A 71,918-nucleotide genomic window follows, 5' to 3' on the forward strand; every position below is an offset into this window, starting at 1 on the left:
GCAGAGATTATTTCACTATCACAATCCCAGTGGGTCAGAGGTTTACATACACTAAGTTGATTGTGCCTTTAAACAGCTTGGAAAATTCCAGAAAATTATGTCATGGCCTTAGGCTAATTGACATCATTTGAGTCAATTGGAGGTGTACCTGTGGATGTATTTCAAGGCCTACCTTCAAACTCAGTGCCTCTTTGCTTGGCATCAAGGGAAGAAAAAAAAAAATCAAAAGAAATCAGCCAAGACCTCAGAAAGAAAATTATTGCTCCCATGTCTGGTTCATCCTTGGGAGCAATTTCCAAATGCCTGAAGGTACCACATTCATCTGTACAAACAATAGTATGAAAGTATAAACACCATGGGACCACGCAGCAGTCATACCGCTCAGGAAGGAGACGCGTTCTGTCTCCTAGAGATGAACATACTTGTGCGAAAAGTGCAAATCAATCCAAGAAGAGCAGCAAAGGACCTTGTGAAGATGCTGGGAAAAGAATGGTACAAAAGTATCTATATCCACAGTAAAACAAGTTCTATAAATCGACATAACCTGGAAGGCCGCTCAGCAAGGAAGAAACTGCCGAAGAATACCATCCCAACCGTGAAGCACGGGGGTGGCAGCATCATGTTGTGCGGGTGCATTGCTGCAGGAGGGACTGGTGCACTTCACAAAATAGATGGCATCATGAGGAACTAAAATTATGTGGATATATTGAAGCAACATCAAGACATGTCAGGAAGTTAAAGCTTGGTCGCAAATGGGTCTTCCAAATGGACAATGACCCCAAGGCTCCAAAGTTGTGGCAAAATGGCTTAAGGACAACAAAGTCAAGGTATTGGAGTGGCCATCACAAAGCCCTGACCTCAATCCCATAGAAAATGTGTGGGCAGAACTAAAAAGTGTGTGCGAGCAAGGAGGCCTACAAACCTGACTCAGTTACACCAGCCAAGTCAGGAGGAATGGGCCAAAATTCACCCTTGTGGAAGGCTACCAAAAACATTTGACCCAAGTTACACAATTTAAAGGCAATGCTACCAAAATACTGAGTGTATGTAAACTTCTGACCCACTGGGAATGTGATGAAAGAAATAATAAATCATTATACTATTATTCTGACATTTCACATTCTTAAAAGGCGTGATCCTAACTGACCTAAAACAGTGCATTTTTACTAGGATTAAGTGTCAGGAATTGTGAAAAACTGAGTTTAAATGTATTTGGCTAAGGTGTATGTACATTTGACTTCAACTGTATATACACAGTAGTACCCACCCTCTTTTCCCCCCAGTTCAAATCATATCATCTCCCATGATTGCTTATTGTATGCATTTGGTATTCAGCAAGCAAAATCATATATATATATATATACACACATATATTTTTTAAGAGTTGCATGGTTGCTAAATCTTGACTCAAAGCTCTTGGGAAAAACGTATCTGCCCATGGTAATGTAAATACAACGCAAATTCAAAACTAGACGGACAACATGCCAGTCACATTTATCCCGCTTTTATTGACCACATTATTAAAATCAAAGCTCACCGACTGACAATATTGTTATTTTGGCCATTGATTGCAGAAATAATTTGACATTTGATTGGACATTATTAAACACCACCTCCTGCCATTCCCAGACGAGAGAAACGCCACATTGGTAAAAAAAAAATGTATCTGCAATTCCCAACAAAAGTACAATATAAAAAAAATTAAAATTACATTTAAAAAAAAAAAAAAAGTTTAATTTCACACTCATCTGCAGACCACAGGGGAAGGCTTTCTCAGTGCTAAAAGGGGTTTATGAACGCTGATGGGTCAGCGGGCTTTACGTCCGTGATAGCCCTCGGTTATCCAGGTCTTTCACCTGAAGGTTAAAAAAAAAGGCCGTTAATAAATCGTAAAAAAAAAAATATTTTGACTCCTTGGTATCAAATAAGGAAATAGAATTTATACTCCCACATCGCAACTTTTTCATGTAGCGTCTACATGTAATGTTTTAAAAAAATAAGCCTCTGGAATTATTTTTTATTTAACTAGGCAAGCCAGTTAAGAACATTCTTATTTACAATGACGGCCTACACCGGCCAAACCCGGATGACGCTGGGCTAATTGTGCGCCGCCCTATCGGACTCCCAATCACGGCCGGTAGTGATTCAGTCTGGATTGGTCTGGTACTCTACAGGTGAATAAATACAGAGGAGTAGAATACCATAGCAAGGATTTATACCTTGTATATCCTGACCAGCCAGTGCTCTGTAGTGTAGGCCTCCTCCAGCACATCCAGCTCAAAGTCCTTGTTGCCGATCTCAGCATTTCTCACTCGATCATAGCCAGGGGGACGCTCTGGAACAAAGATTAGAACATCAGGACTAGGGCCAAGATGAATAGAAGCTTGACACCCAGTGTCATAATAAGGCAGGGTTACTCACTGGCCTCTGTGTAGACCTGGCCGAAGCGGTAGTAGCACATCTTGTACATAAGGCAGTTGAGCAGGACAGGGGAGCCCTCACGGTCCACACGGAACTCTCCAGTGGGGGTGTAGTAGTCGTGCTCCTTGATGTGCTTCCCTGTGTCTGTGCTGCCCCCAATGCGCACCATCCACAGAAACTTGTTAATGTCTGCACAGAGAGAGAGATGTGTTGGCAGACCCAAAGCATGAGTTATATTTTTAAGTTAAAGATTATCTAATGCAGTTGTATTCAAACTTTTACCACCAGAATTTCTGGGGACCCCATGTTTTCCGCAATTATTTATTGCGACCCCACCCCCAAAATCAAATGAACCTTAAAAATAAGATGCATTTAAATTGAAAACAACAAAAGCTTAAATTCAATGCATTTTCATCTTATCAAAAATGAAACCAATAAATGCATTTACCACTGATCTGATTCATGAATGTGGCAATGACAACTTAATCTGAAACAGATATGTTAAGAAGCTGTAATAATAAGAAGCTGAAGAATAATAAGAAGCTGTAATAATCCAAGAGTGATTGGCATTGATAGTTTCCACTGGCATTGTAGACTTACCGTCTGAGGAGTATCCCGTCAGTCCACCAAAAATGACCAGGACGTAGCTGACATCCAGCTCTCGCATGATCTCATAGGCCTTCTCCTCGGTGGACGCCATAGCCTACCGGTCAACAGACACACACAGTTCATATATAGTTCAGAAGTCACGGGTATCAACCACACATTAAGATGATAGGATTGCCACATGTCAGTCCCATGTAAAGGAATCAATACAGAGAAGAAAAAAATAAAACACTTCACCTGGCCAACTCTGGAGATGTGCGTGTTGTTCCATGTGTTGTTGTCCACTAGAATTGTTCGATTAGCCATGGCTGTTATCTGATAGCCGTAATCCCACCATGACATCACTTTAGCATCCTCTGGGGTGTTGTGGCGGAGCCAGTAGTAGGCCTCTCTGAAGTCATCAAAGATTATGCGGCTGCCGTCTCCGCCGCGGGCTGACAGGACGATGGAGGGGGAGGAGTAGGCCTCGCTGGTCACCCAGGTCGAGTGGAAGGTGTAGGTGATGAGGAAGAAGGTCATGACCAGAATCATCCCGCTGGCCACCTGGTGGACAAAATGGTACAGGATATGAGGGACCTAATACTACTTTCAGATCTACAGTGCTTAGGGGTTGTAACTGGACCAGGCCAAGATCACCCTTATCAAATGCATGCCCTGACTTCATCAGTTGGAATGATATCCAGTATCAAATGGCTACATGCCAAAGCTGCATTTAGGTGACAGTAACAACCATTTATTGAACAGTGCCATCTGGGGGCCAATATTGCAAATATATGCCTTGATGTATCCGTCCTCGCTTACCTCGTTCTTGATGGGGTAGGTGGAGTCCTGCTGCTTCTTGCTCTTCTTGTCTGGCCGACTGATATCCAGGTTCTTCATGTAGGTGGTGAGGACCTGGGACACACCAATGCCTGACAGGATGCACATGACTGGGGCCAGGACCAGCATCAGACGCACCTGAGGAGAGAAGCAGCCAAATCAGTTGAACATAACTTGCTACATAGTCTCTTTCTGGGAGCTCATCTGCTTGCACAACATACAATAGGGGAAAACTAATCAAGCGTTGCCAGACTTCATGAATATTATGGATGGATGGAGCCTAGGGGAGCACTGACAGGTACCATGTGCAATTCCTACTACAAAAGTAAATATTGGCATATTAGACACTACACATTTCAAATATTCCTCTCATCCAAGAGCTAATGTGCAGGCCGACTTACCATGACAGCTGAGAAGTACATGCTGGTGACTCCGTACATAATGATGAAGATCCTGGCATCAGACAAGTTGTTGAAGCAGTAATACAGACCCACTGTCAGTAGGAAGAAAAGCAGGTTAATTAAATCGTCGCAATGTTTTTCTTTACGTGTGATTTGTACCTTTGTCTCAACAGTATTCTGATCAATCCAGTTACCTAAACATCACTCTGCTGTGTAATTTCACCAGCAAAAACCATTTCAGACTGATTGAGTGGGTTTACCTGGGAACATGAAGACAAGCAGCTGCAGGTCAAAGTAGTAGGAGGACCAGGTGGTGGGCTGGTGCTCAGACACAGAGGCGATGATGGGGATGTTGTTCTTGGCATAGGACGGGTCCAGTAGCGAGTAGAAACGACCCGTCCAGGGGGAGATCTTCCCTGGGAAACACCACAATCACAACAGTCAAGTCGAGACAAATGAACAAGGCACTACCAAATCACTTGGTTCTGATATTTATTGGGTATAGGGTTATGCATTTCTGATATTTATTGGGTATAGGGTTATGCGTTTTATCTTTAACCACATCTGTATGTTCCTAAAATACTTTTTAATCTACAGGACCTCAAATTTAGAGAATGTTTTGATCTAGGAATAACCAAGTCTTGGTCCCATGTTTCATGAGCTGAAATAAATGATCCCAGACATTTGATCCCAGACATAAGCACCAAATGTATTTACATCCCTGTTAGTGAGCATTTCTCCTTTGCCAAGATAATCCATCCACCTGACAGGTGTGGCATATCAAGAAGCTGACTTAACAGCATGATCATTACACAGGTGCACCTTGTGTTGGGGACAATAAAAGGCCACTAAAAAGGTGCAGTTGTGCCACACAATTCAATGCCACAGACGTCTCAAGTTGCGGGAGCATGCAACTGGTATGCTGACTCCAGGAATGTCCACCAGAGCCGTTGCCAGATAATTAAATATTAATTTCTCTACCATAAGCCACCGCCGCATTTTAGAGAAATGGGCAGTAGGCCTCACAACCATGTGTAACCACACCAGGACCTCCACAGCCAGCTGCTTCAACTGCGGGATATTTTGCAACCAGCTACCCAGACAGCTGATAAAATTGTGGGTTTGCACAACCAAAGAATTTCTGCACAAATTATCAGAAACAGTCTCAGGGAAGCTCATCTGTTTGCTCGTCATCCTCACCAGGGTCTTGACCTGACTGCGGTTTGGCGTCGTAAATCAACTTCAGTGGGCAAATGCTCATTTGAATGCACAGAGATACTGTGACAAGATCCTGAGGCACACCGCCATCCCCTCATGTTTCAGCATGATGATGCACGGCCCCATGTCGCAAGGATCTGTAAACAATTCCTGGAAGCTGAAAATGTCCCCGCATACTCAGATATGCCACCCGTGAAGCATGTTTGGGATGCTCTGGGTCGACATTTCCAGCAACTTCGCACAGGCATTGAAGAGAAGTGGACAACATTTCACAGGCCACAACCAACAGCCTGATTTACTCTATGCAAAGGAGACGCGTCTCGCTGCATGAGGTAAATGGAGGTCACACCAGATACTAGTTCTGATCCACACCCCTACCTTTTTTGTTAAGGCGTCTGACCAACAGATGGATATTCTGTATTCCCAGTCATGTGAAATCCATGTTCAGGCCTAATTTATTTATTTCAGTTGACTGATTTTCTTATATGAACTGTAACTCAGTAAAATCTTTTCAATTGTTGCATTTATATTTTTGTTCAGTGTATATGTTAATCATCAAGAACAAACAGGCTTTGAACAACTATACAGGTCTGTAAATAGAAGCCTACATTACCGAGTAGAGACATTGCTCTGGCCCAGAGTTCAAATACTTAAGCTGTACTTGATTGAGTGTATTTTCCTGTGCGGATCCTTGGCGAGTTTCTTACCGGTCAGCATGAGCACGGTGCCCACAGAAAGCAGGACGAAGCCCACCAGGGAGATTACGCTCTTGAAGAGGACCTCAAACTGTTGAGTGTTCAGCTTGCTGCGCAGGTAGTCCACAAAGGCATGGATCTGACACAGGCCAAACACCCCGAATGCTGCCATGTGCTCAGACGACTGCACAGGCTTCAATGGAGACAAGGAGGTGAACGGAGTGAGTGTAATATCCCAAAATCCCTCCAATGGCAAACATTTGTGATAATAGGATATATAATCATTATTTTGAAAAATCATACTGGGCCATAATATTTATCGACCCATGTTGTAGTCACAAGATAACATGCAGTCTAACTGCATGTCCAGAGCAACATCTGGACAGCAGCTGTGTATGCGTTGGAAGGGAGAGAATACAGGTAAGTGTTTACCTGAAAGCCGACGAAAGAGATCTGCATGGAGAGGATGGTTCCCAGGCAGTAGACAGTGCAGTAGGCCACGTAAATACGGTGGGAGAAGCGGCCGGTGAGCATGAGGACAAGCACGTGGAGGGGGATGAGGTTGATCAGGAACACATAGCCACCCCAGGAGGACACCTGCAGACAAAGACATAAGGGTTGTGTTCATTTGGTTTAACGTTTTTGCTATATAGTGTAACAATGTTGTTTGCTATTTTTCCTTTATCTTAAATGCAGCCATGGCAAGTCTCCTTCAGATAAGCCTCACAAGTAGTGTCAACCTTTAGCAGGGACCAAGTTACTGTAATTTTCAGTTTCTAAGTTCCTTATATTTTCCTTTATTTTAGAGGCATTGGTCTCACCATATAAAAGTAAGCCAAGGCACACATGGAGGACCAGTAGATGGAGCCTGTATTGACTGCCTTGATCCACATGTAGTATGTCAGCAGCATGCAAAATATAGCAATACCTGGACAGAAAAACAAGAAAATATATTAAAGATCACAACAAGGGCCAAGTCTTTTAGAGGGGCATGTCTGTGGGGAAGAGGCATGTTCTGTACCTTCATTGTCATAGGAGCCGGCAACAGAACGGGAAATGTAGCCAGGTACCACTGCTATCATGGCGGCAGCCAAGAGCCCAGCACCTGCATCCTACAAGAAGAAGACAGTAGATTTGAAAACCATGGAAACAAGTACATCTCAGAGCACTTGAGCATTTTCAGTTTGTAGGTTACCTTTGTTTCTTTACGCTTTCTACCGGATGTGCTGCAACCTACCTTGAGCTCCTTGGTAAAGTGGTAGGTGACAATGGCAGTGAAGGAGGAGAAAAGGGGAGCCAGGAAAACACAGACGTTACGGATGTCGATGGTGATGTGGAAGAAGTTCAGGACGTGGTACAGGGCAGCAGATGTGATCATCAGGCCTGGGGGACAGGGCAGGACAAAGAGTTAACACAGGACAAGTCCACACCAGGAAGCTGCCTACCTCAATGAAGTACACAAAATGGCCTTGGGGAACCCGGACAGAATAGAAAGAGTTAACAAAGGGCAAGTAGCTTCTATCAGTGTTAGCTTGCCGTTGCCGAATAATGTGTGGACAAGGCCAACACAACCACAGAAAGGATGTTTATGACAGAGGGGGGAAAAAGGTGACAATAGAGTTGATGACCCAAAGCCACCTTAACACAGGACAGTCTCTTTTAGTGGAACATTCTAATGTTTAGATAGTCACCCAATAACTTCAAGTACAGTCTTGTGTTGAACAGGTGATCCCACCTACCTGGGTAAATGGTGCCACCGATGATCCTCCCCAGAGGGTACCATGCCCGGTCATCAAACCAGTTATGAAAGTTGTAGAATCCCTCCTCTACCAAGAAACGTGTTGTCCGGTAGTTGAAGTACCTGACGATGAAGAAACAAAGCATGCAAGGGATTTGAACACCATTTGAATTTCAATAGTAAACTGGCATCAATTTGAACAATTGGGGGGGGGGGGGGGGGGGGGGGGGGGGGATCGTAAAATAAGGTAGTGGACTTACGGATCAAACTCATGGATGACACTCTCAAACCTCAACACAGAGAAAAGCCTGGTGGAAAAGGCTGGGGATAAGGGGGAAATAAAGAGCAAGTCTAAATCATCTCTACTCATGTCAGAGTCAGGTGACAACAGCCTTCAATAATAATAATAATAATAAATGAATACTATAAGTGAAGAGTAACAGAAAATCATGTAAAGTGTGTGTTCTTACAGAGGATTGCAGCCATAGACAGGATGAGCAGCTTCAGCAGCGTATCCTGTTTTTCATAGGATAGCCGCAAGAAGCCCAACTTCGTCATCTTCAAGCAGGGAGGGATAACTTAGCTTATCCCTTAGTACCTGTTGGGAAGAAAATCTAAATTAACCGTGTAGGTGTGAGGCAGCAAGCACCATTCCACATTTGCCTTGCTTGTACATGAGTCAGAGCAGCAGTCATTCAGTTTTTTAGTAGCTTGATCAGTAACTCGGTCATGAGGCAAATCTGTTCAATAAAAATTATTCTTTGTTGCATTTCTGGTTTTTTTTAAACATGGTGCTTCAGTCTACAAACTCAGGTTGGGTAAGTTCTACTACTGTGTTTGTTGAAAAACTCACTTGACGAATGTTAAATACATCACACAATATATTAATCCATGTCTATATTTGAGTTTATTGAGTTGATTTTATTTTTTAACAGGGACAGTGCACATTAATCAAAAATGCCAGTTTTAGCCAGCCGGCTAATTTTCAACCACAGTCCCTGGGCAGGTTATTAAAAACAATTACAATATAGACAAGAGCAACATAGAACAAAAAGTAGCAAGACAAATTTCATAAAAGCAACAAAGTGTTTCCACACCTCACAAGATACAGACATGGAAAGCGGCAACATACAGCTAGGGACCATGTTCACAAATCTGATTGACCTTAAGCCATGTCTTCAAGAATTTTGTGAAAGTGTGATATGTGGTGCAGTTAGGTGTGTCTGATGGCAGTGTATTCCAGACATGGGAAGCTCTCACAGAGAAAGCGGATTTACTAAAGGTGATTTTCCTTAAGGGAACTACACAGTCACCTCTCATGGCAGACCTTGTGGATCTGCTCCCATATGTTTGGGTTTTCTGTTTAACAAAAATACTGAGTGGAGGGGGAGCCAGGCCATTTAGGATCTTGAATAGAAGACATGCGTCGGTGTATTGCACAAGATTTTCCCAACTCAGGAGCTCATGCTTTCTCAGGATGTAACAGTGATGATGGCTATTGGGCTTCCTATCAAGCACTTTGAGGGCCTGTTTGTAGACAGACTGAATAGGTCTTAATGTTGTACAGCAAGTTTGGGCCCAACTAGTCAAGCAGTATATTAAGTGGGGGAGTATCATAGATTTGAAGTACAGTTTTGCTACCAATGTAGTCAAACAATTTCGTATAAATCAGAAATTAGCTAGGTTGAATTTGGTTATTTTAATGACCTTTTTCACATGCTTTTTAAAAGAGAGGTTGGAATCAAGTATGCTGCCGAGGTACTTAAAATCTGATACCACCTGGAGCTTCTCCCCTGACACACAATACTAACACTATTTGCCAAATGAAATCACTGACTGGGTTTAAAGACGTGCCCAACCAACTCTGTTCCAACCAGATAAGGACACGCGCACCGCCAGGTTGGATGTGGCGAGAGGAATCAAACCAGGAAATGGATGCAACTCGGTCTAGGCTGCAAACTTTCCTTGTATTGACATTCATAGTTATTTTTCTGCCTTGACCAACCAAATTAATTAACCCAGGCTATTAATGTTGTAGACATGGCAACACCGGTAATAGAGAAATTCTGCTAAATAGCTGACATTAAGGAATTGTCAAGTTCAATGCAAGTAGCTAGCGAATGTCGTTAATGTAGCTAATTTTCTAGCAAATAATCTGCATGCATGCATTGTCCTAAACGCAATAAATGGTTAGCCATCTGGTGGGTTTTACGTTCCTGTAAAAAAAGACGGCTCGAGTTTAAGGGAATCTGGGCTGTGCCTTATTTTTACATGCTAGCTAACTTTAGCTGTATGAACGAACATAAGCTCTTCTTCCACTTACTCTCAAAATTACACAACTTCAGAATATGCATACAAACAGAACCACATAGCATTTCAATTATCTATCTCGTTGAATATGTTGATTTGCCAGCTATTTTGAGCGGCACTTACCCACTCCGTTCCTGTTACATACACTTTTCTCACACACAACCTTGTGTGCCTCTGAATCCCACCCAACTAAGCTATGCAACGTGTTTATTGGTCTTGCGTCGGACCTCAGGAAACTATCTCATTCCTGATTCGTTAATGAGCTATCATTCAAACAGACCGGATAAATCGCTGTTCCTTCCAGTGACGTGTCCTTAATGCTGAGAAAATATCTTGAGGGAGTTCGATTAAGCTGAACTGCGATGTACCGGGCTATGGCCAGTGACGTGAACGGGAAAAAGCGGTGAGGGAGGACTGCTTTCTCAAAATCGAACATTAATCTGCGAATCCCCTTCTTGATTAAATTGGTCTGGCAGTATAAAAAGCGACACCCATATATATTTGTTTTAACCTTGTTAAATATCTCTTAGTTTCCAACCAGTTATGCAGTAAAGTATCACCTACATTTGGACATTAATATAACACCAACATTTTGTGAATTATTTTACAAATGTTGAGATGTTTTAAATAAAATATCCACGTTGGAAACATTTAGCAGTTTGCAATATAATATTTTAGAATAATTGTGTCAATCAAGATGACTTCCAATTAGATGTAGTGTATACTGACCAATTTTATTGAAATTAGGCATAATACTTTTACAAAATCTCACTCACATATATCAATCTGGATACATAAATACTATGCACTTACAATTATTACATACTGCCCCCCCCCAACCTATTAGATAAGATTAGGTAAAAGCTTGATGGTAACCCCCATGGTGAGGTTTTGGTTGAACATTCAGAGCCAAGAGATATTATGCCAAAAATCCCTCACAGCCCATTTGGATTTGCCACTGCTCAAAGGGGAACATAAACACAGAGGGCTTCTCCCATCTGTAAAGGTATGCACTATACACCTTCCTTTCTTCCTTCAAGAGAAAATCAGTCAGAACGGAGCTCAGTGACATCTTCCAAGTACCTACACTGCAGTGTTCTGTGTACAATTGATCGAAGCAGAAGTGAGTCGAACAAAGTAGTAGATAAAGCAGTTTGGCAGTGTCATCTGATCTGGCCAAGCAGCAGAGTCATACAGCTTCACCTGTCTGTCTAATACACAACTATAGAAAACAGCTTCTTCAAAACAGCTAGCCTTACTTTACACACAACAACCAGTGATATATTTGGATTAATTAAGGATGCTCCTTTTTGTGGGATGTTTAGACCAGCTCCCATACTGAAAGTGTACAAATTACAATTAGTCTAAAGAAAGCACTTATAGGAATAAAAAAAAAAAGTATCCCTTTGTTTTCACCACACAAGATTATTCCTGGGTTTCTGGCCAGGAGTATCAGTGATGCCCTGGCTTTACAGAGAAACAGCTATTTATTAACAAGACAACGTCCCATCAGTGTGAAAGGAATGTCACTTGCAACACAGAAAAATGTACATGTCACAACTCTTGTGCTCCACTTTTGAACACCGCAAACATGTCACCCCCTTCAATGGAGAAGGGGCTTATTTTAGTCACACACACTTTGATGAACATCTAGTCACTGGGTGCATCCCTGTGCTGATTCCTCAAACAAAGGAATACCAAGGATTGTGTGACCAGTGTCTAAAGCTCTGTCTGTCATTCAAAATGTAGAGTAACATAACATGAGTCCTGGCAAAAAATGTAACCCTTTTCCTTTTTCTCTTCCACATCAAGAGTTTTATACAAAGCAGTCTGGGATCAGCCACGGGGTGATAAACAGAATAAACAAGCAAAACATTGGAGTAGCAATCAAAAAGAGCAGAACAAAAACTAATGAAGAAAAACAATGTATATGACTGCTTTTGCTTAATTTAAAGCACTAAAATGGCACATCATACATAAAAAAACAATTAAAACAAAACATTTTAATGAGAATAAGATATAAGAATCCTGTGTGTTTGAGTGTGAGGCACACAGCAGTTAAATCTCCTTACATGTCATTCACATTAAAAACACACCTGACCTGTGCTCCAAAATAATATGAAATTGGCCATAGTAAAATCGTTAAAAGCACAATAAAACCTAGCTTTAAACCAAACATCCTCCTCCTGTCCTGATAAGAGAGATCCTTCCACAGACAGAATCAACTGCTCCATTGGTTTACTGAGCAGAGCTGCTCCCTTGTCGTCGTCCCCCCCCCCGGTGGGCATCACTGGGTGGACAGGGGTCTCTGGCGGGCAGGAGAGGCGTGGGGAGAGGTAGGCAGCTTCTCGGCGGAGATGGACGAGTTCAGGGAGGACTGCAGGTGGACCGTCTTGTGGAACAACTTGTTGCTAATCAGCACAACCAGAGAGAAGAGGCGCAGCTGGAAGTGGCTGTGTATGGAAGATACGGGGTGGAAGAAAAGAGTGAGTGAGCAGGGAAGATTTCACTGGCTCTTTTCACACAAGTGAATCAGTTTGATTAGGGCGTGCAGTGCACCATACTCACTATAGCTTTGTTGGGGTTTTGGCCTCGTTAGCGCTGATAATGAACAGAGGGAATAGGATGGAGAACAGACAGCCACTATTGCAGAAAAAAAATAGTATGATTTTAATGGATCATTAAAATGATTTGGGATATTAGTAGGACTGAAAGTCTGCATATTGTCTGCATGGCTTGAAAGAAAGACAGAGAGAAGACATTAGTGGCATTACCTGATTATATATGAAGAGGGGAGGGCAGTCAACAGAGCCATGGGGAGACCAAAGCCAAAGTAGTAGGGCCAGTTCCTCTCAATGTTGGACAGCCGTTGGTGCATCTCAATGCCTTGGATGAAACGGTTACAAATGGGTTGAGATTTTAATCAGTTCCTATTATCTAAAATGAGTATAATACTTTTACAAGAAATACATCTGAGTAGAAAGGAGGCTCACCATGGTTGAACCAGCGATACTCAAAGCAGTAGAGGGAGTAGAGCAAAGACATGTGGAGAAGGCTGACCATCTGTCCAATAGCGTCGATGGGGAAGAGACTCACAACCATACCCTAGAGGACCACAACAAAGACAAGATGAGATAATATGTTGATTACTAACTCGAACCATTGAAGGTAATGGATCACAGCTCTCAGTGTTGAACCCGAAGACCCCTGTAGGTTTTAATTACAACATAACCTTAGAGAACCCTCTTGACAGATAGTGAGATCATGATTGATAGTGAGTCTTCATGAACTTGACACATGGGAATGTCAACTGCTGTACTACCTGAATGAGGAAGAGAGCCTGGAGGAGGAGGTTGAAGATCATGTCAGCGATGATCTTACTGACGCTGGGGAAGGGCTGGGCTTTCCGACCAGACACCTCGAAGGCCAGGTCAGCTATGTCCTACAGCAGACAACCAGAGGACGCGTTAACATGTGTTACACAGTAAAACAGGAGGTTAACGTCTCACAAGATCCTCAGGCAATAATATTCAAGACTGGAAGATAATATAGATAGCAATAACAAGGGAAATTCTTAACTACTGTGAGACATTCAACTGTATCAAAGCCACTACTCTATCCCGAGCATTGCTGGAAACTATATTGTCAACAGAGACTGTAATTTGGTTGAATGCATTCAGTTCTGCAACTGACTAGGTATCCCCCTTTACCATTATTCATTAAATTGGATTATGATAAAAGGTATGGTTAGTGCTATCCTGTAGGGATGCACACTTAATCAAATTGCAATATCGACATGTACAATATCCATATCGCAAGAGGCTCCAATCTTTTTTTAAAACACCATCAATTTAAATGTAATAAAGGTACCCTGGGAAAGTCTGACCAACACTTAGGTTTCTACCCCGTCACAAAAACTTCGACTGTACCAGGCCTTTTCATTAGTTGTCATTCCAAACACCACCAACCATAGAATTCAAATAATAGTTTGATTTCTATGATCCCAACAATTCACCAAAGTGTTTTGTAAAATTGCAATACATTTTTTTTTTTAAATGCCCATATCGTGGAGCCCTACTATCCGGGATCCTTGGGATGTCCCTACCCTAAAACTAAACCTAACCCATACCCTAACTCTTACCTAACCCTAACCTTATTCTTACCTAACCCTTACCTAACAGTATTCAATTTCATATCGGGTGACATCAGAGTTGGGACATCCCAAGGATTTCATTTTTATTTATTTTATTTCACCTTTATTTAGCCAGGTTGGCAAGTTGAGAACAAGTTCTCATTTACAACTGCGACCTGGACAAGATAAAGCAAAGCAGTTCGACACAGAGTTACACCTAGAGTAAAACAAACATACAGTAAATAATACAGTAGAAAAATAAGTCTATATACAATGTGAGCAAATGAGGTGAGATAAGGGAGGTAAAGGCAATAAATAGGCCATGGTGGCGAAGTAAATACAATATAGCAATTAAAACACTGGAATGGTAGATTTGACAGTAGATGAGTGTGCAAAGAAGAAATACCGGGGTGCAAAGGAGCAAAATAAATAAATAAATAAATACAGTAGGGGAAGAGGAAGTTGTTTGGGCTATTTACAGGTGCAGTGATCTGTGAGCTACTCTGACAGCTGGTGCTTAAAGCTAGTGAGGGACATAAGTGTTTCCAGTTACAGAGATTTTTGTAGTTCGTTCCAGTGATTGGCAGCAGAGAACTGGAAGGAGAGGCGACCAAAGGAGGAATTGGCTTTGGGGGTGACAACTGAGATATACCTGCTGGAACACGTGCTACAGGTGGGTGCAGCTATGGTGACCAGTGAGAAGAAATAAGGCGGGACTTTACCTAGCAGGGTCTTGTAGATGACCTGGAGCCAGTGGGTTTGGCGACGAGTATGAAGCGAGGAGCAGCCAACGAAAGCATACAGGTCGCAGTGGTGGGTAGTATATGGGGCTTTGGTGACAAAACGGATTGCACTGTGATAGACTGTATACAATTTGTTGAGTAGGGTGTTGGAGGCTATTTTGTAAATGACATCGCCGAGGAGCGGTAAGATGGTCAGTTTTACGAGGGTACGTTTGGCAGCATGAGTGAAGGATGCTTTGTTGCGAAATAGGAAGCCAATTCTAGATTTAACTTTGGATTGGAGATGTTTTATGTGAGTCTGGAAGGAGAGTTTACAGTCTAACCAGACACCTAGGTATTTGTAGTTGTCCACATATTCTAAGTCAGAACCGTCTAGAGTAGTGATGCTGGACGGGCGGGCAGGTGCAGGCAGCGATCGGTTGAAGAGCATGCATTTATTTTTACTTGTATTTAAGAGCAGTTGGAGGCCACGGAAGGAGAGTTGTATGGCAGTGAAGCTCATCTGGAGGGTTGTTAACAGTGTCCAAAGGGCCAGAAGTATACAGAATGGTGTCGTCTGCGTAGAGGTGGATCAGAGACTCACGAGGAGCAAGAGCGACATCGTTGATATATACAGAGAAGAGAGTCGGCCCAAGAATTGAACCCCCATAGAGACTGCCAGAGGCCCGGACAACAGGCCCCCAGGTTTGACACACTGAACTCTGTCAGATAAGTATTTGGTGAACCAGGCGAGGCAATCATTTGAGAAACCAAGGCTGTTGAGTCTGCCAATGAGGATGTGGTGATTGACAGAGTCGAAAGCCTTGGCCAGGTCAATGAATACGGCTGCACAGTATTGTTTCTTATCGATGGTGGTTAAGATATTGGTTAGAGCCGTGAGCGTGGCCGAGGTGCACCCATGACCAGCTCTGAAACCAGATTGCATAGCGGAGAAGGTACGGTGGGATTCGAAATGGTCGGTAATCTGTTTGTTGACTTGGCTTTCAAAGACCTTAGAAAGGCAGGGTAGGATAGATATAGGTCTGTAGCAGTTTGGGTCAAGAGAGTCCCCCCCCCCTTTGAAGAGGGGGATGACCGCAGCTGCTTTCCAATCTTTGGGAATCTCAGACGACACGAAAGAGAGGTTGAACAGGCTAGTAATAGGGGTTGCAACAATTTCGGCAGATAATTTTTAGAAAGAAAGAGCCAAGATTGTCTAGCCCGGCTGATTTGTGGGGGTCCAGATTTTACAGCTCTTTCAGAACATCAGCTGGCTGGATTTGGGAGGAGAAATGGGGAAGGCTTGGGCAAGTTGCTGTGGGGGGTGCAGTGCTGTTGACCGGGGTAGGGGTGGCCAAGTGGAAAGCATGGCCAGCCGTAGAAAAATGCTTATTGAAATTCTCAATTATAGTGGATTTATCGGTGGTGAGTTTCCTATCCTTAGTGCAGTGGGCAGCTGGGAGGAGGTGCTCTTATTCTCCTTGGACTTTACAATGTCCCAGAACTTTTTTGAGTTTGTGTTGCAGGAAGCAAATTTCTGCTTGAAAAAGCTAGCCTTGGCTTTTCTAACTGTATTGGTTTCTAACCTCCCTAAAAAGTTGCATTTCACAGGAGCTGTTCGACGCTAATGCAGAACGCCACAGGATGTTTTTGTGTTGGTTAAGGGCAGTCAGGTCTGGAGAGAACCCAGGGCTATATCTGTTCCTGGTTCTAAATTTATTGAATGTGGCATGCTTATTTAAGATGGTGAGGAAGGTTTTTTTTTTTTAATAACCAGGCATCCTCTACTGATGGGATGAGGTCGATATCCTTCCAGGATACCCGGGCCAGGTCGATTAGAAAGGCCTGCACGCTGAAGTGTTTCAGGGAGCGTTTGATAGTGATGAGTGGAGGTCGTTTGACCGCTGACCCATTACGGATGCAGGCAATGAGGCAGTGATCGCTGAGATCGGGTTTGAAAACAGGGTTAGGGTCACAGTTTAGGTCACCTAGCAGCACGAGCTCTGAAGATAGATGGGGGGCAATCAGTTCACATATCCACGTATCCAGATCACAGCTGGGGGGTGTCGTTTAGACTAAAAGTATACACAACTAGTGCTCTCCAGTGCCAACCGTGCATCAGTTCTCCCTGACCAGCACCCTTGTTACAACAACCACAAAACATCTCTATCATCGTCTGTGTCCTAACTAACAGAGGCCTCACCTGGAACCAGATGGCGTTGACTATCTTGCTGAGCACAAACAAAGGGAGCACCCAGAGAGCACTGAACACGGAGGTCAATATGAACTCCAGCCAGGACCAGACGTTGCCATGGAGAGAGGGGTCACCTGGCAGGAAATGGCTCTTTGAGTGACAGATTTGACCACTGTTCTTAACAAATCACTATGAAGCATGTGATAATGGAGTAAACCCACCCCACTGTTCCTGGCAGGCACACATACCGATGATTATTGCTGTCAGAGTCTGCAGCAGTGGAATAAACACCCGGTAGAAGAGGAACAGACTGAGCTGCAAAGGGAATCGGAGGGGGGATTACTAACACAAACAATGTCTACGTAGTATTACATACAGTATTTGCCCATCATAAAAATACAGTATTTGCATGATATACATTTATCAAATGGTTTAAAAATATAGAATAGTGTTATTATTTACCCAGAACACTCCCCCATTCCAGGCACAGCACTGAAAAATCCTACTGGCTAATTTGGGTTCACTGAAAGAAAGAATATGACAACACATTGTCATTAATAGGCACAAAAAGGTATAGGCCTTGGCCTATCGTGGACACTGGACAGCATACAAGGATCCATATTATAGGTCTTTACTCATAACTCTTAGGGCACAACTCAATCTGTATCGCGAAAGTTCAATGCTATAGAGAAATTTAAAGGCCATATTCACACATTAGCGGAGACTGCATTCAAAGAAAACACTGCATATGTCGGCTCAATTGGATATCAATCGCGCAATAGCGCTGAACTTCTGCGTTAGGGATTTAATTGAGCCCCTAATATGAACCTTTCACAACTAGAAATAGCGTATCAGGTTAGAGAGGGAGAAATGTAAATAAAATAGCAAAATATCAGTGTCTATTAAGCAGTAGACTTTTATGATATGTAACATGTATACCCTTTCTTATACCCACAATATTGTGCCAACCTGAACAGAAGTGTGCTGGCTCTGACATTCTCTTTTCCCATCACCCTTTCACAGTTACAGAAACAGTGGTGGATACATGACCAGGACAGCCCAGCTTGGCAGTGTGAATAGGGTATTGCAGCCCTACGTGCCAGTGCCTACCTCTCCTGTTTGCGTTCCTCACTCTGGGCCCGTCTCTGAGCCAGGGCCCCGCTGGCTCTCCTCCTCCGCTGCTCCTCCCTTTTCTGCTGGATGCGGGCATCCAGCTTGGAGATAGTTCCAATCCCCAAAATGGAGTCCTTAATCCCCTGTTAGGACACACAGAAAATATGCACAGACTGGGGTAAATTACTTAAAGGAAATTAACACATCACATTAGACTTGGTGAGTTGAAAAGCTCAATAGTAGTGTTTTAAATACAAAATGTATTTTTATATCATCATTTATATCGTCATGTAGCATGCGCTTTAATGCACTTGTTTACATAGTAGCACAGTTGAAATAAAACAAATTAATTAAAAAAAACAAGGCTAATCTTTGTTCTGCTTTTGTGGAGGGGATCACTAGCCATCTGGAAGCAAGATGATAAGGTTCAAGGTAAACAACACAAAGGTAAACATTTGGTTAAGCCTCTAAATGTAGGCTACTATGATTTTGCCCCAAAGCTACGTTTGCTCTACTTCCTTTAGACTAGAGAAAACAAGACAAAAATAAAAAGCTTACATTTTCTCAAAACATTTCACTTGTCTTGTGTAAAAACGCACCAATTAACCAGGAAAAATGTTAAATGGGGCACTGGATGGCTTCAATTGAACTAAAAACATAGTTCCCAATGGATCTATACAGAACTTGGTAGTTGGTACACATCCTCATGATTCAGTGTCATAGCTGTACAGTCCTTTAACTCTATGTGTTGGCCTATCACTTGTGTGTGGATAGACAGGGTGTGTTGTGTTGTTGTCTGACCGTCGCAACATTGCGGAGGAAGGCCCTGATGCTGTCTGTCATCTCCAGACCATCTGCAGATCCATCAACTGCAGAAGGAGGGGTGGCTGGGGACCTGGTCAGCTCTCATGGCAGGGAGGGTAACACCCAGCAACACCACACAGGAAAGCTGTTAGAGAGAGCAGCAGGGTCACTTTGCTCCATGTCTCATTATATTAAAAGGCGCATGTCATGTTATACAGCCTATATTTATTCACATCAGGGAGGCAAACCAAGCGGGATGGGTATAATTTGTGGAAAGTTCCAACAGGAATCTCTACCAAAAACGTTGTGAAGTACAAGGATGCCAACAAACAACGCATACACAGTAGCACGATCAATTCACCTCCCTAATTACATTTTTCGGAATAAACGTGGACGGTGAGTGAAAAACTTAAATAAATAGCCCACTCCTACCCGGTATCTTATTCTGCCGCTATACAACCTTGTATGTGTTGTTTGTTGGCAACCTTGTTATTTACTTAGTTTATGGAACAGATTCCTGTTGGAACGTTCCACACCCAACCAAGCGACCTGGCTGTGTCGACATCAGTCACAACACGTGTCACACAGGAAAGATTCCTGTTGGAACGTTCCACACCCAACCAAGCGACCTGGCTGGCTCGACATCAGTCACAACACGAGTCACACAGGAAAGATTCCTGTTGGAACGTTCCACACCCAACCAAGCGACCTGGCTGTGTCGACATCAGTCACAACACGAGTCACACAGGAAAGATTCCTGTTGGAACGTTCCACACCCAACCAAGCGACCTGGCTGTGTCGACATCAGTCACAACACGAGTCACACAGGAAAGATTCCTGTTGGAACGTTCCACACCCAACCAAGCGACCTGGCTGTGTCGACATCAGTCACAACACGAGTCACACAGGAAAGATTCCTGTTGGAACGTTCCACACCCAACCAAGCGACCTGGCTGTGTCGACATCAGTCACAACACGAGTCACACATGAAAACATTTAGAGCAACAGGTTCACTTTGCTCAGCGGGTCTGTAAACTGATTGTTCACTGGCTTTATTGGTGACATTATATTGAATAACCAGTTACCATGTTATCAAATAAACATTTCTGAATTCAATTTCTCGCCAGGTAACCAGCCATCTGTTGTTATCCAGTCATGGTTGAAACGTCGCTTTGCCTCAAGACTTGTGACCTTCTTGTGCAGACAATACTGAAACGGTAACGCTAGCTAACACATACAAAACCAAACATGGTATAGTAACCACATCGTTAACGTTACTTAGAATAACTAACGTTAGCTATCTAACGGTAGATCGTTATTTAGCTAGTATACAGTACATACGTTCAGTTTTAAGAATAGTCAATATTTTAGGTGTGAAACAAACTTAGCTAGCTAAAAAAATAAGTTAGCTAGTAAACATTACATCGTCCAAACTAAAACGGTGCAAGCTAGTTAGCACGCAAGCTAACTTGTCTCACTGGCTCGTTAGCTAAGCTAACAACGAAAATGATTTACTTGAATCAAGCAGACATTAAAGACAGGTCAGATAATCGATCATTTAGTCACCATGACCTACCTCATGCGACACTTTCCCTGAAATATTATCTTCACTTTTTTTTTACTGTTTCTTGAGCTCTTTCTTCTGCAACAACAAACCAACCCCTGGCCCGTAATTTGTGTATTGGGCAACCTCCAACCAAGGGGATTGTGGGAGGTGTAGTGTGGTGTGGAATGATGGCTAAAAGTTGTGTCCACTGAAGTGTGACTTCCTTCCCTTCACTCACACGATATGAAGGCAATAATCATGGTTATATTGTTGATTGTTAGTCCCCGTTAGGTCTCTTCCTTGCCCTGCCACAGTGCTTCTGCTTCAATAAGGTATATAAACCCTGGATTGCTGATGTATTGGTCATTGAGAGGCTTTGCCTCCTGCTGGCCATATTAACACTCCCCATTAGGAGCAGAATGGAATTCTACAGTATTTCAATGAAATGTTTCATGGGCATTGTTGTAGTGGGGACAGTAACATTAGTAATCTAAAAAAAATAGACTTTAAGGAATGTATGTTTAGCTCACATAATATAATTTAAAAGTATGCATTAAGGTATCTGTAATATAACAAATGTGGCAAAAATTAACGTAGACATTAAATACATTTGAATTTTTATAGCTTCCAAAATATTTTTTATGACGGTGGTGTCATGGTGGCTTCAACACAGCACCCCTATCAGTCATCTAGTGTATATAAATCATTGTTAGGCTTGCACTTTTGGGATTTAGGCCAGGTGAAGCCACTGAGGTATAATATTAACTGGAGACTGTTAATTTGTCCGTCTGTTGTTTTCAAGGTAATCTACTCATGTTCGCCGATTCATGGACTGTCTATATCCGGTTTGCATCAGTTTATGCGGGCCAACAGGGAGCAGCGCGAGTAGCGACTATCTTCGGCTGTGAGGGATGTAAAAAATTGTCCTCAGCAACAATTATTGGAATAATTCAATGGATATTCTGGACATAAAGGTGTCTTATTAGAAATTTTCAAATATGATTTGTGGCCATCTATGGAATTTTCTTTCTGGGCCGGGAGTCAGTTGAACTGTAGTACCGAAGCAAAACTGTAGGAGCAGTCTAAACCATGCTTCTAGACCGGGGGGCACTTCAATCCGGTCCGCAAGACATTTACAAAAAATGTCTCCCCAGTTTCATGGTATCCAATTGGTAGTTATAGTCTTGTCCCATTGCTGCAACTCCCGTACGGACTCGGGAGAGCTGAAGGTTGAGTGCTGTGCGTCCTCCGAAACACGACCCAGCCAAGCCGCACTGCTTCTCGACAATGCCCGCTTAACCCGGAAGCCAGCCGCACCAAGTGTCAGAAGAAACACCTGTCAGCGTGCATGCGCCTGGCCCACCACAGGAGTTGCTAGAGGCGCGATGGGACAAGGAAATCTCGGCCTGCCAAGCTCTCTCCTACCCCGGATGACGCTGGGTCAATTGTGCGCTGCCTCATGAGTCTCCCAGTCACTGCCAGCTGTGACACAGCCTGGAATCGAACCCGGGTCTGTAGTGATGCCTCAATGGTGCCTTAGACCGCTGTACCACTCGGGAGGCCCCCGCAAATTTAACAAACAATTGGTCCCCCCAAAAATGTATCCCTCCGTTGAATATCAAAATCCTGATGTAGCCCTCAAGCCAAAAAGTTTGCCTACCCCTGTTCTAGAACGAAACCCTAGACCCTTGGGTGAAGCACTTGTGACAACTATTGATGTAGGCCTAAAGGTTTTTGTTTTGTAAATAAAATTTTCCAAGGAATCATCACTCATGGATTTCATACAATTTAACACTAGTAGGCCTACATCATTTTTCCATTCCCATTACTAAAATACTTTGAATGATGGGCTTATTGACACTTTAATAATTCTCATGCTGGGAACTAATGGGACCAACAAAGTGTGACGTCAATGGAGAGACAACCACTTTTCCAGGATATGAATGAATAACAATATGAACAAAGTCACTGTCTATCTTTTCCTCTGTGCCAAAATCACATGAAAATTTTGAGAGAAAAGTTGAGACCTGAAAGCTAGGGCAGCATATAAGGAGGAAGAAGGTGAATAAAAAAAAAGGGCTAACACAGTCTTGTGACAGGCAGGAGACCCAGTTCGAACCCAGTAGGTCACAAGAGCAAGATTAAATAGTGAGTGGAAAGGCTATCCTTAGAAGTGCAATGACAGGGCTATTCAACTATGTTCTTACGGGGGCCAAATTGAGGTTTTTATCACACTCCCTTTTAACGTGTCCTGTGCAGCCTGTAATCATCATAGAGGGGAATTGAAGGGACGTCCATGTTACAGTCTTAGCTTTTAGGAATGGGTCATAAACAGTCATAATAACTTCTATCTCAAACGGTTCAAATGCTAGAGCCAAATTCATGGATAGAAAATGTATTCAAAATGCCACATTGGCTTCAGAAACCGCCAGGAGCTGCTGTTGACCACAGAGAGTGTTTGATTCTATCAGGATGTTGTCTCTGGTTTTCAATCTTAATTTAGATACTGAATCTGAGAAGTTGAATATATGAAACTTTGATAAACTTATGAAATTATAGTTTGTAACTTGATACACAGACAACGAATGCAATATCTACCATATTGAAACTGAATATATAAATATTGAATTTGAATATTCAATTCAATTGGAAATAGAATTGTACAAATTAATGCAATATTTATTCAATTTAGTTTCAAATCATGAAATACAAGTTCAATTTCTGAATTCAAGTATTCAATTTGTGCATTACAAATTCTAAAATATTAAATTCTAATTCTACATCCTAATACAAATTCAAAATAATGGAATTCCAAAACATTTCTGTTGGCACTGAAATTGCTCAATACTTGTCACACTCAACAGAAGAAGGGTTAGGAACATGTTTGTATATCTTCAGCAAAACAAATCAAGTATTTAGCCGACTAACCAAGGCCATTATTGACAGTTATTGATAATTGCAGCTTTACTTTCCAGGTCACTCCTGTGTAGGCCATGACCTTTTGTTGCCTTTGGCTGTTACTGTCGGGGAAACATGACTTAGAATTGTTGAAGTTCCCATTCCAGCGAAAACTATTACGACGATTAGGAGATAAGAAAGTGACTCTTTATTTCTGTTTTTCATTTCAAAGGAAAAAACAAGACTAAACATGGCTTTGGTCCAGTGGTAAATACAGTAAGTAGAAGCCAAGGTTATATGATTTAGTGAACCTAATGATCTACTCAGCTTGAGTCTTTGTTTACGGTTCACCTTCAACTTTTTATTTAACCTAAAGAAATTGACAATGGACAAATTGTTATTATTTTTCACAAATGATAACATAATATGTATTGTGTACGAGTCATTTGAAAACATTACTGAAACTCGTAGAAAGAATGCACCAGGATTGCAAAATGCTATGGTGCTGAAGGCCTGTTTCTGAGAATTGAATAATATAACACTTACTGTATTGTATGCCTTGAATAAAAAAAGATGTACATTCATTCTAGGCTATATTACAAATCATACAGTGCCATCGGAAAGTATTGACCCCTTGACTTTTTCCACATTTTGTTACATTAGAGCCTTATTCTAAAATTGATTAAATAACTAAACATCCTCAGCAATATACACACAATACTCCATAATGACAAAATTAAAACAGGTTTTTCGAAATTGTTTCAAATGTATTAAAAATAAATAACAGTAATACCTTATTTACACTATTCAGACCCTTTGCTATGAGACTCGAAATTGAGCTCAGGTGCATCCTCTTTCCATCGATCATCCTTGAGATGTTTCTACAACTACATTGGAGTCCACCTATGGTAAATTAAATTGATTGGATATGATTTGGAAAGGCACACACCTGTATATAAGGTCCCACAGTTGACAGTGCATGTCAGAGCAAAAACCAAGCCATGAGGTCGAAGGAATTGTCCGTAGACATCCGAGACAGGATTGTGTTGAGGCACAGATCTGGGGAGGCGTACCAAAACATTTCTGCAGCTTTGAAGGTTCCTAAGAACACAATGGCCTCCATCATTCTGAAATGGAAGAAGTTTGGAACCACCAACACTCTTCCTAGAGCTGGCTGCAACCATCCAATCTACCTACCTCATCCCCATATTGTTTTTATTCACTTTGCTGCTCTTTTGCACACCAGTATCACTACTTACACACCATCATCTGATCATCATCATCTGCTCATCTATCACTCCAGTGTTAATCTGCTAAATTGTAATTACTTTGCTACTATGGCCTATTTATTGCCTTACCACCTCATGCCATTTGCACACACTGTATATAGACTTTCTTTTTTTTCTATTGTGTTATTGACTGTACGCTTGTTTATTCCATGTGTAACTCTGTTGTTGTTTCTGTCTCACTGCTTTGCTTTATCTTGGCCAGGTCACAGTTGTAAATGAGAACTTGTTCTCAACTAGTTTATCTGGTTAAATAAAGGCAATTTTTTTTTTTTTTTACATCTCTGCAGCACTCCACCAATCAGGCCTTTATGGTAGAGTGGCCAGACGGATGCCACTCCTCAATAAAAGGCACATGACAGCTCGCTTGGAGTTTGCCAAAAGGCACCTAAAGACTCTCAGACCATGAGAAACAATTCTCTGGTCTGATGAAACCAAGATTGAACCCTTTGGCCTGAATGCCAAGTGTCACGTCTGGACAAAACCAGGCACCATCTCTAAGCATGGTGGTGGCAGCATCATGCTGTGGGGATGTTTTTCAGCGGCAGGGACTGGGAGACTAGTCAGGATCGAGGGAAAGATGAACGGAGCAAAGTACAGAGAGATCCTTGAAGAAAACCTGCTCAGGACCTCAGACTGGGGCGAAGGTTCACCTTCCAACAGGACAACGACCCTAAGTACACAGCCAAGACAACACAGGAGTGGCTTCGGGACAAGGCTCTGAATGTCCTTGAGTGGCCCAGCCAGACCCCGGACTTTAACCCGATCAAACATCTCTGGAGACACCTGAAAATAGCTGTGTAGCAACGCTCCCAATCCAATCTGATAGAGCTTGAGAGTATCTGTAGAGAAGAATGGGAGAAACTTCCCAAATACAGGTATGCCAAACTTGTATCATCATACCCAAGAAGAGTCAAGGTGGTAATCGCTGCCAAAGGTGCTTCAGCAAAGTACTGAGTAAAGGGTCTGAGTACTTATGTAAATATAATATTTACGTATTTTTATTTTTAATAAATTAGCACAAAAAAAACTGTTTTTGCTTTGTCATTATGGGGTATTGTGTGTAGATTGTTGAGGAAATATATATATTTTTAATACATTTTTGAATGAGGCTGTAATGTAACAAAATGTGGAAAAAGTCAAGGGGTCTGAATTCTTTCTGAAGGCACTGTAGGTTACATTGTATATCTATAAACATAAAAACCATGGCAACATTGCATCATAGCTACATAGACCGTCTTATTTAAAATGTCTTTGTTGATATTATGGCATCACCTAATCAAGCCCAGCTAACTCCTCCACTCTGCTCACTCTCCAATCAGAACATTCACAGTGTTTTTGGAACACGACATTTTTATACTACTATAAAAAATATTAATTACATTTTCATAATGCTCTATGTAGCTATAATGCAATGTTTATGATGTGTGTATAGATGTGTAATGTATGCTTAATGGTACACATTCAATGTAAATCGTTAACATAGATTCATAGCACATGATATTGTAGATGCTGTCAGCATTAGGGAACTTTATAATAAAGCAGGAAGGTGATCTGTGATTTATTCATAATATATCATAGCATCTTGTGCCTTGTTACTTTACTATACAGCTCCATATTGTTCTATAGACTGCATCTTAATTCATAGGTGCTATAAATATGTTTATCTGGCAATATGAAACCATTCTACCCTAAAGTACCCGGGGGAAAGTGTTACCCTGAATTGCTTATCTGTTTCTTATGTACTCTCTACAAGAGTAACATTTGATCATTCCTTGTGTATAGTCTTTATCTTACTATACATTCAGTAGCATGTTCAATTGTTATTCAAGTATATTTACTCATACCTAATCCATATACATGACATAAACTGTCATTGAACGTTCATTGTCAATATCACTGTTTCTGATTTATGTGGAACAAATATTCATGGATTAAAACATTTATTTCAGAGGTCTAGAATTGCTTACAGGTTATGTCTGTGCTGTAAAGTCCTCCACTTCTAACCCCTGAAATTGTGTTACTGTAGCTACCCAATGAGGTAGGCCTATTTGCTGCTGGTGAACCAAATGCATGCTGGTCCCTTTAAATGGGTGAGAGTGAACGGCATCCGAAGCAGCCAGCTGCACTGTGGGCCATGTGTTCCTGCATCCTCCTCCCCTCTCATTCAGCTGTTTCCAAATGACAACACCTCCCCCTCCCTCTTAAACCTCCTGCTCCCGCTCTGCTTTGCTCTGAGTGCAGTCATTTCTAGTGCAGAAAAATGTCCCTGGTGACACTAAAGGATGACGCAGGCTCTCTCTCGTTTTCTCTCTTTCCTTCTCCTCTCTCTCTCTCTTTCTCTTTTCCAATAGCTCAATATATCTTGCTTTGTTCTATCTCTCCCTCTCCCGCTATATCTCTCTACCGCTTCATTTCTCCTTGCTTTCCCTCCCTCCCTCCCTCCCTCCCTCCCTCCCTCCCTCCCTCCCTTCTTCCCCGGCACTGCAGTGCTGGTTGTGATTGCACACATACGTGCACACACACACACACCACACACACACGTTCTCACACAGCGGAGCGTAGCTGAGAGGCAGGGACTGCAGCAGTATGCACCAGCCACGTCTGATCTGTGTGGAGACTTGAGGAAGGAGAACTAGGAAGAGGATATAATGTAGCAGTGTCTTACACAACCCAACCCCCGTGCATACAGTAGCTACATCTCTACTCTGCAGCAGTGGCAACGGTGCATTTCAAGAGTGGACAGCTTATGTTATCTGCCCCCCTCTGACTGCACTGCCTCTGCATCCATCTCCATTCACTCTGCTCCTCCCATTCCACATCTTCATCCTCCTCTTCCTCCTCCCAACTACGGCAACATTAGGCAGGACCACGGACCGTACGAGATTGCCAACGCTGATCACAGGACCCTCAGGTTTGTCCTGTCTGATGGAGTCGTGCTGGTTATGCTAGATCATCATCACCTTCATTAACGACTGGATTCTAATCGAGCTCAGGAGACAAGGAAAGAAAAAACATCCCCCAAAAACGAAAAAGGAGTGTTGGATGTTTGTGACGCTCTTTGTCGGCTCTGTTGGGTTGTTGGCTCTTTTCCTGTATTTGCTTGGTTGTTTTTGCCTTCTCTGAGACCGGCTAGCAGGCACTGCAGCACCAGGAAGGACTGCAGGAGCCGTGAAGTAGTATGGCATGAGGACCCAGGGGCGAGCGAATCGGAAGGGCTTGAGCTACCATTACTGCTGCTGCTGAGGTGCTTATCTTTATTTTTTTTCTCCAGAAAGGGCGTCTGGAGGGGGCTGGGTTGGGGTGGGTTGTGACAGTGAAGGTACCCGGGACCCTACAGAGTGGAGTGGGTGTCTCTGGCGTAGAGGAGCCACGCAGATAGGCAGGACGTCCTGTGGGAAAGGAGGAGAGAAGAGAGGAAGAGGGGCTGGCTCAGGCTCGGGCCCCTGATGGTGGCTATTTTTGTCTCCCCTAGCTGAGTGATTGGGGACAGCAGGTAAAGGAAAAGATGCTTATGGGTGCGGGACGAGACACGGCGCGGGATGAGGCCCAGAAGCTTCACAGGAAGTGGCTGAAGCACCAGGCCTTCATGGCCGAGCTGGCCCGCAACAAAGAATGGCTGGCCAAGATAGAGCAGGTGAGTGGAAAGGGCAGGGGAGAAGGTGGTGGGGGGAGGTCAGAGAGAGCAGGTGAATGGAGAGTGCAGGGGATAGGGTGGTGGGGGAGGAGGTCAGAGAGAGCAGGTGAATGGAGAGTGCAGGGGATAGGGTGGTGGGGGAGGAGGTCAGAGAGAGCAGGTGAATGGAGAGTGCAGGGGATAGGGTGGTGGGGGAGGAGGTCAGAGAGAGCAGGTGGATGGAGAGGGGAGGGGAGAGGGTGGTGGGGGGAGGTCAGAGAGAGCAGGTGAATGGAGAGGGTGGTGGGAGGAGGTCAGAGAGAGCAGGTGAGTGGAGAGGCTGGTGGGAGGAGGTCAGAGAGAGCAGGTGAATGGAGAGGGTGGTGGTGGGAAGTCAGTGAGAGCAGGTGAGTGGAGAGGCTGGTGGGGGGAGTTCAGAGAGAGCAGGTGAGTGGAGAGGCTGGTGGGGGGAAGTCAGAGAGAACAGGTGAATGGAGAGGGGAAAGGGAGGTGGGCGAAGGTCAGACAGATCAGGTGAGTGGAAGGTGCAGGGGGAGGGTAGTGTGAGCACATTATTGAGAGAGGGTTTGTGCTTGGGGAGGATAGTGTGTGTGTGTGTGTGTGTGTGTGCGTGCGTGCGTGCGTGTGTAAAAGGGATGGTCACGGCGGCAAGACACACTAGGCATATTGGGGGGGGGGGGGTTGTCATTACTCCGATTACTCAGCCATGAGTAAACTGTAAGCAAATATTGTTATATGCTTCTCTTAAGGACATCCTGAATTTCAAGTTCAAGGTTATACATGTGGAATCATTGTTGTTATGCTTTCTGCATAACTGAAGCAGTAAACCCTGGGCAATGTATTTTTCCCATTGCCTTTTCATCGGCCCATGCTATAGCTACATACTAACATTGGATTATATTTTACCAGTGTGCTTCTTCCTCAAAATATGTATTATCAATAATTGTATGAAACGTGAACATCATGACAGTTAGTGGGCAATCTATCAAACCTGTGTGCTATTGTCAACATACAATCCATTCTTGGCCTTATTTTATGAATATCCCAACAAGCCTGTATTAATAGCGTAGTACTGTCCAACATGCAATTGTTTGTATGGTAACTAGAGAGGCCTACAGTAAATGCTGACATCCCAGTTCTCTGGTGCTGTTTTATCAGTGAAGACAACCCATACCTGGGTTGGGTTCAATAGAGAGAATATTTTCGAAACTGGGAGGTACTACTTGAACTTGTCCAATAAGAACAAGCCTTGGTGTTACTGTATGCCCTACTGACCCCGATCCAAGTGTTCTTCAACCACACTGCTGCAGAGAAGCCTGGTGGGAGGCTCATGTGGGTGCTCCACGTTTTAATTAGTTGATTTAACTCGGAATTCCACATCAACCCCTAGCCCATAAACCTAAGGCACTCAGCCAATCAGAAGGCCAGGTGAGGCAATTGACATAATATTGCCATACACAATCCATTCAGATCTACAGGGACTAGGCTCGATTTAGAATAAGTCTACCCATTCCAGGAAAAGGTCTACTGTATGTAGAAACATTTATTTTGTAAAAGTCTTCACCCCAAGTAAGTCAATTTAGGGCCAGGCTATACTGTGAGAATTAGCTTATCTAGCCCACATGCCCTTTTGAATGCTCTTTTGACCACTATTGTTTATTTAGGCATATCAAGAGATAAATGTAATCGAACAAGTCACTGCATACAAATAACTTGGTATTTGGATTGACAATGACTTATTGTTTAAAAAAACATACAGATGAGCTTGTTAAGAAACTAAAATTTAAAGTGGGCCTTTTTTTTACTAAACAGATCTTGTCTCTCTCTAGTCAGCAGGAAGCAGATTGTGCAGTGAACCTATCTACCTGTTCTTGATGAGGGTGATACTATTTATCAAAGTGCAACTGCCTCTGCTCTTAAACCCCTGGATGCCGTTTCTCATAGTGCCCTTTGTTTTATCACAGGAGACAGTTTTATTACTCATCACTGTATTCTTTACCAAAAGGTTGGTTGGACCTCTTTGAAGTCACGTAGAGCACATCATTACGCTCTTTTTGTTTACAAAGCCCTGCTCCACAAGCTTCCGACTTACCTAACTTCACTATTAAGATTTAAAATGACAAGTTATCAAACTCGTTCATAGGGTTGGTTAACTCTGGAGATTCCTATGTTTGTCAGTGCAATTTGTATTCATTTTTTTTGTTTCACGAAATTGTATATTCAGGGCTCCCTTCAAAAAGAGACGCTTGTCTCAATGGTGACTCCTTGCTAAAATAAAGGTAAAATAAAAAAATGAAATAAAAATAGATTGGATGTGAAAACAACATAGGACCTAGCTAACTAGCTAACTAATTATTGTGGGTAACACCATTTTGAAAGCCTTAAATGTCTGCTGGATGTCTTAGCCTTAAAATTGTATCAAAGTGTATGCTATTTTCATGCATTTCCGGGCACTCTTACCTTTTTTAATTTTCTAAGACTTTTGCAATGTCCTGTGCTTTCCTGCAAGAACGTGATTTTAACCTCATTTGGAATACCTTCACGATTGACATTTCAATGGATTTCATTTCAATTATTTAATTCATTCCGGTAAATCTGTTTTGTTATTGTAGCAGTTTACTGAAATGATTTTTTCATCGAGCTCATAAGCAAGGTATTTATCTTTTTGCTCTCACATTTCATAGAGTATTATGGCATGATAAACTGAAACACCTCTAATTTATGAAAATGACTTTGTTGATATATATCCCAATGCAGAAGTTTTATATCAAAAGGGAATATTGATAACAAATGTTATCTACAGTACCAGTCAAAGGTTTGGACACACCTACTCATTCAAGGTTTTGTCTTTATTTTTACAATTTTCTACATTGTAGAATAATGTTGAAGACATCAAAACTATGAAATAACACATATGGAATCATGTAATAACCAAGAAAGTGTTAAACAAATAAAAATATATTTTATATTTGAGATTCTTCAAACAGCCACAATTTGCCTTGATGACAGCTTTGCACATGCTTGGCATTCTCTCAACCAGCTTCATGAGGGAGTCACCTGGAATGCATTTCAATTAACAGGTGTGCCTTCTTAAAAGTTGATTTGTGGAATTTCTTTACTTCTTGATGCGTTTGAGCCAATCTGTTGTGTTGTGACAAGGTAGAGCTGGTATACAGAACATAAAAGACCAAGTCCATATTACGGCAAGAACAGCTCAAATGTGCTAAGAGAAACGACAGTCCATCATTACTTTAAGACATGAAGGTCAGTCAATACAGAAAATGTCAAGAACTTTGAACATTTCTTCAAGTGCAGTCGCAAAAACCATCAAGCACTATGATGAAACTGGCTCTCATGAGGACCGCCACAGGAAAGGAAAACCCAGAGTTACCTCTGCTGCAGAGGATAAGTTCATTAGAGTTAACTGCTCCTCAGATTGCAGCCCAAATAAATGCTTCACAGAGTTCAAGTAACAGACACATCTCAACAACTGTTCAGAGGAGACTGTGTGAATCAGGCCTTCATGGTCGAATTGCTGTAAAGAAACCGCCACTAAAGGACACCAATAATAAGAAGAGCTTGCTTGGGCCAAGAAACACGAGCAATGAACATTAGACGGGTGGAAATCTGTCCTTTGGTCTGGAGTCCAAATTTGAGATTTTTGGTTCCAACCACTGCGTCTTTGTGAGATGCGGTGTGGGTGAACTGGTGATCTCTGCATGTGTATTTCCCACCGTGAAGTATGGAGGAGGAGGTGTTATGGTGTGGGGGTGCTTTTCTGGTGACACTGTCTGTGATTTTTTTTAGAATTCAAGGCACACTTAACCAGCATGGCTACCACAGCATTCTGCAGCGATACGCCATCCCATCGGGTTTGGGCTTAGTGCGACTCTCATTTGTTTTTCAACAGGACAATGACCCAACACACCTCCAGACTGTGTAAGGGCTATTTTACCAAGAAGGAAACTGATGGAGTGCTGCATCAGATGACCTGGCCTCCACAATCCTCAGATGGTTTGGGATGAGTCGGACCGCAGAGTGAAGGAAAAGCAGCCAACAAGTGCTCAGCATATGTGGGAACTCATTCAAGACTGTTGGAAAAGCATTCCAGGTGAAGCTTGGTTGAGAGAATGCCAAGAGTGTGCAAAGCTGTCATCAAGGCAAAGGGTGGCTATTTGAAGAATCTCAAATATTTGTTTAACACTTTTTTGGTTAGTAGATGATTCCATATGTGTTATTTCATAGTTTTGATATCTTCACTATTATTATAAGATTGAATGAGTAGGTGTTCTAAAACTTTTGACCGGTAGTGTAAATCAAAATTATATATTATATATAATTATGTATATATATTATATACAGTGCCTTGCGAAAGTATTCGGCCCCCTTGAACTTTGCGACCTTTTGCCACATTTCAGGCTTCAAACATAAAGATATAAAACTGTATTTTTTTGTGAAGAATCAACAACAAGCGGGACACAATCATGAAGTGGAACGACATTTATTGGATATTTCAAACTTTTTTAACAAATCAAAAACTGAAAAATTGGGCGTGCAAAATTATTCAGCCCCTTTACTTTCAGTGCAGCAAACTCTCTCCAGAAGTTCAGTGAGGATCTCTGAATGATCCAATGTTGACCTAAATGACTAATGATGATAAATACAATCCACCTGTGTGTAATCAAGTCTCCGTATAAATGCACCTGCACTGTGATAGTCTCAGAGGTCTGTCAAAAGCGCAGAGAGCATCATGAAGAACAAGGAACACACCAGGCAGGTCCGAGATACTGTTGTGAAGAAGTTTAAAGCCGGATTTGGATACAAAAAGATTTCCCAAGCTTTAAACATCCCAAGGAGCACTGTGCAAGCGATAATATTGAAATGGAAGGAGTATCAGACCACTGCAAATCTACCAAGACCTGGCCTTCCCTCTAAACTTTCAGCTCATACAAGGAGAAGACTGATCAGAGATGCAGCCAAGAGGCCCATGATCACTCTGGATGAACTGCAGAGATCTACAGCTGAGGTGGGAGACTCTGTCCATAGGACAACAATCAGTCGTATATTGCACAAATCTGGCTTTTATGGAAGAGTGGCAAGAAGAAAGCCATTTCTTAAAGATATCCATAAAAAGTGTCGTTTAAAGTTTGCCACAAGCCACCTGGGAGACACACCAAACATGTGGAAGAAGGTGCTCTGGTCAGATGAAACCAAAATTGAACTTTTTGGCAACAATGCAAAACGTTATGTTTGGCGTAAAAGCAACACAGCTCATCACCCTGAACACACACCATCCCCACTGTCAAACATGGTGGTGGCAGCATCATGGTTTGGGCCTGCTTTTCTTCAGCAGGGACAGGGAAGATGGTTAAAATTGATGGGAAGATGGATGGAGCCAAATACAGGACCATTCTGGAAGAAAACCTGATGGAGTCTGCAAAAGACCTGAGACTGGGACGGAGATTTGTCTTCCAACAAGACAATGATCCAAAACATAAAGCAAAATCTACAATGGAATGGTTCAAAAATAAACATATCCAGGTGTTAGAATGGCCAAATCAAAGTCCAGACCTGAATCCAATCGAGAATCTGTGGAAAGAACTGAAAACTGCTGTTCACAAATGCTCTCCATCCAACCTCACTGAGCTCAAGCTGTTTTGCAAGGAGGAATGAGAAAAAATTTCAGTCTCTCGATGTGCAAAACCGATAGAGACGTACCCCAAGCGACTTACAGCTGTAATCGCAGCAAAAGGTGGCGCTACAAAGTATTAACTTAAGGGGGCTGAATAATTTTGCACGCCCAATTTTTCAGTTTTTGATTTGTTAAAAAAGTTTGAAATATCCAATAAATGTCGTTCCACTTCATGATTGTGTCCCACTTGTTGTTGATTCTTCACAAAAAAATACAGTTTTATATCTTTATGTTTGAAGCCTGAAATGTGGCAAAAGGTCGCAAAGTTCAAGGGGGCCGAATACTTTCGCAAGGCACTGTATATATATATATTAAATATTTATTATTACTGAGAGGTTATATGTTATAGCAGAGATTAAACGTGAGGTGATGAATGAATGTCTTATTGAGGATTTGAGAGCCTCTCACCATACCATACGTATCTGAATGCTCACATGGCCATCTTGCTTGTCCATGCATGAAATGTGTCATGCAGTGTACGATGCAATAGTATGCCCCCCTTCATGAGCCTGATGCTGCTCAATGATGCTCAATGTTCTGCCCTGCAGTCAAAGGCAAATGGGTTTTCTAGAGGGTCCAGGTAGTAGGCCTTTTTATAAGCATATGTCTTTGTTTATTCTTGATGTGGCTGTAAAATGAAATTGGATTATATTATAATAAGTGCATGAAATAACCGATCAATCCAACTAGTAATAAAAGTAGTCAGAGAGCAGCAGTACCAAACATTGGTAAATCACGATCTCTCCAACACTGAGACATCTTTGGAAAGACCAGGGCCATGTTCAGTAGGACACAAGGTCATGGATCGTTTAGATATACATATATTTGGAAAACAGACAAACCTATTTGCCTTGTAGAGTAAGGATTGGAGCAGGTTCTCAAATGGTTGATTTTTAGGAGTGAGGATGTACATGGTGCTGTTGTGTCTGTTGGTAGAGTAGATACAGTATAATATGTACATGCATAAAATAGCTCAGTCATAATCAGTATTCGATGTTAGTGACATACATTTAATACCTGTGATAGATATCTTGGATAAAAGCATCTTACTATTGAGTATGCATTGTTCATTATGTACATACAGTACATCTACAAATGGCTGTGAAATGTCTACTGGTGTCACAAAGAGACCCTCGCTTGAGCTAGAATGACAGCTAGCTCAAAGTGAAAACGGAATGAAAAAGGATACCTGCTCTGCTTCAGAATCATCAGCGTATTTGTATAACCTTTCATACCAGATACCAGATAGATACAGTACAAAAGTACATTAAAAGAATGGACACAGAAGATGTCTGCTCTGTCTGTGGTGACTGTATCCACAAGGCTGACTAGCGGGGTTTCTCAAGGGCTCTATGTCTATGCTAGCCCCACGCAAGATGTGTTTCAGAGACCCTCGTGTCTTGCTACTCTCGAGAACATCACTTAATCGGCCCCCACCTATCCTTCCTCCTCTCCCTCTCTCGTTACCTGAGAGACCGGGGAGAAAAGATTATGCTGCGTTCTGCTGCGATTTGAGAACTCTCTGTCCTTTTGGAAGGGTTCCCGCCCCGGGCCAATTCCTCTGCTCTCCCTCAGTACTTACTCAGCAGATGGGCCTGAGTCCCAGCTTGGAGCTCTGAGCTGGGACTGGGCCTGAGCTCAGAGCTCTGAATTGGGGCTGTCTCAGTAGAGGCCTCTTCAGTCCCGTGGGGATGCTTGTCTGTAACAAAGAGAGGACTCTGGGGTTTACTTAAGGCTGACCTTGTGGCAATGCTTTGCCAATGCCAAATGCTCTGTAAACATAGAAAAACACTGTGTAAACACAAAAACACCTATCCCTCTGGAACACTTGATACTGTCAAACAAAAGCATACGACAGGATCACATCACATCCAGTTGATGTCCTTGGATTCGGTCTGGTGAACATATAATAGTTGAGGTCTGTTGTTGCTGTTTTTAAGGTGTTGGTTTTGCCAGCGAAAAATTAACCATGCACTAGCCTTTTAGTCAGAATCTAGAACTGCGTCAGTCACACGTTGTTTTGGTTGCCCAGAGTAGTAGCTAGAATGTATCTGCACACCCACTTGAGAAACCATGTAGCTGCACCTAGCTAGCTGTATGTAAAGTATCGTTATGGTGATGTCATGGATTAGTTTAGCGTCACAATATACCTGCCAATAGGGTAATTAACAGCAAATGATTCTAACCAGGCCTCTGATGGCATTGTGGGTGTGTGTCTGTATGTGTGCGCATGCACGAGTGTGTGTATCCATGTGAATGCCATGTTTGAGAGAGTGTGAGTGCCTAATGATTTTCATAGGCTACACGTACGGTGCATTCTGAAAGTATTCAGACCCCTTGACTTTTTCCACATTTTGTTACGTTACTGTCTTACTCTAAAATGGATACAATACTCCATAGATCTGGGGAAGGGTACTAAAACATTTCTGCTGCATTAAAGGTCCCCAAGAACATAGTGGCCTCCATCATAGTTTGGAACTGCCAAGACTCTTCCTTGAGGTGGCCGCACGGCTATACAGAGCAATCGGGGGAGAAGGGCCTTGGTCAGGAACGTGACCAAAAACCTGATGGCCACTCTGACAGAGCTCCAGAGTTCCTCTGTAGAGTTCGGAGAACCTTCCAGAAGGACATCTCTGCAGCACTCCACCAATCAGGCCTTTATGGTAGAGTGGCCAGACAGATGCTACTCCTCAGTAAAAGGCAAATGACAGCCTGCTTGGAGTTTGCCAAAAGGCACCGAAAGGACTCTCAGACCGCGAGAAGCAAGATTTACTGGTCTGATGAAACCAAGATTGAAATGTTTGGCTTGAATGCCAAGCATCACTTCTGGATGAAACCTGACACCATTCCTACGGTGAAGCATGGTGGCGGCAGCATTATGCTGTGGGGGTGTTTTTCAGCGGCAGAGACTGGGATACTAGTCGGGATCGAGGGAAAGATGAACAGAGTTAAGTACAAATAGATCCTTGATGAAAACCTGCTCCAGAGTACTCAGGACCTCAGACTGGGGCAAAGGTTCACCTTCCAACAGAACAACGACCCTAAGCACACAGCCAAGACAACATAGGAGTGGCTTCGGGACAAGTCTGTGAATGTCCTTGAGTAGCCAAGCCAGAGCCCGGACTTGAATCCGATCGAACATCTCTGAAGAGACCTGAAAATAGCTGTCTCCATCCAACCTGACAGAGCTTGAGAGGATCTGCAGAGAAGAATGGGAGAAATTCCCCAAATACAGGTTTGCCAAGCTTGTAGCATCATACCCAAGAAGACTCGAGGCTGTAATCGCTTCCAAAGGTGCTTCAACAAAGTACTGAGTAAAGGGTCTGAATACTTATGTAAATGCAATTTTTCAGGGGGGGGGGGGGGGGGGGGGGGGGGGTGTACATTTGCAAAAATTTCTAGAAACCTGTTTTTACTTTGTCATTGTGGGGTATTGTGTGTAGATTGATGAGGGGAAAGAAACAATTTAAGCAATTTTAGAATAAGGCTGTTACGTAACAAAATGTTGAAAAAGTCCAGTGGTCTGAATACTTTCCGAATGCACTGTATTGTGCATGAGTGTTTGTACAGTATTTTATGTCTGTGTATTTTATGAATATGTGTGCATATGTGTTTGTTATTGTGCTTCTCAGTATACAATGTATTTACATAGGTGTGTGTGCCCTGCACATCCCCCCTCTCCTTTTCTCTTCCTCTTTCTCCTCTCACTCATACCTCCCTCTCCTCTTTTCTTCTTTCTCTATGTCCTCCTTTCTCCTTTCTCCTCTCCATCTCCTCTCCTCCCCCCACACTGATTTCTCTTCTTCCTTCTCTCTCCCTGTGTGTCAGTGAAGCCAAGGGAGAGGAGAGAGATCTAGCCTGCTTTCTGCTGGCTCTGCATTATGCGAGGAGGAGAGAGTGGCAGAGAAAAAGAGAGAGAGAGGGAGGGAGTGGGAGAGAGAGAGCGAGGGATAGAGCGCTGGCAGCAGTTAAGCATAGAGACGGTGCCAAGAGGAGGAATGCAGCACTGCATTATGAAAGCCAAAGGATAGGTCCAGCTATCTCTGGGAAAGATATAGGAGAGAAACATACAGCAATATTTACAGGATGAAATATGTTATATTCTGGGTTATTATGTATGTCCCTGCAAGGTATAGTTGATAGCCACACCCGTTATTTTAATTTAGCAGGGTATTTAGAATAAAGGACCAATTTTATTCAGGCTCTCTTCTTGAAAACTAACATTGCACTAAGCAGGTCTCTACTGCACTTATGGTTATGAAGGTTTACTATGTGTGTATACAGTACAGGACTGTATGTCATTATTACTGCACAATTTCCTCTGGCTCCATACGGCTGACTGACATTCAGTGGTCCTTGATACTATAGATGATGAGGAAACGTCTGATATGAACGCTTGTCATAGGAAACACCTCCTGTTCCTCTCAGTCGGAGCATGGGAGGAGACTGTGCAATGCAGAATCTATTTCAGGAGAGCTGGAGTGGAGCCACAGAGAGCCTCATATATATATGATGTGTGTGTGTGTGTGTGTGTGTGTATATATATAGACAGACAGACAGACAGACAGACAGACAGACAGACAGACAGACAGAGAAGGAAAAGCTTTGATCTCTCTCTCTCCACATCTATCTCCTCGTACAGCTCACATCATGCACAAAGCCCAAGATTTAGAAGAAGAAACCCTCGAGTGAATGCAGGGAACTGTTGTGCTTAGACAGACAGACCAGGGGTGTATTAGGGCTTTCCATGCATTATTTTTTTTAGGTCAGCCCGGGGCTAGGTTTTGTTACACACCTGTCTCTGTGCGCGTTAAAGCCATTCAAGGCACCAGCCTTTTGGCATTACCAGGGCTATTGTGGCTTTGCTCATGAGTTAACATGGATTCAGAGACGAAGATCAGAAATGAACCACACACTTGTTATAGCCCAGAGTTTGAACAAAAGAATATGGGACATTTGGGGACACAACATTGGTGGTCAATCAAAGGGTGTTTGTCTTCCTTTCCCGAAACAGCCTTTTAGTTAGGAGTCATGACCTTTAAACAGAGACAGTGCTGTGGTTTTCTGTGGTGTCTTCAAAAGATGATGCTTTGGATCTCTGGGACCCCTAGCCTTTTATTGAGGCACTGTTGATTTGTGTGTAGACACAGATGATTTCCATGGAATTCATGTGAAAGCAACCTGAAATCAGCCTGATTGCAAAAATTGTCCTAGCTTTGTGCAACCTCTGCTCCCGAGTGACGCAGCGGTCTAAGGCACTTCATCTCAGTGCTAAAGGTTTCACTACAGACCCTGGTTCAAGCCCAGGCTGAATCACAACCGGCCATGATCGGGAGTCCCATAGGGCAACGCACAATTGGCCCAGTGTCGTCCGGGTTAGAAGAGGGTTTGGCCGGGGTAGGCCGTCATTGTAAAATAAGAATTTGTTCTTAACTGACAAGCCTAGTTAAATGAAGGTTAAGTAAAACAAATGAAATGGCCATGACAAACATTAGTTTGATATGACGGACGGTCAAGTCACTTATGCATAGGCAGAGAGACATGAAACATTGTCTTCAATCTGCTGCAGTCATCTTGCACATTTCACACTTTGCTTTGTTAGTAAGAACTGATCAAAATAGTCATATTGTATGGAGATTGTGTAGCCTGTATTTGAGAGCTTTTTCAGCATACTGTACTAAATGAGGAAACAATCAGCACAGCTAGTGAGTAACATCCCTCCAAGGGAAAGCTGACATTATACTACTGTACATGTTGGAGGGAAGCATTACATCTCTCAGTTGAGAAATATCACTGTTCATTGCTTGATTTAACGTATGAGTTTGAGTTTATCACAGTATCAGCAGCAGAGCAGCTTTACAGTTACGACAATGGTATATGATAATACAGCATGTCACCTGAACTTCCTCAACTTATATTTAACTATATACAAATTAAATAAATTGTTGGCCATGTAAGTGGCCATACTTAGGATGAGCTAAACTAAGAAAATAACTTTGGTAGGGTAAATATGTAACCACTGTTCTCTCTCCTCTTCCCCTCTATGTGCCTTCAGGAGGGCCAGGAGCTGATCGATGAGAAGCCGGAGCTGCGTTCGGTGGTGCAGCAGAAGCTGGAGGAGATCAGGGAGTGCTGGACGGACCTGGAGAGCACCACCAAGGCCAAGGCCCGGGCTCTGTTTGAGAACAACAAGCCAGAGCCGGTGGTGAAGAGCTACTCAGACCTGGACCACCAGCTCTCTGGCCTGGAGAAACAGCCCCCCCAGCTGGAGCAGGCTCATCACCTACCCACCTTCAACGAGCAGCTGCAGAAATTTCAGGTGTCTATTTACTGTTATAGGTTGCTTTTCATGATTTTTGCTATGGCAGTTATTTTGTGACAACACATTTGAACTCATTTTATATTAATTCATGTAATATTTCCAATCCAAATGTCTGTTAATGCTATAGAAGCCGCTGTTGTTGACTTTTACATGCCAAGTTCCCTGCCATCAGTCACTAGGCTGGTTGTCGACATGAAAGAATGCACCGCATAGTTTGTTCTTAAAGCCAGCTAATCCATTACAATGCATTACATTGAAGCACAACACACACAAGAAAATAGCTCAAAGTGCTGTTCAAGCCCATGTGCTGTGTGTTTGGGCATCAGTCTCTCATCATCTATTCCTATCGTGACCTCCTCTTTCCCCCTGGCTGGCCTCCCTCAGTCTCAGATGGGGAACTTGTACAAGGACGATGGGGAACTAGGATCCCTCCAGGGGGTGTGCCTCCCCCAGCGAGGCAGCCTGGTGAAGGGTGGCGAGGGAGAAGGGGGCGAGCAGCCAGCCGTAGTGGAGACCCGCATCGTGCGCCTCATCGAGCCCCTGAAGGAGAGACGACGCATCCTGCTGGCCTCCAAAGAGATGCACCAGGTCGCTCAGGACCTGGAGGAAGAGATAGTGAGTGACTGACACACTTCATTACTCCCTGGTGCCTCTAGCCTTTCTTTCCCTATGTTGATTGATTTGATTTAAGTTATTTGACAATTTTTTAAATGCATTCTGTACGAGTCAAAAGTTTGGACACACCTACTCATTCAAGGGTTTTTCTTTAATTTTTTACTATTTTCTACTTTGTAGAATAATAGTGAAGACATCAAAACTATGAAATAACACATATGGAATCATGTAGTAACCAAAAATGTGTTAAACAAATCAAAGCATATTTTATGTTTGAGATTCTTCAAAGTAGCCACCCTTTGCCTTGATGACAGCTTTGCACACTCTTGGCATTCTCTCAACCATCTTCATGAGGTAGTCACCTGGAATACATTTAAATTAACAGGTGTGTCTTGTTAAAAGTTAATTTGTGGAATTTATTTCCTTCTAAATGTGTTTGAGCAAATCAGTTGTGTTGTGACAAGGCAGGGGTGGTATACAAAAGATAGCCCTATGTGGTAAAATATCCAGTCCATATTATGGCAAGAACAGCTCATCTCAACCCAATTGAGATGGTTTGGGATGAGTTTGACCAAAGAGTGAAGGAAAAGCAGACAACAAGTGCCCAGCATATGTGGGAACTCCTTCAAGACTGTTGGAAAAGCATTCCAGGTGAAGCTGGTTGAGAGAATGCCAAGAGTGTGCAAAGCTGTCATCAAGGCAAAGAGTGGCTACTTTGAAGAATCTCAAATATGAAGAATCTCAAATATACAATATATTTTGATTTGAACACTTTTTTGGTTACTACATGATTCCATATGTGTTATTTCATAGTTTTGATGTCTTCATTATTATTCTACAATGTAAAAAATAAAGAAAAACCCTTGAATGAGTAGGTGTGTCTAAACGTTTGACTGGTACTGTACATAAGGGCGCTCCAGCCGGTGACGCCTCCACATGCAAAATATACTTCTCTCTCTCCGTGGCATATTTCCCTCGCTCCCTCTCTCCATCTATTCTGTTATTTTCTGTCCTATAGCCTCTTAAGGTCTCTAATATGCTTTTCTAAATAGTTATTATGTTCTGTGGTCAAAGGTTGACGCTGTCTCCCATCCTTTATCAATTAAACCATCAGGGTCTCCTCTCAATGAGATAGGTATGTACAGACGGTCTCTGACCACAATTTGCTGATTTGTTATAGCTGTGGATCCAGGAGCGGCTTCCTCTGGCCTCCTCTAAGGATTACGGCAACAACCTGCAGAGTGTTCAGCAGCATGTCAAGATCAACCAGGTGAGAGACAGATGACCTCTATATGAGCACACAACACTATCTCTTCATAGCACAGTATAAACTCAATGACTATCCCTGCTCATCTCAGACCTAACTACAGTCCCCACACAACAGGACACACCGCCATACATTTTTAGAAAGGAAATCGAAAATGTGAGCTCTTATTGGACAAATTCAGATAATGCCTCCCAATTTCACTCTGTTTTGAGGCATTTCTACCCAGCTAAACATGACCCCTGGTTCTTATTGGCCCGTCAGACACTGCAGAGGGATCTGCAGGGGCGCCAAGCACGGGTGGAGGAGGTGTTGGACCGGGCGGGGATCATCGCCTCTCTGCGGACCCCTGAGGTTGACTTTGTGCGTGAGGGGGCGGGGCATGTGCGTCAGGTGTGGGAGGTGCTGAGGCTGGAGGCGGAGAGGAGGTCTGTGATGCTGGATGTGGTGCTGCTGGCCCAGCAGTACTACAGCGAGGCAGCCAAGGTGGAGTCCTGGCTGGCAGGCCAGAAACTGCACCTCATCAATGAGGAGAAGGGCACGGTACGCATGGGAGGCATGGTATCATGAGATTGAACTGGCAGGGTGGGTATGAGACTGGCCCGTTGGTTAGTAGTCCACAGTGCTCCCGGAGGACCTTTACCATGATTTGCCTAATGTGCCTGTTTTTTTTTTTTTACAAAAAATGTACATGTCTGGTTGATGGTTTGGATTTTGTCCCTAATATGAGGTCACTGTTGTGTAGGACGAGGAGAGCACCCTGCAGCTGCTGAAGGAGCACCTGGCCTTGGAGGCGACAGTGGAGAACTACGCTGAGACAGTGGGCATGCTCTCCCAGCAGTGTCAGCGACAGCTGGAGCTGGGGCACCCCGATAGGCACGGGCAGACACACTGACAGTCACACCCAGGCTCAAACTACATCTAAACACATCCTTCAATGATACTCCAACTCATACCCACAAACAACAGCTAATTCACTGGTGGAATTTTACTATAGACCACACAGAAAATAAAACGGCCTCAGTTTGTATCGGCTACTACATTTCAGTGAATGATCCGTTATTTTACTGTCTACTGTGTCAGTTTCCCTCTCAATATCCCCCCTCTCTCTCTTTGACAGTGAGGGGATCACCAAGCAGCAGTCCCACATAGACCGTCTGTATGTGTCTCTGAAGGACATGGTGGAGCACAGGAAGACCAAGCTGGAGCAGCAGTACTGGATGTACCAGCTCAACAGAGAGGTGGAGGAGTTAGAGAAGTGGATCACTGAGAGGGAGGCCGTTGCCAGCTCCACTGAGCTGGGTCAAGACCTGGAGCATGTCACGGTCAGTCTATCAATCAATCAGGCAATTAATCAATCAATCAATTGACGATGGATGGTCACAATCAGTCCATGGCGAATTACATTGTCATGTGTTTATTCAGTAAACATAATTGTTGTGAGTATTTGAGTGTTTCAGCAAAATGCACCATGAAAACACAACTGAATGACACAGAATAAAGTGCAATAGAAATGACAAATGAAATGGAAATGTGAAATATGATACCTGACCTCTATAACTCTGGTCCCAAGCTTATTCTGGCCTCTCTCTCTCACAGATGCTACAGGAAAAATTCACCAAGTTCTGCTCAGAGACCAACAGCATAGGCCAGCAGAGGATGGAGCAGGTGAATAAGATGGTGAATGAGATGATAGACTGTGGCCACACGGACGCGGCCACCATAGCTGAGTGGAAGGACGGACTGAACGAGTCATGGGCCGACCTACTGGAGCTCATGGAGACCCGAAGACAGATGCTGGCAGCATCACACCAGCTGCACAAGTTCTTCACCGACTGCAAAGAGGTACAGCTCAGTGTTTCTCCAATATTATTTTCTAGGTTCCCCAAGATTATTTTCAATAAGCAGAGGGAAACATAGCTAGGTAGGGAGACCTGACCTGCCTGTACAATGGTGGGAGAAACACTAGTACGGTTCGGCTGGATATACAGTGCCTTGCGAAAGTATTCGGCCCCCTTGAACTTTGCGACCTTTTGCCACATTTCAGGCTTCAAACATAAAGATATAAAACTGTATATTTTTGTGAAGAATCAACAACAAGTGGGACACAATCATGAAGTGGAACGACATTTATTGGATATTTCAAACTTTTTTAACAAATCAAAAACTGAAAAATTGGGCGTGCAAAATTATTCAGCCCCCTTAAGTTAATACTTTGTAGCGCCACCTTTTACTGCGATTACAGCTGTAAGTCGCTTGGGGTATGTCTCTATCAGTTTTGCACATCGAGAGACTGACATTTTTTCCCATTCCTCCTTGCAAAACAGCTCGAGCTCAGTGAGGTTGGATGGAGAGCATTTGTGAACAGCAGTTTTCAGTTCTTTCCACAGATTCTCGATTGGATTCAGGTCTGGACTTTGACTTGGCCATTCTAACACCTGGATATGTTTATTTTTGAACCATTCCATTGTAGATTTTGCTTTATGTTTTGGATCATTGTCTTGTTGGAAGACAAATCTCCGTCCCAGTCTCAGGTCTTTTGCAGACTCCATCAGGTTTTCTTCCAGAATGGTCCTGTATTTGGCTCCATCCATCTTCCCATCAATTTTAACCATCTTCCCTGTCCCTGCTGAAGAAAAGCAGGCCCAAACCATGATGCTGCCACCACCATGTTTGACAGTGGGGATGGTGTGTTGCTTTTACGCCAAACATAACGTTTTGCATTGTTGCCAAAAAGTTCAATTTTGGTTTCATTTGACCAGAGCACCTTCTTCCACGTTTGGTGTGTCTCCCAGGTGGCTTGTGGCAAACTTTAACCTACACTTTTTATGGATATCTTTAAGAAATGGCTTTCTTCTTGCCACTCTTCCATAAAGGCCAGATTTGTGCAATATACGACTGATTGTTGTCCTATGGACAGAGTCTCCCACCTCAGCTGTAGATCTCTGCAGTTCATCCAGAGTGATCATGGGCCTCTTGGCTGCATCTCTGATCAGTCTTCTCCTTGTATGAGCTGAAGGTTTAGAGGGACGGCCAGGTCTTGGTAGATTTGCAGTGGTCTGATACTCCTTCCATTTCAATATTATCGCTTGCACAGTGCTCCTTGGGATGTTTAAAGCTTGGGAAATATTTTTGTATCCAAATCCGGCTTTAAACTTCTTCACAACAGTATCTCGGACCTGCCTGGTATGTTCCTTGTTCTTCATGATGCTCTCTGCGCTTTTAACGGACCTCTGAGACTATCACAGTGCAGGTGCATTTATACGGAGACTTGATTACACACAGGTGGATTGTATTTATCATCATTAGTCATTTAGGTCAACATTGGATCATTCAGAGATCCTCACTGAACTTCTGGAGAGAGTTTGCTGCACTGAAAGTAAAGGGGCTGAATAATTTTGCACGCCCAATTTTTCAGTTTTTGATTTGTTAAAAATGTTTGAAATATCCAATAAATGTCGTTCCACTTCATGATTGTGTCCCACTTGTTGTTGATTCTTCACAAAAAAATACAGTTTTATATCTTTATGTTTGAAGCCTGAAATGTGGCAAAAGGTCGCAAAGTTCAAGGGGGCCGAATACTTTCGCAAGGCACTGTATATTAGATTACATCAAACATGATAGTGGTTGGAGGTGCTGGTAGACAGTGTAGACACTTAGATTTGTGAATATCCCGGGTGTTGTATTTGTGTCTGTCCTGTGTTGTGCTGTGCTGCAGGTCTTGGCTCAGACTGCGGGGAAGATGAGGCAGTTGCCAGAGGTGAGGGCGTGCCAAGCCAGCATCGCCAACCCTGCCACCCTGCAGAGGCTCATGCTCTCCTTCGAGCACGCCCTCCAGCTGCTCGTCTCACAGGTATTGGTATTTGATTAGGATCACCATTAGCTGTTGTGATAGCAGCAGCTACTCTTCCTGGGGTTCACAAGTGAGTGTAGACGAGGTGATTTGGTGAAATGTCCCCCTCTGACCTTAGAGGACCGTCAATGCACTTTGGCTCTCCTCTAACACCATTCACTCAAATAAGCAATGCTCCTGGAGGGCATGATGATGTTACAGATGTTAACCCCAAGATACATAGCGCAGTAAATAGAATACCAATATGGACACAGTGGCAAAGATGAAAGATATTGTGTACCGTATGACTGGAGTCATACTTTTGCCTCAACCCTAGCTAGCACACCTGATTAACCTGGTTGTATTCTAAACTGAAGACAAACCATGATTAGTTGATGATTTGAAATGACAGAGGCATGTCCTATGGTGTATTCCAGGTAAGGCAGCTGCAGGAAAATGCGGCCCAGCTGAGGACCATCTATGCCGGAGAGAAGGCTGAGGCCATCATGAGCAAAGAGCAGGAAGTGATGTCAGCATGGAAGGAGTTACTGGTTTCCTGTGAGGCCAGTCGTGTGCAGGTCACCTCGGTGACAGACAAGGTGCAGTTCTTCTCGGTGGTGCGCGAGCAGCTCATGTGGATGGAGGGCATCATGGGACAGATTGGAGGGGACGACCCCAGGTAAGTAATGGAAAGTCTCCTAACCTGAACTAAATGCTAATTGTCAGCCATTTTGATAATCTCATAACTCTGATACTTGACTTGATAAATCGGCTCTTCTTAGTTTAAGGATAAAAAGGAAATGCATCTGTAATGTATATACCAAACAAAAATATAAAAGCAACAAGCAAAAATTTTAACGAGTTACAGTTCATATAAGGAAATCAGTCAATTGAAAAAAATTAATTTGGCACTAATCTATGGATTTCACATGACTAGGCTTGGGCGCAGCCATGGTTGTGCCTAAGAGGGCATAGGCCCAACCACTTTGGAGCCAGGCCCAGCCAATCAGAATTAGTTTTTCCCCGCAAAGGGCTTTATTACAGACAGATATACTCCTCAGCTCTCCGGGTGGCTGGTCTCAGACCATCCCGCAGGTGAGGAAGCCGGATGTGGAGGTCCTGGGCTGGTGTGGTTACACATGGACTGTGTTTGGGAGGCCAGTTGGACGTACTGCCAAATTCTCAAAAATTACATTGGAGGCGGCTTATAGTAGAGAAATGGACGTGAAATTATCTGGCACAGCTCTGGTGGACATTCCTGCAGTCAGCATGCCAATTGCACGCTCCCTCAAAACTTGAGACATCTCTGGCATTGTGTTGTGTGATAAAACTGTACATTTTAGAGTGGACTTTTATTGTCCCCAGCACAAGGTGCACTTCTGTAATGATCATGCTGTTTAATCAGCTTCTTGATATGCCACAGCTGTCAGGTGGATGGATTATCTTGGCAAAGGAGAAATGCTCACTAACAGGGACATAAACACATTTGTGCACAAAAATAAGCTTTTTGTTCATATGGTACATTTCTGGCATCTTTTATTTCAGCTCATGAAACATGGGACCAAAACTTTACATGTTGCTTTTTATATATTTTGTTCAGTATATGTTATCTTCTATTTTAGTAACCTTTTCAGGCACCCCTAGTTGAGCTAATACCTTCTTGGCTTGCACATACTGTAGATAGACCCATTCATGTTATGCAATAAAGCTGTACTTTGTTTAAAAATAAAATGCTTTGTCACCTTGACCTAATTTCTTTTAATATCTGCCATTCAGTTTAATTTGGTTGTGGGAAATTAGGGAAATAGATGTTGTTTTTGTTTAGAATATTTAAGTAGTCCTCATTTATATTTAAGGATACATCACATACTTAACTCTACTTTCTTTAGCTGGTTTGTCAGAACTCACTAGTCAAGCACCTGGCTAACATTTCACACATACTCTTTTCACACTAGCTGAGCTGAGCCGACCTGTACTTTGCAGGCCTGGTTACAGTATGTATCTACAGTTGCTAGAACCATACTGGAAAGTATAATATAGGGAAAATGGTAATTTTCTCTTCACTCTTCTTTTCTGACATTTGCATTTTGTGCTTTCCTCCTGTCTGACGCTGTCCTATGGGGTGGCTTCCGCCAGGGACTCGTCTTCTGCAGAGGTGATGATGAAACAGCATGGTGAGCTGAAAGCCAAGATGGATGGCCGTAGGAAGACAATACAGCAATGTGTGGAGCTGGGAAAGATCCTGCTGGCCGCAGGCAACCCAGCCTCCGAGGAGGTCAGCATCACATATAACCTCACCTACATAAGTATACAGCAAAACCACATTACACTGAATCTGTATGCAGCAAAACCACACATCACACTGTATGGATCCAAACCACACTTCACATCACACTTTATGTATCAAAACCTCATTACGTACTGTACCCACCTAGCACAAGATGTTCTGAGAACCATATGTTTCGTAGAACTTGGTGACAGCGTGGTTGTCCTATGTTTTTTTGTTGTTGCATGCAACCATCCCACAATTTTCAGGGAATGGTGCAGGATAGTTGCTTGGCTTTGGAACATTCTCAGCACATTTAAGGAACTTGACAAAAAATATATATTTTCTTGGTATTTCATTATTTTAACAGAATATTTCCTAAAAGTTCAAACATGGTTACATTTAATTTACAGTTTGGTAATGGAACGTTCTCCAACTGGTTTGACATTGGAAATGTTCTCAAATAGTTCAGAGAACAACTTTCTTTTGTGGGAATTTCAGTAACTTTTCGGATTTCTCCATAGTGCATCTTTATTAAGTGTGTTCAGGTGTGTTGGCTGCACCCTGTTTGAGTAGACATTGCACAGCCTTCCAAGTGGTGCAGTAGCCTAAGGCACTACATCGCTGTGCATCCCAGGCTGTGTCACAACCGGCCATGACCGGGAGTCAAATAGGGCGGCGCACACTTGGCCCAGCGTTGTCCAGGTTAGGGGAGTAATTGGATCGCAAATGTGTATCATGAAAGTTGTAAGAAAAAGGCTGTAAAACACAACAATAATAACAACAACAAAAAACATGTTATGCTAGCTCTATCCTGGTGGCGCAATGAACTAATTCCATGGATAGAGAACAGAAGATTATTGGTTTGAATCTCACTTGATGCCGTGGAACAATAAAAAATAAATGTGTTCGCATGATTAAAGGATAAGTAAATGAATTTCCATGTGTCTTATCTGTGCTTGGAGTTCAAAAATGTTAACCCAAAATAAGCTAGCAGTGTTATTAAAAGTCTTATTAAAACATTCAGTGAAAGTTTTAAGGAAGTTATTAAAAACGTTCTCAAAGCGTTAATATAACCTCCCAGGAAAACTTAAGGAACTAAAGTAAAACATTTTCAGAACCTCCCTGCAACCTAAACATAAATGTTTCCAGAACAGGCAAAACGTTCACTTCTGTTCTCAGAATGTTTAAAAAGCATTCTGTATTACCGGTCTGGAAACTTATGGCTTCGTTCCCACAACTAATGTGAAACTAAAATCATACGTTCCCACAACTTCCAAGGAACCAAATGTGCAAGCTGGTTAGGCAGCAAAACCACACTTCACATCACACTGTATGCAGCAAAACCACAATTCACTCATGCTGTGTTAGTTAAAACCTGCTGCAAAACTGCAAAAAATTAATAACTGAAAAGAGCAATGAATATTGTGTAGGTTTGTCTTCAATGGAGGTGTATCACTTAAACCTCACATGATGATGAATATAATTCCCTGTCAAGACTGACTTCAAATGTTTTAATATATTGTCGTTGCATTCCATTTGTTGTGATCTTGAACGCTCCCCACCGTCTCTCTCTCCCTCTTGACACAGATAAAGGAGAAGTTGGATGCGCTCCTGGCTAAGCAGAAGGATCTCTCTGAGAGATGGGACAAACAGCAGGAGAAGCTACAGCGCAGTGAGTGACTCACTACACTGGCAGGCGCCGTGGAGGGAGCACAAACAGCTTTCAGGCAGCACTGCAGAATTCTTTATATGGAAGGATGGAAGGGCTTGTGCTCGAGAGTACTGGTTTTAGATTGTGCCTCAGAGCAGGCATCTTCACACTGCACAGTTTTTGTGAACAACATGGCTTTCACTATGAATATTTATGTTTGTGTGTGGGCTTCAACAATAGTTTCAACGTGACTAGACTACACACTAAAATAAATAGTTATATATAGTACCAAATACGGGTTATTTGGCTTGTTACCATAATGGACCCTTTTTGGTGCTATATAGAACATTTTTTTGAAGTTTCTATAAAGAACCATGCTCATAAGGTCATTTCCTAAGGTTTTACAAATAATCAGTGCATTTACCTGGAGCTAACTCTGCAAATAGCAGTGCTATTCCATTGGTATTATTAATGTGTTAATTAACAAGTTGAATCACATTTGCTAGCTATAGAACAGCTGGGGGACCCTAAGGAAAGAATTAGGAACCACTGATTTAGTCACAAGACACCATAACTGGCCATAGTCATATTTAACAAGCATTGACGTAAGACATGACATAACGCAACAGATTAGATAAACTGGAATGACATTCTCACTCATGGTTGCACAGAAAGAGTTTAGAGCAAACAAAGCACCAAAATATTCAAATGAGCCACCGCCCCTACATTTTAATTATCCCTAAAAGATGAGTCATTATGGTTCAAAATAGAACCATTAAAATAGATCCGCCCCTTTTTTATTATTTAAAATTTCACCTAAAATGACAAGCCCAAATCTAACTGCCTGTAAGCTCAGGCCCTGAAGCAAGGATATGCATTTTAAAAATAAACACTTTGAAGGTTGTGAAAATGTGTCAGGAATGTAGGAGAATATAACACAATAGATATTGTAAAAGATAATACAAAGAAAAAACCAACAATATTTTTGTACCGTTATCTTTGAAATGCAAGCCAAAGGCCATAATGTATTATTCCAGCCCAGGTGCAATTTAGCAGTGTATGTGCAAGGTTTTAGACTGATTCAATGAACCATTGCATTTCTGTTCAAAATGTTGTATCAAGACTGCCCAAATGTGCTTAATTTGTTTATTAATAACTTTTCATGTTCAAAACTGTGCACTCTCCTCAAACAATAGCATGGTATTATTTCACTATAATAGCTACTGTAAATTGGACAGTGGAGTTATATCAGATATGTCTATGTCCTGGGAAATGTTCTTGTTACTTACAACCTCATGCTAATCGCATTAGCCTACATTAGCTCAACTGTCCCACAGGGGACCTGAAGAAACATATTTTATAAGTGTGTAGGTTACACTTTACAGAACAGTACAGCCATCAAATACATCTGATACAACATCAACACAAGACCTAGCCATTTTCAGAGTTGAGATAACCACGCCAAACTCAGACTTTCATGTAAATCATTAATTTATGTCAATGGAAGACCCATTCATGCCCATGCAGCATAAATGTGTACAGTATATGAGGTTCGTGAATGTTCAAAGACTTTGTTATAATAAGGAATATGGGGTTAAGCATGCCTATCTCGTCTTCTTTCCTTCAGAGAAGGATCAGTTCCAGTATGCCCAGGAGACGGTGAAGGCGGAGGCCTGGCTGAAGGCCAAGGAGCCCCTGATTAGCTCCAGCTCCTCCTCTAGGGTGGCTGGGGGGGCTGGAGGAGACGCCCAGGTCCAGACTGATGAGGTGGAGCAACTCATCCTCCGCCACGAGGCCTTCCGCAATGCTGCAGCCACCTGGAAGGAGCGTTTCAGCTCACTGAGACAGCTCTCCAATGTAAGCCTTTCTTTAGATAGATACAGACAGTCTACTTAAGTATTTACTTATGACTGTTGTCTAACATATCCATTAGGATTTTGTTAAACAAGGGTTTAATTAGATATTTGATTCAATAATTTATAAGACAAGTCTTTGCAGTATATGTGCAGTAAACTTGCTAGTTGTTTTACTATTACATTTGAGGTTGCAGTTCACTTAAATCTCTCCTCTCAGGCAGAGAAGCTGAGAGAAGAACAGAGCAGCAAGCCTTCCCCAATGCCACTCTCCAGTCGGAGGATGTTCCCATCATCCTGTCTCACTCCGACCATTCCTCTTGCTACCTCAACTCTGCTGAGACAGACGGTCCAGGTGCATATTGAGCCCAGGCCCAAGCAGACCAGTCTGGAGATGTCTGCCTCTGCCTCCTCTGCAGCCCAAAGGTTGGGTTCTACCATAGTCAGCTATGCTCCTGTCATAAATGGCTCTGGTTACCATGGACTGGACAATCAGAGCAGCAGCGGGGGATTGGAGAGTTCCAACTACCCTGGACTGAACCATCCAGGCAGTGGAGGAGTGGACAGCAGCTCTAGTTACCTTGGAGGCAACCATCAGACTGGCTCCCCGCCAGTGGATAGTTCTGGCTACCTTGGACTGAACCATCAAAACAGTGGGGGTATGGTTAGTCCAGGCTACCTACCTCAAAACCAAAGTAGTGGGGGTATGTGTGGTCCAGGCTACCTACCTCAAAATCAAATCAGTGGGAGTATGGGTAGTCCAGGCTACTTGCCGCAAAATCTAAGTAGTGGGAGTATGGGTAGTCCAGGCTACCTGCCACAAAATCAAAGTAGTGGGGGTATGGGTAGTCCAGGCTACCTGCCACAAAATCAAAGTAGTGGGGGTATGGGTAGTCCAGGCTATCTGCCAAAAAATCAAAGTGTTGGGGGTATGTGTAGTCCAGGCTACCTGCCTCAAAATCAAAGTAGTGGGGGTATGGTTAGTCCAGGCTACCTGCCGCAAAATCAAAGTAGTGGGGGTATGTGTAGTTCAGGCTACCTGCCGCAAAATCAAAGTAGTGGGGGTATAGGTAGTTCAGGCTACTTGCCGCAAAATCAAAGTAGTGGTGGTATGGGTAGCTCAGGCTACCTTGCACAAAATCAAAACAGTGTTGGGATTGGTAGCTCAGGCTACCTTGGGAAAAATCAAAGTAGTGGGGGTATGGGAAGTACTGGCTACCTTGCACAGCACCAAGGTAGTGGGAGTATGGGTAGTTCAGGCTACCTTGCGCAAAGTGTTGGGGGTATGGGTAGTTCTAGCTATCTGCCTCAAAGTGGTGGGGTCATGGACCCCAAAATGGCATATGCGTGGCAGCATCTGAAAGCTGACTGCATGCAGCCCAGGATCAACCACATGCACAAAGCTGTCAACCCCCTCCTGGAGGCCAGCAGGGCGCAGAGGGAACAGTTTGGGGACATCCCCATGGTGGACATGATCGGGCCAGAGTCTGGCCTGGATCTCCTCCACGGCAGGCTCCAGAGGGACCCTCGCGGCAGCCGCTCCGACCCCCAGATGGACCACCTGCGGCGGGAGAGGGAGTACAAGCTGGGTCGCCAGACCTCCAGCGAACAGGAGATTCAGGCGCGCCTCAACGAGCTGCCAATGATTGTGCGCCAGGAGCGCTATAGGCGACGCCTGGAGAGGCAGTCGTCCAGCGAGCAGGAGGGCAGTGGGAAGGCGAGGACACCGAGGCAGGACGACTCCAGCGACATGGAGTCAGCCAAGGAAGGCTCCGACAAGCGCTCAATGTGAGTCCAGGACTGCCTGGTCATAACCTCAGCAGTTCTTCACAGTGCTGTTTGTTTGTGGAAATTTAACAAGGTCATTACAAAAACAGTTATTACAATTTGTCTGGTCAGCACTGTCCACCATGATCCAAAACCATTGATTTGGAAGGTAGAGTATTGATTATATTCCCCGTTTGGGTGACTCATGGCAGAAACTGTGTCATTGCAGAGAGAAGAGAGCCACCACCATGGCTGAGATTGTGGAGCAGGCCCAGGAGAGAGAGGCAGCACAAGTAAGTTATTTCACATGTACAGTATTTAACAGTATTTCGTATTTTGTTTTTGTATAATGAAGATCGTTTGTTAGGCCACACAGGCCTGCTTTTTGGATTTCTGAATGACATACCTCTCTCCTGTCTGTTCCAGGCTCGAGGGGAGATGTACCGCCCCACCAGCAGCCTCTCAGCACCCGTGACCTACGAGCGCCCGCGAGCCCGAGACCGCCCCAAACCCCGCAGGAGACCCCGCCCCAAAGAGCCTGAGGAGAAGCGACGCTCTCGCTCGGCTCCGGCCCAGAGCCCGGCACAACTTCTGCCACCCTCACACACTGCCCATAATGAAGGCTTCCTGTACCGCAAACACGACTTTGAGGGGCACCAGAAGAGTCCCAGCAGGTGGGCGTCCACCTACTCACAGTTACACACACCACACACCACGCAGACAAAAGTTAAAAGGTTAATGTAGCTAGATCACTACAGAATATGTGTATATACAGTACTCTATTGACACACTATGACACACATATTGACACACTATGAGTTCACTTTGGAAGAAAGTAGAAACGTGCATAAGCTGTTGCCCAACAAGCTGTTCTTGTTTTGCAGTAAGTCCTGGGTGAATTTGTATTGCGTGTTGTCAAAGGGAGGGATCACTTTCTACAAGGACGCCAAGAGCACCACCACACCTTACAATGAAGAAACCCCACTCGACCTGAGCGTCTGTATATGTGATAGCACCATAGGATACAAGAAGAAGAAAAATGTCTTCGTTATCAAGTATGGCTTGATGAAGAGGATATTTTTTTACTCCACCTTATTCCTTATTTTAGCATATAATAATTTTCTTCACCGTAAAACATTTGAGTGACCAGAGGATACTCTTGGTACTTCAAGTAACAATGTCTCTCTCCTTTCTTCTCCAACAGGAAAAATGATGGCAATGACTATATTTTCCATGCAAAGGATGAGGTAAGAATGCCTGTGATGAAATTGAACGTTTCATTTAATGTCTTAACATCAATGTTTTGTTCCCATTAGAGAGCTAGATAGGCCACCCCTCTGAGCAGAGTTCCACTCTAGGTTTCTTCCTACAGTAGGTTCTTTCCTTCTAGGGAGTTTTTCCTGACCACTGTGCTTTCGCTTGGCTTTGCTTGTTCTTTGGGGTCTAGGCCAGGTAACCGTAAAGCACTTTGTGACAACTGCTGATGTAAAAAAGGGCTTTAAAAAACACATTTGATTGGTTAACTTACTGGTCCTGCTTCTTGGTTTTGTGGAAACCCTGACAATATCATGTATCTGGGTGCACTTTTGCAGGAGGACCTGAAGGCTTGGGTCACTAACATCACCACCAGTATAACTGAACATGAGGAGATCGCCAAGTGGGACAAGCCCACCACCTCGTCCACAGATCCCGACCGCTCGGAGAGGAAGGAGAAGTCAGAGGGCGACGCAGACGCCAGGTCAGAGAGGTCTGAGATGGGAGGAGAAGTGGAGGAGGAGGAGAGGTCAGAGAAAGAGAGGTCTGAGAAGGGAGATGGGTCCAAGAAGACGGGAGAAGGCTCAGAGAAAGCAGATACGTCGGAGAGGGGTGAGAGGGCAGAGGGGGGGGCAGGGGGCTCCAGCACGTCAGGGAAGAGCAAATGATCCCCGCTGAGTGGAGGAGTGGACCGGCATCCAACCATCTAAAGCCCCCCCCCCCCTCCTAACTTTACCCTACGACACCAGACAGTGCTGAACAAGGGAGACGGAGGGAGATGTGTACATTTCTGTGCATATCTTCTCTCTTTTTCTCTCTCTATATCTCTCTGTCTCTCTCTGTGACATCCTGAGGCTTGGGTCCTAATGTTAACTGTGACTGTCTGATCTTTCAGCCCCTCCCCCTCCCCCAGGCAAAATACATTAATACTTGCATTGCATTGTGGCCCTTGCTGGTAGGTTGGAGGATAGGGGAGATTAACCAGCGCCACTGTGTGGTCACAGGCATTTGTCACAGTCACGACTCATTGATAATTTATTTCTTGGATTCACAGCATCTCTCAGTATATATATAATATACCTATGACTGACTATGTAATGCTCTGTCTAAAACAACCCAAGCAGTGGTGAATGAAATGTCTCACAATATTTTGAAAAAGCTTTTTTCTGAAGCAATATACTTTTTTATTTATTCTCTTTGTTTGAGAGAGAGTGAAAGGAGACAAGAAACAGTTGCTTATTCATTCTATGATTGTTCACATTCATCAGCAGCTTATTTCTGTCAGGTCAGCAGCACCTTAAACACTTCCAACACGTCTGTGTATACTCAGCATATTGACATTTCAAACCCACCTCATCGCTATCTCTGAGTCATGTTGTCATGATGGAATGCTGGTATTACCTACTTGTGTTAATAATTGAATTGATCAACACATGATTCTCTTCTGAACTTTTGGATTAATCATGTACAGGCCCATGCCATGCCAGGAATAAAGGTGAAATAGGGTTGCCAACTGATTAAAACTCCATCACATCCAAGAGTCTATTCAAGGAGGCAATGCCCAATTTAACCTCCTTGTGGTGCCAGACCTGTGTCATGGCATGACAGTATAGTGCACCTTCTATTTGAATGCCTTCATGTTCTTCGTGGTCTTGAGAGGTTCACCAGTTTTTAAATGAATTTGGCAGTGCAATAATTCCATCTGAAGGGAAGGTCTGTGTAAAATGCTAATATCATGGTATATCTTAAACTATCCCCACATAAAGTATGGTGATAAGAAGATATGTTTTAATGACATAGCAGAGAAAAGCCCAAGCCAGAAATAATTAATGCTTCTTTTGACTGCTATTTGATCTGAGACAAATTAAGAAGCATTAGAACTCCATTGCTGTTTTTATTATATTATTAGAATATATTCGACAGGGACTGTAATGGTTTCACTTGTGAAAATACAGTAGTAACATCAACATTAGGTGAACCCCAAAATATACAGTTGAAGTCATAAGTTTACATACACTTAGTTTGGAGTCATTAAAACTTGTTTTTCAAACATTCCACAAATGTAATGTTAACAAACTATAGTTTTGGCAAGTCGGTTAGGACATCTACTTTGTGCATGATGTTTACAGACAGATTATTTCACTTATAGTTCACTGTATCACAATTCCAGTGAGTCAGATGTTTACATACACTAAGTTGACTGTGCCTTTAAACAGCTTGGAAAATAACAGAAAATGATATCATAGCTTTAGAAGTGTCTGATAGGCTAATTGACATAATTTGAGTCAATTGGAGGTGTACCTGTGGATGTACTTCAAGGCCTACCTTCAAACTCAGTGCCTCTTTGCTTGACGTCATGGGAAAATCAAAAGAAATCAGCCAAGACCTCAGAAAATAAATTGTAGACCTCCACAAGTCTGGTTCGTCCTTGGGAGCAATTTCCAAATGCCTGAAGGTACCATGTTAATCTGTACAAACAATAGCATGCAAGTATAAACACCATGGGACTATGAAGCTGTCATACCGCTCAGGGGGGAGACACGTTCTGTCTCCTAGAGATGAATGTACTTTGGTGTGAAAAGTGCAAATCAATCCCAGAACAACAGAAAAGGACCTTGTGAAGATGCTGGAGGAAACAGGTACAAAAGTATCTATATCTACAGTAAAATGGGTCCTATATCGACATAACCCGTAAGGCCGCTCAGCAAGGAAGAAGCCACTGCTCCAAAACTGACATAAAAAAGCCAGTCTACGGTTTGCAACTGCACATGGGGACGAAGATCGTACTTTTTGGAGAAATGTCCTATGGTCTGATGAAACAAAAATAGAACTGTTTGGCCCTAATGACCATCGTTATGTTTGGAGGAAAAAGAGGGAGGCTTGCAAGCCGAAGAACACCATCCCAACCGTGAAGCACGGGGGTGGCAGAATCATGTTGTGGGGGTGCTTTGCTGCAGGAGGGACTGGTGCACTTCACAAAATAGATGACATCATGAGGAAGAAAAATTATGTGGATATATTAAGCAACATCTCAATATGGGATATTGGGTCTTCCAAATGGACAATGACTCCAAGCATACTTCCAAAGTTGTGGTAAAATGGCTTAAGGACAACAAAGTCAAGGTATTGGAGTGGCCATCATAAAGCCCTGACCTCAATCCCATAGAACATTTGTGGGCAGAACTGAAAAAGTGTGTGCGAGCAAGGAGGCCTACAAACCTACAAACCTGACTCCAGGTTACGCCAGCTCTGTCAGGAGGAATGGGCCAAAATTCACCAAACTTATTGTGGGAAGCTTTTGGAAGGCTACCCGAAACGTTTGACCCAAGTTAAACAATTTAAAGGCAATGCTACCAAATACTAATTGAGTGTATGTAAACTTCTGACCCACTGGGAATGTGATGAAAGAAATAAAAGCTGAAATAAATCATTCTCTCTACTATTATTCTGACATTTCACATTCTTAAAATAAAGTGGTGAACCTAACTGACCTAAGACTGAATTTTTACTAGGATTAAATGTCAGGAATTGTAAAAAACGGAGTTTAAATGTATTTGGCTAAGGTGTATGTAAACTTCCGACTTCAACTGTATCATAAACTACTTCTCCCTTCCTGTTTTCTGTCTTTCTGAGATTAAACCAATATAAAATGATTGTCAGTCAGAGGAGGATTTATGTACAAGTGTCATGATCTGGTTCATTAAATTGTAGATATCTTTAAGTACAGTCCACCAATAAATCCTATGCTCATTCTATGGAATGAAGTGGGTTAAGATTAAAACAATTATGTTAATCTACACAAATGAAATGGGGAAACAATACCAGTCAATTACGATATTACTGTTTATTTCATTTAAATGAAAAGAAAAATGCAAATTAGGAGTCACTAACAAAGGATAGTGTATATACACCAATATCTAGTTACATTTTACATTTTACAAGGGAAAAGAGTGCTGGACCTAGGTACATTTGTATTTATAAATGTGTTTTTCATTTAATTGATCATACGGGTTTGCTACAGACAGTTTTTTCTATTAGTAGTTAGATCCTGTCAGGCAAGTGAATTATTATAAGAACAGTCCTGTAGCAAATGATAGGCCTTCGCTACATTTACTTGAACTGGTTAACAAGCTTGGACGATAACAAAGAACTTGCTAACCTGAATGCTAGTTTATTTAGCAACTCTGGATCTCGCTGATCAGACTGGTATCCAGGCTACACACGTTTTAGCTGTGACTCTTGAGCTATGACTTCAAAGCTAAATACAACCATACATCCACAAAATGTTTTGTTTGCTTCAGTCATATTGGATGATTAATTATAAACATATATTGATAAGAAAGTGAATGAACACAAATATGTTGGTTTAGTTAGTACTGTACACCTACAATATGAAACCTCAATAGCCAGCATAGTATGATTGAAATTGGGTCAACTCTGTTTCAAATTGGCTACTTTTTAATTATGTTTACAGATGTGTTTTTATCTGATTCCTAAATGCCCCATACCATGGACCTTTCAAATCAAACATAATTGCTTAAAGTGGTCTGTGTGTGTTATTAGTCATTACCAAATCTGTAAAAAATTTAAAATAAGAAAACCTTGTTAAGCCTTATCCCCAAAACCAGTATTTAGAAAATTAATTGATTTCACAATATACTCAATACAGACTGTTCCATTTGACCCAGGATGCAAATACTGGCACTCATTGGTATTAAAGTGTTATGACACAAGCAACAGTCCAACTGGAGCTTGTTGATTGGACGCAGTTATCTTATTGGTAAGACTTGAATATATCATGATATATGTGTTATGTCATCTGTTACAATGTCGACTAGAAACTGTTGAGAAACTGTCAATTACAGTAAAACAACAAACGGACTATTGTAGGTGGTTATTGTAGGTACCACCATGCCATTCTGGATTACAGGCTTTAAAAACAAATGGTACCTAAAATGATATTTATTAGTAGGCTTATTACCAATTGTTTTCATTGTAACTATTTCCTCTGAAATTGAGCCTTTCATTGCAGTACATACCGTTTCTATTAGTTAAACACTAGTAGCTGTTTCTCTTATTTTCCACTGTGGAAAGTGAGAGGCTCTCCTAATTCTATTCATTCTAATTCTATGGTTCCCGCCATCTACATTATTATCAGAGAAATCCCAGCATCACTTGATGAAAAAAACAGGTTAATACTATAATACTTACTAAACACACATAAATACTACAATATCTACTAAACACAGAAATACTATAATGCCTACTAAACACACAGAAACAAGGTAACGTAAAGCTCTTGACCTCATGGCTGGTGTTTTTGTGATTTTGTGTTTTTCTTGTCTCAGATACTGTGTTAGTGTACCTTAATGATACCTATACCTTGCTGCTATGACATTTTCTCTATGTAAACCTCTTTATTTGCTGATGCTAAATTTCTGTGAACATTGGTGTATGCTTGACACAAAGGTGTTAAGCCAAGAGTTTTTGAAAAAGTAATCATCAACCATCCTCCAACAGATCAGTAGATACATAATGCATTCTATATAGTAGTGGGAGAGATGAAGAAATTCCTGATGTTGCAGCCACTCACAGTGTTTAAAAATCAAAGTAAATTTGCTTGATTGAGTAGAGAAAGTTAACAGATTCCAGTGTTAGAGATTTCACTCTGAAGTAGAATAAAACATTTTTTTAATTTTATTTGGCAAATTAGTAAACCTTGCCAGAGTGTACTGTTCTTGAGACAGGCGTACGCAAAGGTCAATTCTCTTGATTTAGAGGGGGTAAACATACTGTCATTATAACACCAAATGACGTAATCACCAATTAGCATTGGCAAACATTTATTAGAATTCATGGACTTAATCCATATGACCAGCTATGTACTTAATGCTCCAATCTCCACTTCTTAATGCCTTTGTGCATTTAACAAATGGAGCAAAATGTCAAGTGTCATGACTGGTAATGTCAAGTGTCATGATGACACACTTATGTAGGCATAATGACACAGTTATGTAGGCATAATGACACAGTTATGTACACGCCTTCAACTAAAGTATTCCCTGTATTTAACCAAGTCATTTGTTCATTTTTTTGTAAGAAGAAGAAAAACTGTTTGTGTCATAAAGCCACCTGGGGATAGTAACTGAACCACATAGCTCTGACAACCTAAGTGAAGAAATCAGTCATAGATGTCAAATGAAGGGCTGGTCTTTTAAAAAACAACTGTGTTTTCTGTTTTGAAGTAATAACGCTTCAGATCAGTAAGCTTGAAATCTTTGCTTATGTACAGTATGTTGGTACACAATAAAACATTTTTATGCTGTATTCTGTAGCCCTCTTATAGCAGATCAGTGAAAGGCTGAAACACATCAGAGCTACTTGCAGTTTTCAAGAGAGAAGCAAGTCGAAAACACTAATAATTGATGATGTGCACAGTGTAAAACGCTAGTGGCGACGCAGGGTCTATAAGAAATATACATGTATACAGTATTGCACAAAGTCTGCACAACTCAATGTATGTCTTTTAAGAATGTACATTTTAATTCTGATTTGTTTATTAATAGACTGGAGCAACATCTGCCAATATCTGTCTGTTGAAATATGGTATTGTCTCATAAACTCTGTTCATCCCTTAATCTGGGCACTGTCGTTTTTAATACTGTATATAGCTTGACTGGCACCCATTTACATGAAAATCACATTATTTATTTAAAAATGCACAAGAACCTCAAATCTAATTATTGGCTCTGATCATTGGCCAATTTCCAATAATATAAGCAGATAAATTCTGTATGGCTTCTATATGATATGATACTGTGTAAAATGATTTACTGATGCGTGTTCTCTACAATAATACTTTAGGTGTATGTTGGACTTTGTCCTGCACCAACCTGCAGATCTCTATCACTACATCTCTGTTTTAGACATGGACACTGGTAGACATGGAACTGTCCTTTCAAGAAGTCGGTTGAGTCCAAATGTATGCCCATGCACCACCAGTTTGTTATCGCCACGTGCCAGGCTTCAGACACACAGGTAGTGAAGGAACACTACCGATCAGTGAACTCAAGTGAAAAAGATATCTTTATCTATTTAAAGTCTTCCGCAAGCCATGAAACAACAAATGGTTAAGACAAATGGTTGATAATGAGGCGTGACAGTGAATTCCATATATACTGTAAATATGGTTCATGATAAAAGCACAACAGGAAAGTATCATGAAAGAAAAGTGAATCTGCTGTTATTTATGAGTAAGAGATTATAGTAATAGCTCATTCAACATTAAATGGCATTTGTAAGAAATGCATACATGATAGTTAGAGGGAAATATCATTATTAGCATATAATACTGTTAATAAATGTGTCAGACCATAATATGCTGTGTTAGCATTCAGTATACTCGTAGGAAAAGGGTTCCAAAAGGGTTCTTCGGCTGTCCCCATAGGAGAACCCTTTTTTGGTTCGGGGTAGAACTTGTTGGGGTTCCATCTGGTTGGGGGTTGTTGGGGTTCCCTTGGAAAGGGTTCTACACAGAACTCAAAATGGTTATACTTGGAACCAAAAAGGGTTTTTCAAAGGGATATTTCTGTGTTTAATTTTTAATAAATTAGCAAATATTTATATTGTGTGTAGATTGATGAGGGAAAAAAACAATTGAATCAATTTTAGAATAAGGCTTTAACCTAACAAAACATGGAAAACGTCAAGGGATCTGAATACTTTCCTAAGGCACTGTATATCGTTAATTTATAACGATTTTTTCTATTTTTTATTAATGACTTCTTGTGGGTTTGGTGTAAGAGTTAGGCTTACAGGCAATCTACTTTCTCACAGATCCAGGAGATTACTCAGATGCATCATTCCATCTCTTTAACGGACCACCAGAGAAAGCAGTTTCCATCTCAGTAGTCCTCATTACTAGTCTCACTAGAACCTATAAACACACAATACACTCAGAATGTCAATGTCCATTCATGGATTTTTGTACGTATTCTTCAGTAGGCAAATGTGACACTAAAATAATTGTGTTACCCTATGGTCAATGTTGTGCCATCCACCCAATTCGTGGCCAATTCCTTATCTTTGTCAGTCTGGCCAATCCAGTATCTCTTCTTTTGGAATCCATTGATAAATTCCTAGCATATTGGCAGAAAAAATATATTAGCATGAAAAAAATATCAGCATACTGCCATCAACAGTACTAGACTAATTCCAGTTCCTCCCCCACCCCACCCCTTTATTTATCTTCTTTCACTCTCACATTCTCTTCTTTGCTGTTTATGATAACTGGGTTTGCTCCTCTCCCCTTACAGTTTTTTCTACTGTCCTCCCAGGATTTAGTCTCAGTAGAGATGTAATACCAACTGGAGTCGAAATATCTCCTTCCCTGATGAAGAGCAGCATAGCAGAGCACTGGAAATGAGCACTTATGTCCATATTGACACACAAACCTATTAGTGAATTATCCATTATATCAAAAAGATTTTTAAGGATTCTAAGCTGGTGAATCAATGACTGTTGTTTACTCTTGTGCTCTCCCTTTTCAGATACAGTACAACTCACCTAGCACACAGAGCTGAACCCGGCCTCTCTCTTTAGTCAAGGCATCATAACTGGTCTTCAACCGGTCTCTCTCTTTAGTTAACTGGTCTCTCTCTTTAGTTAACCGATCTCTCTCTTTAGTTAACTGGTCTCTTTCTTTAGTCAACTGATCTCTCTCTTTAGTTAACCGGTCTCTCTCTTAGTTAACCGGTCTCTCTCTTTAGTTAACCAGCTTTGAGTCGTCTTGGGTATGTCTGTATAAGCTTTGCACATATCGATTTGGGGATTTTCTCAAGCTCTGTTAAGTTAGATGGGAAGCGGCGGTGAACAGCAATCTTCAAGGTTTTCCACAAATGTTCAATGGGATTCAAGACTGGGCTTTGGCTGGGCCACTCAAGGACTTTCACATTCTTGTTCTGAAACTATTCCAGCGTTGCTTTGGCTGAATGCTTGGGGTTGGAACATGAATGCATTGTCCGGTTGGAACATAACATTCGCCCCAGTCTAATGTCGTTTGCAATCTGAAGCAAGTTCTCATCAAGGATTTGCCTGTATTTGGCTCCATTCATTGTTCTCTCTATCCTTACCAGTCTCAGAGTCCCTGCCACTGAAAATCATCTCCATAGCATGATGCTTCCACCACCATGCTTCACGGTAGGGATGGTGTTAGATGGATGATGAGCTGAAGATTCATTCAGGCCAAAGCGCTTTGCATTCAGACCAAAGAGTACATTTTTTGTCTCAACAGACCACAGAATCTTTTGCCTTATGCTCTGTCTTTCACATGACTTTTCGCAAACTCCAGGCTTGCTGTCATTTGCCTTTTTCTCAGGAGTGGCTTCCATCTGGCCACTCCCATAAAACCCAGACTGGTGAAGTGCTGTAGAGACTGTTGTACTTCTGGCAGGTTCTCCAATCTCAGCCAAGGAACTCTGTAGTTCTTTCAGAGGCGTCATTGGTTTCTTGGTCCTTCTTACCCGGTTGCTCAGTTTGGTCAGATGGCCAGCTCTAGGAAGAGTCTGGGTAGTTACATATTTTTTCAATTTCCCAATTATGGAGACCACAGTGCTCTTGGAACCTTTCAACTCTCTCAAAATTGTTTCATACCCTTCCCCAGATATATGCCTAATCACAATTATATCATGGTGATCTACGGACAGTTCCTTGGACATCATGGTATAGTTTCTGCTCTGACATGCACTGTGAACAGTGGGACATTATATAGACAGGTGAGTTTCTTTCTAAATCATGTCCAAATAATGGAATTGGCCACTGGTGGACTCCAATCAAGTTGTAGTGACATCTCAAGTGATGATCAAAGGAAATTGGATGCATCGGAGCTCAATTTGGAGTGTCATAGCAAAGTGCTGTGAATACTTATGTAAATGAGATATTTCTGCATTTAATTTTCAATAAATCTGCAAAAAAAAAAAAAAAATGTTTTCACTTTGTCATTATGGGGTATTGTGTGTATATGGGTGAGAAAAAAACATATATTTAATCCATTTTGAATTTAGGCTGTAATAAAACAAAAAGGAATAAGTCAAGGGGTATGAATACTTTCTGAAGGCACTATATGCAGAGTTGGCTGTCAGAAGAGAGAAGCTGTGGTTTAGACGTCAGAAAGAGGCTATGATTCATGATTGATTGGGAAAAAATATGCACTGAGTACAACTCAGAGGATAACCCGATTCCAACATGGTCCCTGATGGAATACACACAATACAGACAAGACACACAAAAACAACAGTAATCGCTAAAGTAAAAACTGTATCACACAGCATAGAATATATAAATAAAAAATAACATATACAATCAACCTCTCCTAATATCATAATTTGTCCTCCTGGACTCTAAATACTTTATACATCAATAAATCTATATCATTATGAATAGTACTTTTTTTTGATTGCAGCTAAGATGGCTTCTGGGCCAGACCTCTGCCTTCACATTTCTCATGTAAAAGGGGCATAAATGGCTGTCAGTGACGCTAAATGACACTGAACCTTCTCCTAAGATGACCTCTGACCTGTCCTTTGAAAACACCCTTGGACTGGTACAGTTTAATAGGCAGTGGAAGACTATTCCACAAAAGAATGCCAGTGTAGAAGAACAAGCTTTTTGTCACATGCATAAGTACAGTGGAGTGCTTAATGCTTAACTTGCAAGCCCTTCCCAACAGTGCTGTATTCAAAATCCAAATAGTATAACTAAAAAAATCACGAGTCACGTTATGGCCATGTTGAGTATGAACCATAGCTATTTTTGAGCCTAAGTAGTTAGGGGCAGTACCACTAATGATGTTGTACATGTGGTTAAGCTTCAGCTGTTTCATTGTGAGCTGTAGACAACAGACCCACTGCTTGGAATGAATTTCCTCCGATATGTGTTCTGATTGGGTACAAATGTAGGATCTTAATTTGATAACTCTTTTCTTGTGCAGGAAATGCAAACCTGTATTGCATTTGAGTTTTAAAAAGACTTTTAAAGTTTGTAATTTCCACTTTGACATTTCAGACTTGATTTGCCCAAACAAAAACTGTATCAACCCCTACAAAAATGTCTATTAATTATATTCCATATAATAATTCACATTTCCTTTTGCTGCAGGATTTTTTCCTGCTCTATCAAACTGGCTCAAATTATAATCCTACATACATTAAGCAGATACCTAATGAGGTTGTTTTGCACAAGCTGCATCTTGTTCTTCAGTTTTGTAAGCAGACCACTGTACCACGCAGAGCAGGTGTAATCAAAATTACACTGTACAAATGTTGTCGCAAGCAGTTTTTTTATTTTGATGTCAAACTGCCTTGTTCTGCAGTACATGAATTTTAGTTTGGATATAATGGCGCCGGAGGGGATGGTTGCCGTTTTACGGGCTCCTAACCAACTGTTCTATTATGTTATTTTTTTCACATTGTTGGTACTTATTTTGTACATAATGTTGCTGCTACCCACTCTTGACCTAAAAGAGCTTCTGGACATCAGAACAGCGATTACTCACCGCAAACTGTCCGTAGATTTTTTCTTTAATGAGTCCGATGCAAAGGATATGGTGCTTCCCCGAGACCAGGCCCAAATCCCGTCATTCACGTGAAGAAAATAAGGAAATACAGGGGGCAGAGGTTGGGATGCATTGTGAGAATTCGTTGGTGAGTGGGTAAACTGCCTCTACCATCCATACTATTGGCCAACGTGCAATCACTGGAAAATAAACTGTATGATCTACGATCAAGACTATCCTACCAGCGGGACATTAATGTTTCACCGAGTCATGGCTTAACAACGATATGGATAATATACTTGCTAGCTGGGTTTTCCGTGCATTGGCAGGACAGAGCAGCAATGAGACGAGGGATGGGGGTGTGTGTCTATTTGTCTATAACAGCTGATGCGCAATGTCTAAAACGAAAGAAGTCTTGAGGTATTGCTCGTCTGAGGTAGATTACCTCACGATAAGCTGTAGACCACACTATCCACCAAGAGAGTTCCCATCTATATTATTGGCCGTCTATTTACCACCGCAAACCGATGCTGGCACTAAGACTGCACTCAACGAACTATATAAGGCCAAAAGCAAACAAGAAAATGCCCCTCCAGAAGAGGCGCTCCTAGTGGCCGGGGACTTTAATGCAGACAATCTAAAGTAGGCAATCTACATGTCCCATGTGCAACCAGAGGGGAAAAAAACTCTAGACCACTTTTACTCCACACACAGAGATGTATACAAGGCTCTCCCTCACCCTCCATTTGGCAAATTTGACCATAATTCTTTCCTCATGATTCCTGCTTACAAGCTAAAAAAAAAACTAAAGCAGGAAGTACCAGTGACTATATACTTCAATATGGAAGTGGTCAGATGATGTGGATGCTATGCTACAGAACTGTTTTGATGGCACAGACTGGAATGTGTTCCGGGATTCATCCAATGGCATTGAGGAGGCATTACAGGCAACATCCGCTCCAAGTTAAAGGCTACAGCTGCCGCTTTCAAGGAGCAGGACACTAATCCGGACGCTTAAAAGAAATCCCACGATGCCCTTCAATCAAATATACGGTTCTAATAAAAACTAAACGATTTAAGCAATAATACATGAGGCCATGTGTTATGACATTTTTATGATAAAATGTGTATGATAAATGATAAAATTATACATATTCAAAAAATGTCATAACACATGGTCTCAAGTGTATTATTGATTTTATACAAAGGATTGCATTAAAAAGCAAGGTTCTTTCCCAAACTGGTTGTCAAGCGCTGGTTGATAGTTCCTGACCTTTACAGGTTTACAGGTTACTATGGTAAACAAAAATGGTTTCTATGGAGGGTGTGTCACGTTCTGACCTTTATTTTCCTTTGTTTTGTCTTTATTTAGTATGGTCAGGGCGTGACTTGGGGTGGGCAGTCTATGTTTTGTGTTTCTGTGTTTAGGTTTCTGTTTCGGCCTAGTATGGTTCTCAATCAGAGGCAGGTGTCGTTAGTTGTCTCTGATTGAGAATCATACTTAGGTAGCCTGGGTTTCACTGTTGGTTTGTGGGTGTTTGTTTCTTGTGTTAGTGTTTGTGCCACACGGGACTGTTTTGGTTTGGTTTATTTCACGTTATCGTTTATTGTTTTGTATTTCATAGTGTTCAGGCTTTTCTTATTAAAATCGTCATGTTACACTTACCACGCTACGTATTGGTCCGATCCTTGCTACACCTCTTCAGACGAAGAGGAGGAAATCTGCCTTTACAGGCTCTTCCCCCCCCCTTGCTCGCGAGCCAACTACACAGCTAACACAATTACTTCAGACTGAAGCTGCAAAGCCAGCAAACTAGCTACATTTAGTTTAATTTGACCTGTTGACATCGATTGACATTTCTTTGTACATATCCACAAAAAAATATGCTGATTCACGATTTCGACTGGCTGAGAAAAACTGCTTGTCACGTTCATTATTATAGGACACAGTGGAGATTGAATTTCAATATTGTTGCAAATGTTGGAGATGTCAAGATCCTGTCAAGATCCTTTTTACAGAGGACATCAAGTTTTTTAAGTTGCATGGCTGGACAGATGAGACAGTGGATCTGTAAAAATAATAATAGTAGTAGTAGTAGTAGTAGTAGTGCGTTGCTAGGTAAGGATGTAAACGATCACACTTTTTATGAATGTGGCCATGTGTATGTTGCCTAGTATACAGTATCATGGACAGGATAGACTCTAACAATGGGAATTCCAAACCACCCATAAATAATTTTGGGGTCCAACCCCTGGTTATAACCCATTGGTATATTGGTTAGGGGGCAGCTTTAGCCCCCTAAAACTGTGATGTGTGTGTGAACGGAGAACTGGGAACTACCCTACAGACACTTAACCTTGACCACTGGTTCTAACACTCCAAATGGTCTCCTTAATGACAACCCAGCATAATTACTGAGTAGTCCTCACAAGGAATGCACCATGAACATGATACCGCTGCCTTTGGAGTATGTCTTCAGCTAAAATCTTCTATTCTTATGGGGGCCGATTCCGACCCGATTGAAGTAAATTGAACGTAATTCTCTTTTTATTCACTTTTCTCTCTATGTATATTCTGAACTTGAATTTAAGCATGAGAATAGAGGTGGAGATCAAATGTGGCGGAGGTGTGTCCCTAATAATTCCACCACCTTTGCACCATGAATAAGGTCTAGCGAACCTATCGGTTCCAAGTGGAAAAAGCATAGACAATTTTTTGTTGTTGATAGAAAAAGCACCATTCTCCATGCACTTACAACTTGATAAGAGATATTGATAAGAGCTATGTAAATTAGTAATCCGTTTGGATAAGGAAATTGTAAATATAAAGGACACTTGTTTTAGATCTATTTGACCTAATAATCGCTGGAGACAAATGTGAAACTATGGCAGCAAACTAAAGCCTATTAATACATAAAGTTTATGAAATGCTGTGCCATTATGCAGAATTTAAATTGTGCAGCCTTTTAACTTGCAGGGATGGGTACTCTCGAATGTCTTAATTATAGGCTATCCTTCCGTTTAATGACATTGTTTCGTTTGACCTTCATTTGGTTTTTGTTTTGTTGCTGAGGATCATTAATAACAGTTAATATATATTTTAAAAAGACATGTAGGCTAATTAAATTGTTGTGGAGCAGAGTGTACATCAAGCTTTTTTTTTGTACATCACTTTGAACCCGACACGGGGCACAATACTTGGCCGTGTCATTACACAGTTCCATGGTTAGTGCAGGCAATAGACGAGGATTGTACACAATTGTACACAATTTTTCCTGTAATAATTATATATACACTAATCTTACAACATTACCATGGGTTGAAGAACTGAATGTGTCAATTTTAAGAATGAATCAAACCACATTTTTCTTTCTTTCATGCGTAAAGGCTCTCCAAACCAATTTTTATGATTCATAAAAAAAATCCTAAACCTAAATAACGTACACGATTAGAATATTTTTAAGTATCAGGATTTTGTCTATTTAAGTCTACCAACTTGTGCTGAAATGGAGAGGAGTATGCATATATTTAGATGGATTTTTATAATTTTTTATTAAAAAATTTGGGGGGTGGATCAGTTTTAATATTTCAGACAGACTGTGGCTTCCATCAAAAAGTAAAAGTAATTTCCAATTCCCCATATATTTTGGGGGGTAAATATACAGAACCAGTCAACCATTTGGACACACCTACTCATTCAAGGTGTCAAGCCCTGGTCTTAGTATTTTGTGTTTTCTTTATTAATTTGTTCAGGCCAGGGTGTGACATGGGTTTTGTATGTGGTGTGTTTTGTCTTGGGGTTTTTGTTAGATATTGGGTTTGTATTATAGTAGGGGTTTCTAGCATAGTCTATGGCTGTCTGGAGTGGAGTTCTCAATCAGAGGCAGGTGTTTATCGTTGTCTCTGATTGGGAACCATATTTAGGCAGCCATATTCTTTGAGTGTTTCGTGGGTGATTGTTCCAGTCTTTGTGTTGTCACCAGATAGGCTGTTTAGGTTTTTGCACATTTATTGTTTTGTTAGTTTATTCATGTATAGTTTTTCTTCATTAAAAAAACATGAATAACCACCACGCTGTATTTTGGTCCGACTCTCCTTCAGATAAAGAAAACCGTTACACAAGGGTTTCTCTCCCTTTTTTAATTTTTCACCATTTTCTACATTGTAGAATAATAGTGAAGACATCAAAACTATGAACACATATGGAATCATGAAGTAACAAAAAAAGTGTTAAACAAATCAAAATATATTTTATATTTGAGATTCTTCAAAGTAGCCACTCTTTGCTTTGATGACAGCTTGCACAATCTTGGCATTCTCTCAACCAGCTTCACCTGGAATGCTTCTCCAACAGTCTTGAAGGTGTTCCCACATATGCTGAGCACTTGTCTGCTTTTCCTTCACTCTGCGGTCAAACTCATCCCAAACCCTCTCAATTGGGTTGAGGTCGGGTGATTGTGGAGGTCAAATAGCCCTTACACAGCCTGGAAGTGTGTTGGGTCGTTGTCCTGTTGAAAAACAAATTATAGTCCCACTAAGCGCAAACCAGATGAGATGGCGTATCGCTGCAGAATGCTGTGGTAGCCATGCTGGTTAAGTGTGCCTTGAAACCTCCACACCATCACACCGCCTCCTCCTCCTCTTCCTCCATCCTTCATGGTGGGAACTACAAATGCGGAGATCATCCGTCCACAAACTCTGCGTCTCACAAAGACACAGCGGTTGGAATCAAAACTCATCATCAGACCAGAGGACAGATTTCCACCCGTCTAATGTCCAATGCTCGTGTTTCTTGGCCCAAGCAAGTCTCTTCTTCTTATTGGTATCCTTTAGTAGTGGTTTCCTTGCAGCAATTCCTGTGGTGGTCCTCATGAGAGCCAGTTTCATCATAGTGCTTGATGGTTTTTGAGAGTGCACTTGGAAACTTTCAAAGTTCTCGACATTTTCCTGATTGACTGACCTTCATGTCTTAAAGTAATCATGGCTACTCAATGCCTGTCTGCCTGCTTTATATAGCAAGCCATGGCCACGTGATTCACTGTCTGTAGGAGTGAACCATTTTTGTGAACGAGGTGGTGTACCTAATAAACTGACCACTGTTTCAGGTGATAATAAAACATGTTTCGTTAAGTAACTTTTTCCTCAACTTGTTTCTAAATTTATAGCAAGTCAAACTAGCTGGCAGAGCAGCTAGCTATCTAGCTAAAAGCTAGGCTAGGTTGAAGGTGCCACTGTAGCTACCCCCATGCTTGAAAATTTGAAGATTGGTACTCAGTGATGTGTTGGATTTGCTGCAAAGATAACACTT

At 42.1% G+C, this 71,918-nt stretch overlaps 3 protein-coding genes across 3 annotated transcripts; 1 reads left to right on the top strand and 2 right to left on the bottom strand.

Moving 5' to 3' along the window:
- Positions 1-1,488: 1,488 nt before the first annotated feature.
- On the bottom strand, positions 1,489-10,411 carry LOC139418276 (dolichyl-diphosphooligosaccharide--protein glycosyltransferase subunit STT3A). The gene is made up of 17 exons (XM_071167616.1): positions 10,332-10,411; positions 8,369-8,496; positions 8,159-8,219; positions 7,900-8,021; positions 7,398-7,543; positions 7,182-7,272; positions 6,982-7,088; positions 6,593-6,757; positions 6,173-6,353; positions 4,508-4,663; positions 4,248-4,339; positions 3,829-3,984; positions 3,265-3,570; positions 3,022-3,124; positions 2,422-2,610; positions 2,220-2,335; positions 1,489-1,856 (listed from the first exon to the last, which is right to left on the bottom strand). Exons 2-17 carry the CDS (start codon positions 8,454-8,456, stop codon positions 1,818-1,820), a joined length of 2,118 nt encoding a protein of 705 aa, XP_071023717.1. The 5' UTR covers positions 8,457-8,496; positions 10,332-10,411; the 3' UTR covers positions 1,489-1,817.
- Positions 10,412-11,676: 1,265 nt separating this feature from the next.
- Positions 11,677-20,911, bottom strand: LOC139418277 (etoposide-induced protein 2.4 homolog). Its single transcript, XM_071167617.1, has 11 exons — positions 20,750-20,911; positions 19,171-19,318; positions 18,367-18,512; positions 17,719-17,779; positions 17,505-17,571; positions 17,266-17,390; positions 13,531-13,650; positions 13,202-13,313; positions 12,983-13,094; positions 12,777-12,851; positions 11,677-12,661 (listed from the first exon to the last, which is right to left on the bottom strand). Exons 2-11 carry the CDS (start codon positions 19,210-19,212, stop codon positions 12,496-12,498), a joined length of 1,026 nt encoding a protein of 341 aa, XP_071023718.1. The 5' UTR covers positions 19,213-19,318; positions 20,750-20,911; the 3' UTR covers positions 11,677-12,495.
- Positions 20,912-28,411: 7,500 nt separating this feature from the next.
- Positions 28,412-55,727, top strand: LOC139419210 (spectrin beta chain, non-erythrocytic 4-like). Its single transcript, XM_071169191.1, has 19 exons — positions 28,412-28,540; positions 40,288-40,551; positions 40,939-41,169; positions 42,350-42,439; positions 42,698-42,976; positions 43,179-43,309; positions 43,554-43,758; positions 44,033-44,278; positions 46,152-46,286; positions 46,703-46,944; positions 48,402-48,540; positions 50,122-50,206; positions 51,813-52,042; positions 52,259-53,826; positions 54,035-54,098; positions 54,232-54,479; positions 54,690-54,860; positions 55,010-55,052; positions 55,398-55,727. Exons 1-19 carry the CDS (start codon positions 28,412-28,414, stop codon positions 55,725-55,727), a joined length of 4,830 nt encoding a protein of 1,609 aa, XP_071025292.1.
- Positions 55,728-71,918: the final 16,191 nt, after the last annotated feature.

Source organism: Oncorhynchus clarkii, chromosome 10 (assembly GCF_045791955.1).
Source record: "Oncorhynchus clarkii lewisi isolate Uvic-CL-2024 chromosome 10, UVic_Ocla_1.0, whole genome shotgun sequence".
Taxonomy (NCBI): Eukaryota; Metazoa; Chordata; class Actinopteri; order Salmoniformes; family Salmonidae; genus Oncorhynchus; species Oncorhynchus clarkii.

What these genes read in the sequence shown, in the direction of transcription:
- LOC139418277 (XM_071167617.1), bottom strand. Translation starts at nt 19,212, where the DNA reads ATGACAGACAGCATCAGGGCCTTCCTCCGCAATGTTGCGACG. An exon ending in GAGGAACGCAAACAGGAGAG is followed by an intron (nt 17,780 to 18,366) that starts GTAGGCACTGGC and finishes TCTTTCTTTCAG; the next exon opens with TGAACCCAAATTAGCCAGTA. An exon ending in CCCTCTTCATATATAATCAG is followed by an intron (nt 12,852 to 12,982) that starts GTAATGCCACTA and finishes TTTCTGCAATAG; the next exon opens with TGGCTGTCTGTTCTCCATCC.
- LOC139418276 (XM_071167616.1), bottom strand. Translation starts at nt 8,456, where the DNA reads ATGACGAAGTTGGGCTTCTTGCGGCTATCCTATGAAAAACAGGATACG. An exon ending in GTCATCCATGAGTTTGATCC is followed by an intron (nt 8,022 to 8,158) that starts GTAAGTCCACTA and finishes CTTCATCGTCAG; the next exon opens with GTACTTCAACTACCGGACAA. An exon ending in CGGCTCCTATGACAATGAAG is followed by an intron (nt 7,089 to 7,181) that starts GTACAGAACATG and finishes TTTTCTGTCCAG; the next exon opens with GTATTGCTATATTTTGCATG.
- LOC139419210 (XM_071169191.1), top strand. Translation starts at nt 28,412, where the DNA reads ATGCTTATGGGTGCGGGACGAGACACGGCGCGGGATGAGGCCCAGAAG. An exon ending in GGCTCCGACAAGCGCTCAAT is followed by an intron (nt 53,827 to 54,034) that starts GTGAGTCCAGGA and finishes GTGTCATTGCAG; the next exon opens with AGAGAAGAGAGCCACCACCA. An exon ending in AGGAGAGAGAGGCAGCACAA is followed by an intron (nt 54,099 to 54,231) that starts GTAAGTTATTTC and finishes TGTCTGTTCCAG; the next exon opens with GCTCGAGGGGAGATGTACCG.